At 47.6% G+C, this 72,089-nt stretch overlaps 1 protein-coding gene across 1 annotated transcript; it reads left to right on the top strand.

Annotated features, from left to right (window-relative positions):
* Positions 1–17,934: 17,934 nt before the first annotated feature.
* Positions 17,935–24,880, top strand: LOC120844837 (DNA polymerase delta catalytic subunit-like). The gene is given in 2 exon segments (XM_040216790.1): positions 17,935–20,474; positions 23,477–24,880. Coding segments are annotated over 2 exon segments (3,927 nt in total). The 3' UTR covers positions 24,864–24,880.
* Positions 24,881–72,089: the final 47,209 nt, after the last annotated feature.

Below are 72,089 nucleotides of genomic sequence, written 5' to 3'. Positions count from 1 at the left end.
TCGGCGCGGGGACGTGTCCACGTAAAATAGTTTGGCCAACACGCGAACGTCCTCCACGGTAACGTTCAGCTTCGTCTGTTCGTCGGCGAAATGAACACCCCTGGGTCGGTCTGCCATTTTTTTATTTAGTCTTTTTCTCCTTTTGGGCAATCTCGATGAGCTTCTTCCTCAAGGCCTCGGCCCCTCGTCGCCGCGTTGGTGTCTTCACGGCGCCGCAGTAGACACCCTTGGAGTAGGTTACGGTCTCTTGGTCGCAGATGCAATCGACGTAGTATACGATGTCTGCGTCGTCCACACCCACGATCGAGTCGCAAGCGCCGTCAGACTCGAGAAGGCATTCACGGGAAACAGGTACTCGAGTCTGTAGTCGTTCAAAAATTCCAAATCGAGGATGCTTCGCCCCAGTCCTCCACGGTAACGTTCAGCTCCGTCTGTTCGTCGGCGAAATGAAAACCCCTGGGGCGGTCTGCCATTTTTTATTAAGTATTTTTCTCCTTTTGGGCAATCTCGATGAGCTTCTTCCTCAAGGCCTTGGCCCTCGTCGCCGCGTTGGTTGCTTCCACGGCGCCGCAGTAGATACCCTTGGAGTAGGTTACGGTCTCTTGGTCGCAGATGCGATCGACGTAGTATACGATGTCTGCGTCGTCCACACCCACGATCGAGTCGCAAGCGCCGTCAGACTCGAGAAGGCATTGAGACAGGATCTGTTCTCGCTTGAAGGCGATTCGATTCAACAACGCGTCGTCTATCGTTTCCATCGCGTCGCAGCTACCCAGATCTATACCTGGGTCCAGGCCCTCGTCGTTGGTGCCGGCATCCTTCAGGGCCTTGTAATATTCGTAACCGGCCGCCACGGAAGCGGCGTGAGTTGTAAATATAGACTTGCAGCGATCGTCAATGTCGGTTCGGAACCCCACGGGAAACAGGTACTCGAGTCTGAAGTCGTTCAAAAAATCCAAATCGAGGATGCTTCGCCCCAGCTTTATGCGGTCAGGAAACGCGTCGTAGAGTGCGTCCAGAGTCTCTGCCGGATTCAGGACGGTCGGGTACCAGTCTATGGGCTCGTTCGAGTATATCCTACGAACGTCGTACTTGTTGTCCCTACACGCTTCCAAAAGGTCGAGCAAACCCTGTTGGAAAATCTCGATGATGGAAAGATGACGGAAAAGGCTCATACAAGCGTAACCGTAATATGGGACATCCTATACAAGCGAAAAAGGCGGCTCCAGTATAGTGGAATACGGCGGAACGATACAGGTGGGCGGAACCATACAAGCGTGTCGTATTATGGGACATCCTATACCAGCGTAGTGGATATAGGCGGAACCATGTAGGCGGACGGAACCATACATGCATAACGTAATATGGGACATCCTATACCAGCAAAAAGGCGATACCAGCATGGTGGAGCCATATAGCTCCAGCGTGTTGGTTTCGCCTTTTCACTGTTGTACAGGGCGATTTAGTTTTAAGCTTTACATATATGTTTAGAAAGGTCGTGAAAGCTATATTAATGCGGTTTGTGCAGGCGAGTTATACGGCCAGGCGTACGTAGTATAGGGACCTAGTCGTAACGATCAGTCAGATAATTAAATACAATTTGTTAATCAACTTTTTAATTAGTGAAAATGAAAATATGGTTTCAATTAGAAACTTGCTGAGTCATTGAAAACCACAAAATCAAGTTTTTTTTAGAAGGATATAATTCAGGGGTAGCGTTTTATGCATTCTGTAAAAAGCTTTATTTGGACGAGTTTCTAGGTTTCAGTTTCTTATCAGAGCTCATCTCTGCGCCCACGGTCCTGTTCCCCAGGGGCATAGACACGCAACACACATGCGACTTGCTTCCCTTCATCCTACGAGGGAGGCGAGGGGGCGGCTTCGCACTGCGGTCACCGGGCAGCTGGACCGCAGGTGCAAAGATGCGCTCTGGTAAGAAACCGAAGTCTGGAAATGCGTCCAAATTGACCATTTTTTTATAACGCCATAAAATGCTACTCGTCTTATATCTTTACAAAGAAAATTGATTTAGTGTGTTTTGATGATGCTTAGCAGGTTTCTAATTGGAACCATGGGTCTATTTTCACTGATCAAAAATTTCACGAACATACTATACTTAGAGAGAGGCTGAAGCAGTTTTGTATTTGAGAAAACACTTTTAAATCTTCTTCATTCGACCTCCAGAATCTCAAATATCAAAATTATTTGCTAATTTAATTAATAAAGGCTGCATAGTCATTTTTAAAGCACTGTGAAAGCACCTCCCTAGAGAGCGACGTCACAACAGCAGCTTTCAAAATCTTTGTTCACGCATCTTCAGCGCCTATCAAAGCTATGCACGCATATGCTATTTTTTAAAAGGGCAGAAAAATGTGTCACGACTGGTGCCAGTGCCGGAGAATATACCTAGAAAACTTGCGATTGGACGCGCGGCCCTTAAGCGACACACGCTTGGCGGCCGAAAGGTCTTCTTACGATGTCACTGTTGGTGGGATGTTTTTTGTGTTTTCTCACGTTTAGTTATATCTTTGAGGAAAACGAACGGGATATTCAGATTCGCGGGATAAAACTACGCTAGAATGAACCTCCATCTAGTTTTCTGAAAGAAGTCTGGCACATCTCTGTAATAAGCCGACGGATCATTACAAATTAGCCTTTTATACTATGCCGCCCTGGCCATATAACTCACGTGCACAGACCACGTAAATGTAGCTTTTACAGCTTTTTTTAAAAAAATCTGTAAAACATAGAAAAAAAACTCTGTAGAATGTCCCCCAATACGATACGATTGTATGGTTCCTTCCCCGCTTGCATTGTTCAAGAAAGACTTGTGGACATCCAGCGTTTCATTGGAATGCTGGATGTCAGCGAGTCTCTACATCAGTGAGTGGTTTCAAACAAGCATGGTGTTTGCACACCAGTAAGCTCTTATCCGAGGCTCACCAGGACCACTAAGAGCAGAGGCGAAATGTCGTGACCTGGTAAATTTGGTTGCAGGTATTTATTTTTACAAGAACTGCATGCAGCAAAGCTTAACTTTGCTTAAAAGAAGATTATTAAAAATTCAATACTGAACAATGGTGTCCCTTGAGCTGTCAGACCAAACTCCCACTCTTGCCACTCAGGAGTTCCTAACTTGTGCGTAGAGGATCAGCACAACCCAGATTTGTGCTGCGAGCGCACCTGCAATATAAAAGTTGAATAAACATGAGATGAAATATGAGACGTTTACAATTCTCTGTAACGTGAAATTAGAGCACAGATCTTGAAGAGGAGGATGGGAAGGTATGCCCCTCCTCCCCCTCCCCTCCTCCTCTTCTGCTCCCTCCCATTTAGCAGGAAACTTCCCTGAATTTAGCGGGAAAATTTCCCCACTAAATTTAGCTGGTTAAGTTTCCCACTAAATTTAGCGCAGAAATTGATGTCACATCACCTCAACACAAATGCAGTTTTTCCGCTAAAAGTAGCAGGGAAAATGACGTCGCATGACCGTGTCACGTCAGCCATAAAAAAAATTCAGTTTCTCAGCTAGACTTAGCGGAAATATTAACGTCACATGACCACAACATTAATTCAATTTCCTGCCAAGTTTAGCAGGGTGGTTACGCCGACAGCGACGCCGCGAAACGCGGAAACGGGTGCTAAGAGCTGCGCTAAAAACTAAATGCATCAGGTGAAATAAAGTGAACATTAGAGATACTGTAAGAAAAAGAAGATAATCTAAGATACCGTTCTCAGATCCTTCCTTTTGTCCGTTCTCAAATGTTTTGATTTCAAGAAATATTTATCTCTTTATTCATACCCAGAGCACCCCTCCCAGTTTCAGCATGAATGCAATAAATCAATGCAGACTAGACCTTGTAAACTATAATCCACATGAAAATTAATGTTTGCCACATAGTCATGTATGAGTCAGTGGCTCAGATCTATAAATACATTTGTATTGAGGAACATTCTTGAATAAAACTTCTGGGCTTCGAATTCAACAGTTTGTACTTCCATAAGGAACACTGTATGGCACTGATTTTTTTTTGTGACACCTCAGAAACAGCACAGCACTGTCATCCTCGCATACCTAACAAGAATTTGTATTTTTTTTTTAGCATGGCATGTGCTATTCTAATGCCCATACAGCATCCTTTAACAAAATTTCCTTTGTAGAGCTTTTTATTGGTTCTTATTTAGCTCGCACGACAGATTCGGTACCTTGAATTCTCACTCGGCATCAACAGTTTTATATATTAATGTAATAGCGAAAGACAAGATGTATGGACTTGAGTACGGCTCAGCAAGCACAGATGTTGAGAAAAGTACTGAAGAAAACTCAGATGTCAAAATAAAAATAAGCTGGAATGTGGAATTATGGACATGGACATGAATACAGTTAGCAGATTCAATATGAAGAATATGTGTTAGACGCACGCTCAAAGAAACCTGTTGCATCTATATTCATTCAAATTACTTTGCAGAACCCAGCGCTGCAGTCTCAGGTGGGAGTTCGCTGAATGAGTCTACTGAAAATGAGTGTAGACGGAAAAAGCAGTTTGATCTGCGATAATGAACATTACATAAGTGACATGTCATTATTACTGTTACAGTGCCGAATGTTCCAAACTGTCAGTCGCATCATTCTGTGAGTTCCCTCCGTACATTACAGGGTTTGGCTCTCTCGAATGCTTTGCGAGAAAAATGATGAACTGGAAATATCTAGAGTAGTTCTAGAAAAACTATTTCCAGAATCTTATCTCAGCATCGCAAAGAATATAAAAAGTTTCTAAAGACAAGGTTAGTGCAGGAGTTGAATAAACTAAATACTTTGTTTTTCGAAACCATCTTGCCGTAGTAAACGTATGAAGTTCCCCTAGGTAGAGCTAGTCATTACGGATGATTTTGCCCATTGCGTACCATAAAAATTTAATTTGCGACCTACAATATTTACAAACTCAATTAACTCTGAATAAGTGGACCACTTGGCATTAAAGATTGGCCTCACCATGACTGTCTGCCAACATCTACATAATAATTTCCATGAACCTATGTATTTCAAGAAAATATTTGGTGCGAGCTGCTTAAAACGCAATAGCACTTTTTAGCAAGTGCTGATTGTTGGGCAAGTTGGTACGGTACGTTAGAAAACATGACTGTGCTTTGAAGACGGGGACATAGGAAGGACAGACACCACAGAGTGCTAACTTTCAACTGATTTAATTCAAGAACCTCGGCGTAGAAACACACTGCGTCACCGCACCACATCTCAACCAATCCGTGGCCCTGCCACGGACCGCATGTACGCCAACTCCTTATCCGCCAAGTCAATTAACGCCACACTGACACAACACGTGCCGGAACTATTTATAGCATCAGCCTCCATAATCTCTCTAACAGTCATATCTTTGTGCCTAGCAAGAACAGTAGACTGAGCAAATAATGGTTTGCACTCGCAGTCATGATCTGTCGTGTCACTGTCATGACTGCGGGTGCAAACCATTATTTGTTTCGTCTATTGTTCTTGAGAGGCACAAAGATATGACTGTTAGCGAGATTATGGAGGCTGACACTATAAATAGTTCCGGCACAAGTTGTGTCAGTGTGGCGTCAATTGACTTGGCGGATAAGGATTTGGCGTACTTGCGGTCCGTGGCAGGGCCACGGATTGGTTGAGATGTGGTGCGGTGACACAGTCCGTTTCTACGCTGAGGTTCTTGAATTAAATCAGTTGAAAGTTAGCGCGCTGTTGAGTCTGTCCTTCCTATGTCCCCGTCTTCCAAGCGCAATCATGTTTTCTACCGCACTTTTTAACACTAATAGAAAGCCTGTAGTGGGCCACAACTTAAGCAGTTTTCACTTCATTATAAAGAGCAATTACACATATGTGAACCATGAACATAGGCCTGCACTGAATTTTTTTCTTAAGCTGAACGTGCTATGCTCTGTTTACTATATAAATCTTTGCAGAGCTGACAATGTGCAAGTTCCTGTTTTTTTATATTTCCCATGTCCCGACTGGTGAGTGTGGTAGGGACATAAGATTGATGACACCAACGAAACACAATGATTATTTTAAGAATTTGTTTGGGTATAGCACGAGCAAGGCGATCTGCGGGAAGTTATTTCTGTGACACCGTCGAACCTACATCCGCGGGCTTTAAGTTCACATGTTAATCATGTCTGCAGACTCCTTTTTGTAATTGGAATTTCATCCAACCCAAGATTTGAATATGTCTTTTTTTCATTTTAGGCTTAGTAGTGCTTTTGCTGTTCTATTAATAGGTAAGAAAAATGCTTATTTCAAGTGGCATACCTAACACCTGGTGGCACGAGGACTCCCCTGTCGTGACGCAGACCGAAAGTCACAGCCAGGGAGATACTGCGATGCTCTTGTTGCTGGGATTACCTCCCCCATGGTCCTGCCCAGACCACAGAAAAAGATTGAGTCCAAGCTTGTGGCCACTAGGATCTCCAGATCTTGAGGCACCCAAGTAGCTGAAAATAAAAACAAATCACAATCAAGTGCTTGGCAGAGCTACATTAGAATGGCTAGCATATTCTTTCGTGATCAGCACATAGATCCTCTTATTTTAGTCATAGTCACCCCCCAGGACAAAGCTACGTAGGCGTTAAAATGATGGGTACCGAATTTAGGTGAATGATCAAATGCATTCATTTAACCCCCTTTCGCCCCAACCTGAGACTTCTGTCAAATATTCACATTCAACTGTAAAGACTACAAATAAAACTACTACTGCAATGCAAAGCCGTATAGTGGGAGAGTTTAGCCAGCGGGTGTGGCAACGAAGGCGCCGGAGAGGAAAGGGAGGAGAACGCCGAAGGAGGGAGAGAGAAGGCAGCAGGGAAACAAAGAGGAGACGACCACCATTTTGACGCAAAGCTGTCTGCACGGAGCACTGTTGAGGCTACGTGTCGTCTGCTACGGGCTTATTTATTTTTTTTGCCTAAATAAAAGTGCGTTCAAACATGGAGGAACTTCTTTCTTTGGGTTTTTAAGCCACCGAGGAATAACACTAGGTATATCATTTTATTGCCAGAGCCTGCCAAATAAAAGGAAAGAACCGAAATTTGAATATCGATCCCATGCCGGGCGAATGAATGAAAATGGCGGCCCTCCCCGCTCAGCTGGGAGCAGCCTAGAGTTCACGCACATGCGCTCACGCCTCTTGCTCTGTGCCGCGGGCTGATCAGCTCACTCGGAAGGGAGACGTTACGGCAGCGAAATCATAGACTGCCAGACTCTCCCCATATATGGCTCTGCTGCAATGGAAAGATTTTCCTACCCTCGTGCTCAGCGAGTGTCGACTGTGGATACAACTCCGGTTCATACACTCGCTGAACATGAGGGTAGAGTGTACCAGCAGAGGGCAGGTGTCTGTATACAAAGAGTTTAGTTGGCACACCAAGAGGCTAACGAATAAGAATGGGTACCACTCTGATCAAAATGCCAAAAAAGCGTGGATCTCGGCTTGACACTAACAGCGGCACACAGTATCTATTTTAGTGACAAAGGGGTACTAAATCATTATTTTCAGCTTCCTAACTAAACTAAATATTCTTCCCGGCTTGCTTTTTAGGAAAATCTCAAAATTTACAAGAACTACTAAGACAACGTCTAAAAAAAAGCAATGGCAAAACCAGCAATCGAATTCGCCTGCTCTCCAGTAGCACGACATCTATGGCAGGCAGACCTGCAGAATGAGCAAGCAGTTTAAGAAACAGAGATGTCCTATGTATAATTTTTTTTTTATGTTGCAAAGCAAGCGCTGGAAGGAGGTTTCCAACATTAACGAAATTTCTTGCAATCAGTTGAGAACAAATTAGAGCAGTGAACTTGTCCTTGCTTCTGGCATAACGTTTTAGTGTTGCCCATGGAAACTCACATAAATTTGAAAATAAAAACAAAAAAGACTAACCTTCATAAAAAAATCAAACTTTGGCAAAGAAAAGTTACCTTGGAAAAAATATGTACAATACAGTTGTACAGCGTGCATTTGTGTGCTTAACCAATTTTGAGGCAAATCGGCTACAATGAAAAGAAGACGTTTGAGTACAATTAAGGGAAAGACAGAAAGGATGCATACCTACAACAAAAACATTTAGAACGACCACGGGCAGGAAACTCTGGTGAGGCTCTCGGAGTGACTCCCTCATATGGGCCTGCGCAGACCACAGAACAAGATAGGTCAGAGCTTGCAGCCATAAGGTGCTTCATACCATGAAGTTACAGAAGCGGGTGCAATTGGAAGCAAAGTGCATTTCATTTCTCTGAAAAACGAATAGTTTAATAGGTAGCTTGCATTCATAAGGTGATACAGTCATGAATGCACAGACTTTTCAATGCAGCGCTATATCACCAACTTGTTAACCATGCCGGGCAACACTAAAAACTGAGAGCATTATTTTAAACTATCTTAGCTTAAAGTTAACCACGACAGAAGCTTCAAGCCATCCTTGCAAATTCAGTGCACAAAGCAAGCCATGTGACCTTCTAGTTGGACGCCATGGTACGTCGAGCTTATAATCATGCGTCATGCTGTTTTCGCTGCAAAGGCTTGTAGTTTCAAAGGTGGTCCAGCTTAAAGAGACTAAAAGTATAGACGTTTATGAGTGGGGCCCTCATTTAGTCTGCAGCTACATTGCGAAATAGGACATTCCAACCGGGATGTTTGCTGCCTGTAACCACACGACCAGCTTGTGCCCAGCGATTGTTCGAGCTGAATACATGTCCTCGACAGTGCCATTATTTGACAAGCATTTCTATGACTGTTAAACATGACTGACTTACAGAGAGACTCCACCTCAACGACTAATGACTTGGGATACCTAACTGAATACTGATATATCAACTAAATGCAAAACAATTACCTGGCAAGCATTAAATTTTTCTAGAGGCTGGGTCGACTCCACATTAAGTTGAAGGAGTCGATGCGTAATAGGACAATACAAACAAAAATATGCCTTAGAATTCCTTTTGCACCCCCAAAATGATGTGTTTTTGAAGGTAAGGTACACAATGTTCTTGATTTAGAAAGTGCCTCAGCTGTACAAATGCATATGCAATAAGGGCACTTGCCAAGCCTATTCTACTCAGCTCTGTGCAGGTTAAGCTAAGTTAGAGTATAGAAGTACATGCTCACTGACACCATCTGAAAGGCAGGGAGAAGTCTCCGTTGTTCGACCTCCAGCCCGTCTGCTACCTTCGATGACGTTTCAGCGCCTGATGAGCCTGGAGCGAGCACATCTGTCTAAAGCGGGGTGAAAAGCACAAGCATGTGCTGGAGGACGCCCAGCCATTCTCTTTTTGTCATCGGCTATACTACATATTTTTAGTAAGACATATTTTTAAGTGAGGAAAAGTACTGCAAATATGCAGTCCACCTTAAAGATAACAACAGTTGCCATTCACCATTTTCCAAATAAGTGCTCCCACGTACCGGAACATCTACACATGTGGTGCGTGAGTAGGTTCAGGACTGAGAGGCTAGAAAACGAAGCGCTCGCAAGGCTTGTCTGGCCCTTCCAACCATGCGGGTACATTCGTTGCAAGTTCCCGATTTGTAGACAAAATGATTTAGAATGAGCAAATCTTGTCTACGCCCGAGGTAGAACATTGAATTGCGATTCCCCCATATTGTGCGAACCATCCTTCAAACTGCGGTACCACCTGCAAATAAACTATGTTGTGCTGCGGCACGCGTCCATGCTGCCTGCTTCAGAGCAAAAGCACTGCTCGTGTTGAAGACGACATCCCACAGTGGACAGGCAACAATTTTTAACGAACAAAAACAAAATTGATATCATTCAATAGACACAGATAGGCTCACAAAGTGTCGGCACCATGATTGTTGTTGTTGGTTTTACTCTTGCATACAAACAAAGGTGACTTCCTCTCTCCTCCGATGGACAGTAAAACCCCCTTATCTTGGTGGCCCCTATTTCTTCTCGAATCGGTCACAGAGGACATAATCGCAGTCACTGAATTCCGCAAAATTAAAGGCCGCGAAAATTAAAGGTTCGCCAACATTAAGGGGTTTACTGTTCTTCTGAGTGTCACATGATGTTAACATTTCAAGGAGGCTGAAGGTATTGGTTTAAGAAAAAATTTACCTATGAAAAAAATGCCCTTGAAAAAATTTACCTATGAAAAAAATGCCCAAAAGAACCTCACGTGCCTAAGCACGTGAGGTTCTTTTGCACTACCTATAAGGTGGCAAGTTTATTTCGGCAGAGCTTTTGGTAAAACGGAGTCACAAAAGTAGCTATATTTGGCGTCAACTATTTTGTGCTGCATTATAAAGCCAGAGTAGATTCCACAGTGCGTGCTTCAGCAGAGCACTGTTTGTTGCGAGAGCATATGTGGTTTAGTGTTGCATCCCATTTGCATAATCTAGAGAAACTAGCACTGACAGAGTTGGAGCACTCCAAATATTAACAGCCGACTGTAGAAGCATTGAGAGATGCACACATGCGAACTGTGCATTTCTTAAAGGTGGGTTCGAGCAAAGGTAAAAACAATATCTATACTTACGGCGGCCATACTTGCCTTTCCCAAGCACGACCACTTTTCCCTCGGTAGCACCATCCAGTAAGAAGCACCAGCAACACGCCCATGAGACGCCGCCGCCTCCTGGATTGAATGACGACCCGCCTGAGGTCTTGGAAGGAGATCCGGAACACTGCTTTAGGCCAGATGTTGTATCTGGTGGGGCAGAGACTAAAAGCAAAAATTAACAAATTTATCTGAAGCGCTACATTCCTATAGGACAGCAGTATTTTTTTTAGGCCAGTGATTCGCTTTAATTAAACACAAATGGTTGGTTTATATGATGAACCATCAGCCCCTATTTTTCTTAAGTGTAACGCAGTGTCTAACGTTACGTCCGACGGAACCCGAAATAAAAATTAAAGTTACACCCAACGTAACTGTGAAGCATTCGAGTTACGTCCGACGTAACCCAAAATAAAAATTAAAGTTACCGTATTGACTCGAAAATAGGTCGAACTCTATTTGTTGGACCCACCGAGAATAAAAAAAAAAAAATTCAAATATAGGTCGACTTTTTTTTTTATTTTTAAGAACAGGGGAAATTTTGGGCAAAAGAAAGAAACCTTTATTTACATCACTTCACAGCTTGGTAGACATCCTCGCAAATCCGCCACAATACTTCACTGACACCGTTGTAAAATGACGACAAGAAACGAAAGAAGGTGCGAAGCGACGAAAGACAAACTACAAAGACGCAAACAAAACCGCCGTGTCGCCATGAGCAACACGCGAGCCGAGCCGCCTCGAGCAACTAACAAAAGTAACATCTTTTTTTTTTTTTTTGTGCGCGTTTGCGAGGATGGAGGACAAAGTGCATGGCGCATCGCGTTCCTCTCCTTCCCCATTGCCCAGCAAGGGGAACGCTAGAGGTGCGATGGCGAAATCCAATGCCCCAAGAGGTGCGCGCGATAGCGGCATCGGCCATCGCTGTTGTTTTCGATTGTTTAACAAAAGCCTTTGGAAACAAGAAGCGGCGCAGCTCTACGGCAACGCCGGCTCGGTGACTCGATAGCTTCATGCCTCCGGTACGGTCGCAAAATTTGGTCGCGAATGTAGGTCGAAATTCTTTAGTCACGATTTCCGAAAAAAAAAAAATAATAAAAGAAAAGAAAAAAAAAAGGTCGACATATATTTGAATAAACACGGTAGTCAGCTGCGCGACGAGACACACATTATGAAAGCGATTGGTGCGAGCGATCAAGGTGATGAGCGACGTTTTCTAGAAGCCCAGGAACCGAGCGGCGCAAGCAGCGAGAGTGAGAAATCTTCGTCGCTCGGCGCCGGCACTCGTAGCTTCTCGTCGTCGCTCGTCTCGTTGATCGCTATATTGCTTACATGCTGTTCAGAAAGGTGCTCTAAGTGGTTACCATTGCATTGGGACCAGCCTCGCATCCAACCGTAACCAGTCTTGACTTTTTTTTAAGCCGCCCAGGTAGAAGTTAACATCGTACATACATCGTTTTCAAGCATGGCTCCTCGTTCATTGCTCGATTTACTTTTTCGTAAATGACAAACCGCAATGAAGCACAATTATTCTAGTTCAAAATTGTCACGAACACTTGGCACGCATGCTTACACTGTAGCGCACCTAACGTAATTTAAAAGTAGAACGAAAACGGGACGAGATTCGCTTACCGCTTCACGGAAACAGAGTCCTTCCGATCCTAGGCCTAACGGCCGAAATCGGAAGTCGCCTGCGGTCGGGCGATCGGACGAGTTGAGCCGGCCGCGCTGTGCTGACCCCGGCTGACCACGCCTGGTTGAACCTAGAGCACTATATAGCTCCTTCGGAGCAGAGTAGCGCAATCTAGAACGCCGCCTCTCGGCGACTAGCGGCGAACGCCCGGACATTCCAACTGCGGTCAGAAATGCATGGAGAACGTGAGAAAATCATTGTTTCTTCAGTAATGTGGGCATGTACGGAATGGCAATCGTTTTTGACATAATAATGGAACATTTTAGAATAATTTTCGCTAAGTTTTGCGCCCCGAAAGGACCTGATTTTTTTAAAAAAATTGTTTGAACGGCATCATGCAGCAGACGACACGGCGACGTCACACCATTCACGTGACCCGCTCCGGCCAACCCGAAAAGCCCATCTCCGCTGCGAGCAAAAATCGTCTGCTTCAAACGCCATTGCCTTGGAAATTGCCTTCTCAAAATTTGCACACGCATCCGATATTATTAAAGCTTTGATAAAGTGTTTAGTGCTTTAGTAACTTCACGACAGACTAGTTTTGAAAAGTGTGAACTCGGCGTTCATTTTTTAATCAGCCGTGTTATGTCGACCTCCATGTATTCTCCCATAGGGCGGGCCGCCTCTTGGAACCCTGAGTACCACGTGACTCGCGCCGAGCCGCTCTGTCGGCCATCTTGTCGGCAAAACACGAGGTTCAAAGGATTGCGCTACTCTGCTCCGTAGGAGCTATATAGTGCTCTAGTTGAACCATGAGAGGCGTCGTCGAGTTGAGAGCCAGAGACGCAGTAGAAACGGACCGTAAAACATCTGTCCCGTAAAACGCAGAAGGAGCCAGCGCCAAAACCGCTACGTCTGGCTGCGTCGCCATCTCCGCGACGACCGGAAGTGTGTAAACCGGGACTGGCCGGGAAGTTAGAAAAGGCGCGGCAGCGGAAGCCACTGGGCGGAAGCTTTACGTTTCGGTTTCGCTTTCCTCCGACATCGGCCACGGTCGCGGGCTGGTATGTTTGCGGCTGGTTGCGACGACGCGAGGGGCCACGAAAAGACGCCGAGTTGGCCGAGTACGAGTCACGGCCCACGATACGAGCAACGGGCCATTTGCCCCTGTCGACCGGCGATGCGGTATCCGCGGCTTAGTGTCACGATCGGTTTGTTGCCGTGCACGTTGACTCAAAGCTCGAAGTTATGCAGTTCCGTCAGTTCCGTTCCGGCACCAGCCGCACCACGTTTTCCGGTGCATCGCACGTGGAGGCCTTTCGACGCATTCAGTGAACGTAAAGATCGCGCCCGCTGTCTTCGGTGCTGTGGAAGAAGTTGGGAGACGGAAGAAGCATCAAAACCAAGGCGTTTAGGACTCCAGTCCGGGCCGCCGGTCCACTCTGAACGAGAGGCGACGTGTGTGTGCACGCTTTGAGGAAGCCTCCACGTTTCGCCGCGCCAGACCTCGCCGATCGCGACCAGACCCCGAGTCCGAGAGGCTCTTGCGCAGCCAGGAACGGCAGCGAGGTAGGAGCTGCTCGTTCTGCGCAACCATGCAGTGCTCTACAGTGATCGGAGCTCTCGGTGTCATGCGTGCTTGCACCGAAGCCGTTGTGACCCCTTCGGACGCGCAAGTCGTACTTCGCAAAGGTTTGGACGGGGCCGCCGTCACCGAGCAGCTCCGCTAAATTCCGCTTACTTATGATCGCAATAAAAGCTTGCGTTTGTTCTCGGGAAAAAAATTGCGGGACCGCTCTCCGCGCCGCCGACGAGGTTGGCCGCCACCATGTTCTCAGCTGTTCACTCGCTCCCGCAGCGAGCGCCTTCCGATAATCCTCCCCGTTCCAAAATGCGATGCGATCTTCGTTTACATGGGCTGAATGAATGCGCACTCGCCATCTCGATCCACCTCTGTCTAGCGACTTTAATGCGATGCGCTTTGCGCATTATGCCGTTTACATGACCGCATATTGAATGCGGCAACTGGATTCAATGCGACTAAGTCGCATTCATGTAAACTCGGCTTATGTTATTTTTCGACATGTATGATGTATGTAACGATACCGGTGGTAAACGATGGACGTTTTTGTTGGAAGATGGCGGTCGTCTTTCTGCATGTATGGTTTAGTTATACCGGTGGTCTTGTGGTATAGGCGTTTCGTTGGAAAGATGGCGGTCGCCTACATCATCGGACGCAAAATCATACCAGCCATACCGAGTCATATCGGCGAGCAAACCGGCTGCCAGTATAGACAGACCCGGAGCCATAGCGGTGCCGGTATCTCCAGTTATGGAGAACGCAAAACCAAACTAGCTGCATGTATAATAACAATAAATTATGGTGGTGTCATACCAGGACTGTACAAGCAGCAGGTTTGTTTCTTGTACGTTTTTCCAATAGGGAAGGTAGGAGGGGCAGGTATCCGACGTCGGATCCATCGACGCTCACCACGCGAAGTAGTTTGGCGTACATGACTGGTTTGTTGTGAAAGAGCGCCAGCCAAAAGATGGAAGGATAACACTCGTAACGGTTATACGCCAAGATGCTCGTAAAATTTTTCTCCAAGTAGGCGCACCCGATGGCCAGGCAAAAGTATCTCTTGTACAGCGACACGGTTTTGGGGCTACCCCACGAATAGAGCCCGCTCTCTATCACTTCTGCCGCTCGTGCAAATACCTGCATATCCGTGTAGTTACCGTACAGCTTGAGTCTGGTGAGTTCCTGCAGGGCTTGTAGGCACCAGAGACTGTCAGCGCTACCCGATTTGATCACATCGGATGAACGATACAGGCGCAATTCGGGACTGACGTAGTAGTTCCAGAGTTCGTTGTGTCGCAGGTTTTGGTCCCCGAGCACTAGTTTGATTATCGAGTACACCACGTATGCCCTGGTGCATGTCTCCGCGGCCAGTTCTCGGTCGGTGGCGAAGGAGGCCTTGAACAGGACGTTGTAGTTTCGAGCCGCTCGAACGACGTTTCGCAAAAACGGATCGTCGTCGTTCACGTCTCGCAAATCGTACCACCGGAGTAGCACGTTCACCACCTGTAAGGTTTGGTGAAGGGGCACATCCTTGGTGACCTGAGGAGTTACTTTGCAAAGGGTCATGTCCAGTACGCGTGGGTGGCGTTCGCTCATGATCCCTTTCAATAGGAGCAGGGCGGTTGGCGACACCCAGCGGGGTAGGGAGAGAGCCGGGCTTCCGTCGTTTCGTTCTCTGTTTGGAGAGTCGACGACCTCCACGCCGAGACGGACGTAGTTGACCATGTCTCGTCCTTCGCTATAGCAATCCGTCGGGTTCTCGCATTCTGGCGGCTGCCTAGTAGGAGGTCCCGACACTAGCTTGCAAGTCACGAGCCTGTCCGGTCTTCTTCGACTCTGACGGGCGAATGCGGCGTTGGGTTGGTCGTCGTCGTCCTCCTCCTCGTCGTGTAGGCTCCACACGCGTTCGCTATACTTTGCGTTGGGGTACCGCTTATAATCGTGCATAAATGAGGCGAGCGGATCGATCCACTGGAAGAAGACGGCCAATACGTTTCTGGGTCGTGACGAGACGGAAGTTTGAGTTTGTGGATGAAGGGGAGGTAGACGAGATTATAGAGAAACTTTACGTCGTCCGTACCACCTCCGTCCCTGTAAGAGGTGAGGCGTCTCGTAACGGAATCGACTATTGCTTCGTACAAGTCCTTACCTGTCTTTAGACGTCGTTCGTCTATGTTTAGTCTGTTTGCCAGGATCTTTGCATCCGCGACGGTTAGATACGGTGCCGACATGTTTTTATTCTAAACACACCAGCCATTTGGAGGGATCCAAAAACTTTATTATTTTCAAATGTAGCGCACGCCAACGTCCAAACTCTGTGGGATCTTGGCAAAGACGTATTCGAGTTCCATGTGCGGCAAGAGGATGTCTTGTCGCAGGTCTTCCGGCGCAAATTGCATGTACGATAGCAGATGACCGGCAAAGTCCCTCGCTCTGATTTCGTTGGGCCCGTTAAAGTTGACGACGTCCTTGAGTGCGTTGGCGTACTTGACGAACGCGTAGATCGGGGCAAATATTTTGGGGTACTCGCTCGACACGCCGGGAAGTTTGCCGTAGCAAAAATGGACGCGGCCGTCCTTTGATTTGTTGTCGGCGAGCACGCCGGCCGTCTGCATGTTGCAGTCCAAGACCAGTCGGAAAAGGAAAGTGACAATTTCGTAGCGTTCATCTTGCTTCGCCTTGTTTCGACCGTGGTGCAGAACAAAATCTAGATACTCGGGTCGCTTTCCGAAAACCGAATGTAGCACGTATAGGTTGGTCTGTAGGGCCTTTAACCGTCTACACTGCACGTAGTCTCTAAACTTTACCAGGTAGTATGCTTCCAAAAAGGCTAGGCACAGATAGCGTTTCTCCAGAGATATCACGTCGACCGGGTGGTACTTGCTGCCAAACGGGTAGCGGCCCGTGGCCACCGCCTCCTCGGCCCTCGAAATGATGCGTTTGTCCTTGTAGCCAGCCTCGATTCTAGCGTCGCTTGGCACCAACATCAGGAGGCGTTCTAGAGCGCGCAGGCAAAAGGTGGACGTGGCCGCGTGCGTCGTCAACACAGAAGTGAGCGTGTCCACCTTGCACTTGTCTGTCACGTACAGCTTGTACAGGTCGTGCGGTCTCAGCGAGTCGCCTGAGGCACCCATGAGCATCTTGATTAGGTAAAATCGTAGCATGTTGCAAGTGTTCTTCCCGAGAATCTGCTTGTCGGTCGCCAGTGAGGCCTGAAAAACGACGTTACGCTTGAGCGCCGTTATGTTTATGCGCTTCAGAAAGGTTTGCGAGTCGTTAGAATCGAACAGGTCAAAGGCTTGCAACAGTCCGTTAATGTTGTCTATGGCCTGTCGCATGTTGATTTGGGACTCGCGCGAAGATTCAATTTTTTTCGAAACTATGCAGCACGCCAGGTCCAGATTGAGTGGCTTGTTGTAAGTCAGGATCTCGCCAATCAGTAATAGACTCTGGACGCTCAGGTGCTTGACGTACGTCGGGTAAATGGGCGTGACCGTCATCGAAGTGTTGGGTTCTTTGAGGGCGTTCGTGTTTAGGGCATTTTTCTTTGACTTGGCCGCCGTTGCCACGTCCACAACGTCCAGCTCCATCGGGCAATCGGTCTTGTAGGCCACGGACACGTCGGGGACGCGCCGCACTTTATCCAACCACCCCATAAAGTACTGGAGCAGAACCTTAAAATCGGTCGTCTTGGGTGGCGACGACGTCGGCAGGACTTCTTCCAGCACCTCGGTCATGTAGCCCAGGGTCCTGTCCACTCTACAATTCTCCTGAATCTCGGAAAACATGCGAGACACCACCAAATGCACAAACTGCGCGCCCGTCATGGCCTTGTCCGCGCTCAGCGCAATTCCGAATCGATCGGCGGCGGCTCGCACCTCGGTGTTACGCTCGCGCGGATAGTCGTACGTGCTGAGGTTGACGACGGTGTTTTCGTGTTCCATGATCACGCCGCTAACGGCGTCCACGTGCGTAAACTTGTTTGTGACGTACTCGTTGGCATTTTCACCCAGTCTGATGTGGACCGGGTCTTTCTCTAGCAGCGGATCCATATTTTATTTATAACCTTTTTTATGACCTCGGTCGTTATCGGAAGCTCCGCCTCACGCGCCATAAATATATTGAGGGGAGTCGCGCTCCGGCGTATGCCGCATAAAGATGTATCTCTACGCCGTGGACTACGAGTACGTGTACGACAAGTTTAGCGGCAACTCGAAAATAGCGATTTGTTGCAAAAGAAAGGGTCGCGACGGTCTGTACGTGTCGTGCGTGGTGTACGTGCTATGGTCCAGCTACCTTTACGTTTCCGTCAAGGAATGCGCCATTTATAAGTACGAACGATGGGGCGGAAACGAGGACGACAACGAGTCCGACGCCGACTATGTCAGGCGTGATGTCGTGGATGGGCGACTGCAGCGACAGAAGCTCGAAATGTCGTCGGCTTCCAACGTGCGGTGCGAGGTGGTCGAGAAGCTCAACGGCTATGGATTCCGCGAGGCTGAAGACGTCTACCTCAAGGTGTACATCTCGGACCCCAAACTCATGCGGGCGTTCCTCCACGGCATGCCGGCCGGATCCCCCTTTGGCGGCCAAGTGGATTCCATCATTCAGTTTATGGTGGACCTCGAGGTTACGCCCTGGCTCTACGTAGCGGACGACACGATACGAAGCCTGCAGCGGAACGGCACCTGTTTTTCGCGAAGAATCGAGGAGTTTGATGTCGTGGACTGTAGGGATCTGAAGCCGGTCGTCGAAGAGTTTGAGTTTGATTTCGACGCGGCCGACAAGACACGTGCGTCGCACTGGGACTTTGGTAACCGCCTCGTGGATTGCCGAACGCACTGCCGATTTCTGCACTCGGACACCTGCAATCTGGAAGAGTTTGCCGCTGAGCTGAAGAGGCAGCACGTCAACGTTACCCGGTCTTTGGCGGGGCCTTCGCGTTACTATCTCCGCGTCTATCACGAAAAGGTGAACACCGACTTTAAGCTAAAGTGGGATGACGACTACGTGCGGTTCGAGAAGGGACCGACGAAGGCCGTGACGATAGTGGACAGGGCCACGAACGAGGCACACTGCACCTTCGACGATTGGCTGTGGCGGTGTGGACGGACGGCGACTGGGATCGCCATCTCGAGAAAGTTTGAGTGTAGGGAAAAGTTTAGCTACCGCAAACCACTCGACATACCGCCCGTGGTCACAATGTGCTTTGACATAGAGTGCATAAGCGACGACGAAGCGAACTTTCTCATCGCCAAGCTGGGGGATTCCATAATTCAGATTGCCTGCGTCACCGTACACGACATGCTCCGCACAAAATTGACCGACTATTCGAAAGCCGACTGCATACAAAAGACCGTGTTTACGGTGGGCTACTGCTCGCCCATCCCCGGCGTCAGAGTCGTGAGCTGCATCGACGAGAAGGAGCTGCTGAGGGCATTCAACTCGCACTTTGTCGAGATGGACCCGGACATTGTCACCGGCTACAACATAATCAACTTTGACTTTCCCTACGTGTTGCAGCGAATGGACATGCTCAAGGTGACCCATACTATGAGCAGACGCAAGTGGTGTCGGTGGACCCACTACCACAAGTACGCCAGTGGTCGCATCGAGTATTTCAAGCCGCCGACGCCGGACAACGTGGCCAGTCCGGAATGGCGCAAGTGCGTGCGCGACAACCAGGCCAAGTCGTGGAACACGGAGATAGTCTTGACCACGCCGTCGCGGGTCGTCATCGACATGTACAAGATTATTCAGGAGGGGCAGTTTCGCTTGCGGCGGGAGACGCTGGACGCAGTCTCTTCGCACTTTCTCGGCGGTGAGACCAAGGAAAACGTAAAGTACAAGGACATGTTTCGGCTCTTTCACGGCGGACCCGACGATAGGAAAAAAATTGCGAGTTACTGCGTCCAGGACTGCATGCTGCCCCTCAAACTGATGACCAAGCTCACGACGCTCGCCTCGACGCTCCAGTTTGCCAAGGTCAACATGATACCGATGCGCTACGTGCACGGAAAGGGGCAGCAGATCAGGGCCTTTTCTCTGATTTTGCACGAGGCGAAGGCGCGCAACATGATCTTTCCCTCCTTTGTGCCGCCCGTCGGTATGGACAGTTTCCAGGGGGCCACCGTCGTGGAGCCGTACAGGGGCTTTTACCAGAGCCCGGTGCTGACCTTGGACTTTGCGTCTCTTTACCCCTCGATAATCATTGCGTACAATCTCTGCTTCACGACGCTCAAGACCAACGTCGGAGAAAACGTCGGCGAGATGGTCTATCACCGGAACGCGAGGCTGGTGTGTGACAAAGTGTCGGACGAGGAGCCTCGGAGGCAGGCCACGATAGGGGCGGTTTTCTCTCGCGGCATCAAGCCTGAGCTCAAGAAGAAGCATAATGTCAAGCGATTGCAGAGGGGGCAGACCACTTTGGATAAGTTTGTATCCAAATCTCGCAGGACGTCCGTACCCGCCACTATCGCGCGAGCATCCGCCTCGCACAAAGAGGAGGTGGAGTTTGCCAACGGCGAGATCCTAACCCCGTCCGGCGATCGCTTCGTCGACCCGAGCGTGAGACTGGGCGTCATCCCGAAGGTGATTGTTCGACTCCTGAACGCTAGACGCGAGGTCCGCGCGGAGATGAAGAAGGAGACTGACCCTTTCGTCAAGATGCTGCTCAACAACCAGCAACTGGCCATAAAGTAAGTAATATAGTAAGTAATATTTATTTTCAGCAATATTGTGCTGAGGGCACCAGACAAAAAGCTTCCATGAGGTAGCTTGACTGGGCCTGGTGCCCCTGCACTTACAGGGCATTATAAAAAAAACAAGTACTACAGAATACACTTTGACTAAACAAAACAAACACGTACATCTTTTTTTGTTAAACAGTGAATATCATTGTGGTCTATAAGGAACTTGTTAAGTAATGAAGGCAGGTTATGCGCAATAGATTGGAGTGCATAATTTGTACGAAAATGAGGCACGTTCGAGAACTCTCTGCGTCTGACAAGGATGAAGGATTCACGTTTTGTCAGATGGGATACATTAGACAAAAAAGAAGCAAACTCAGCGGTCGAAAATAAATAAGAACATAGCAAACGGTACTCGTATACACTGGCAATCCTCATGATGTTGAATTTAAGAAATAATGGCTCAGTATGAGTGTCGTAAGGCACGTTTGCAATAAAACGCAGCATTTTCTTTTGTAGGATCGTGAGTTTGTTAATATTAGATTTGGTTGTTGTGCCCCAAACCAAATGACAATAGTTAATTTGTGAGCTAAACAGAGCATGATAAATTTGCATTTTAATATTTACAGGCAACAAGGAGCGACAGTGGCAGATTATTCCAACAACTTTTGACAGTTTCGTAACTAAGTATTCGATGTGATTATCCCATTGCATATGTTCTGAAAAAATGACACCTAGCGTTTTGTGCTGTTTAACTATTTCAATCTGGTCAGTTCCAATCTCTAGAGTATAATTACTAATAACGTGCTTATTTACAGGTCTAAACAAAATTGCTTTGGACTTTACAGTGTTTATTTTAAGACCATTTATTTTTGACCACGAAAGAAACTTTTCCAAAACTAAGTTTCCCATGGGTATAAGTTCGTCCATATTCGATGCAGACAGAAATATACTCGTGTCGTCTGCATACATTACAAAACGTGCTTGATGGCAAATATTGACTAGATCATTTATATATACATTGAACAGCAGAGGGCCGAGTATGCTGCCTTGGGGCACACCAAACTTCAAGATTTGCAAAGAGGAAACATGATCACTCACGGAGACACATTGCTTACGGTGTTCTAAATATGAATGAATAAGTATCAAAGGCGTGCCACGTATGCCATAACATGAAAGTTTATCAAGGAGCGTCGAATGGTTAAGACAGTCAAACGCTTTGCTAAGGTCAATAAATATTCCCAGTGTCAGCAGTTTGCATTCTATATTGTGTAATATTATTTCTTTCTGTGATATCAGAGCGCTTTCCGTGGATTTTCCCTTGCGAAATCCGAACTGGGAGTCAGTTAGCACTGAGGTCTTCGTAAAAAAATTGTCTAAACGATATAATATAATTTTTTCCAGCCCTTTAGAAAATATTGGAAGAACAGAGATGGGTCTATAATTTGTAACTAAATTTTTGTCTCCACCTTTATGCAAAACTGAAACTTTTGCGAGTTTCATGTTATTCGGAAATTGACCACTCGACAATGCTAAGTTAAATATATATACCAAGAGTGGGGCCACCACATCGATTACGAATTTAACGGGCTTTATTTGTATATCGTCTATGTCATGGCTTTTACTGTTATTCAATCCCATAAATACACGGATCACTTCCAATTCGTCTGTAGGTTGTAGGAAAATTGTGTCTGTTACACGGTGCGAGATAAACGAGGAAGCATGCTCATTGTGCGCGCTAGAAGGCAAGTTAGTAAAATGTCTGTTAAAGAGCTCAGATAGTTGTACTCCTGACACGCTCTCACCAGAAAGTGAAAGTTCATCTATTGAATTCTTCTGCTTGCTGCGTTTAAGCACTTCATTTATCGACTGCCAAACAATCGCAGGACGCTTCTTGTGGGCGTCATGAAAAAGACGTTTGTGATATTCTGTTTTTGATTTTTTAAGTGCAGATGTCAGTTGATTGCGATACCTCTTAAAAACTGCATGGTCACCGTCATCCTTTGAACAGAGGTACTCCTGATATAAGCGATTCTTTTTTCTTATCATTGTTAGAATAGGTGGCGTGACCCATGGTTTTCTTATTCGTTTTTTAGCAGTAACCGTCTTATATGGAAACGATGCGATGTATAGCGTCTTAAAAATATTTATGAAATCATCATATGCTTCGTTCACGCATTGCTTTGAAAAGACAGAAGTCCAGTCTGTTTGCATGACTGTGCTTCGAAAGGACCGCAGTTGGCAGTCGGTTATCGCTTGGAAAGTTACGAGTCTACCGACGCTCCGTGATAAATCACGGGTTTGAAAACAAAAAAATATTGGTAAATGATCGCTTATATCACTACTAATAGTACCTGCACTGCGAACTATAGTATTTATATTGGTAATAAAAACGTCGATACAACTTGCCGTAGAATGAGTAATTCTGGTGGGGGACACAATCACATTGCAAAAACCACTACTACTGAGTGTACTACTCAGTCGTGAAGAAAGAGAAGAGTTTTCCGAACTATTTACATTTAAGTCACCGCCCAGAACAAGTGAGTAGTTATTCAAGGATATGAAATCAAGATACCTCTCAAGAAAAGACAAAAAGTTATTAAAGCTACCAGCTGGCGGTCGATACATAACAGAAAGCAGCTGACGTCCGTGCTTCACAGTTACGATTTCATAGTCGTCTGTAATTTCGGTAAAGGCATCGAGTATTTCGCATCTAATATCCTGTCTAACATAGATACAAACACCTCCCCCTCGTTTTCCGCTTCGATTCAAAAAGAAGTGATTGTAACCCGGCACGATAAAAACATCGTCATCTGTTGCGTACCATGTTTCGGAAAGCATCACCGCTTCAAACGAAACACAGAGTTGATCTAAAAGAGTAATAAAATTGTCACTTTTACATTTCAAAGAGCGTATATTTAAATGTAAGATCGTGGTCGAGTCTTTGGTTCCTGCATATCGCTTTAGTTTAACAGGCAATAGAAGTTCATGGTATTCGGCCATGAAGCTAGAGGTTAAGTTACCGCCAACTCGATGTATGGCTTCACCGGTGCGCTCGAGAAGGGAGTGCTATCTTGCGTGCAAGTGTCGCGCAGCGTCACAGCCTTTGGCAGGAGACTCATCGGGAGGACCAAGGCGTACGTCGGCGAGTATCAGGAGCGCGTCGACGACGGCGAGTTTGCCGAGGAGTACGTCGAGGTCCCTCCGCCGCGCAACCTTTCCGTAATATACGGCGACACCGATTCCGTGATGATCAAGACGCCAGACGGAATCAGCATCGAGACTGCTCTCGTGTGGGGCGAGAAAATTTGCGAGTGGATCAACGGACATTACCGGCGTCCGACAGAGTTGGAGTTTGAAAAGATTTATTGCCCATACATTCTATTTACGAAAAAGCGCTACGCCGGTAGGATGTTTGTCGACGCCAACACTCCTCCCAAGGTCGACTGTAAGGGCTTGGAGAACGTGCGGAGAGATACCTGTCCCTACGTGTCGGAAGTCGTCTCCGAGACCATTTCGATCCTGGTGGAGAAGAACGACGTGAAGGGTGCCGTGGCATACGCGAGCAAAGCCCTGTGCGACCTGAAAAACCAGAAGGTGACCATAGACAAGTTGTTGATGACCAGAGCCTTGAGTAAAAAGGAATACAAATCTACGATGCCTCACGTCGAGGTGGCCAGGAAGATGGCGAGTCGCAATCCAGGTTCGGAACCGCGGGGAGGAGAGCGCGTTCAGTTTGTGATGAAGGCGTTTAAACCCTACGAGGTGGAGAGGCTACGGGGGACAGATTACCTTACCGGCAAGCTAGTAAAGGCGGCGTATCGCGCCGAAGACCCGGCCCATCTCTTGAACTCGGTCGACGAGGACATTGACTACGAGCACTACGTCAAGATGCTGAAGCCGCCGCTACTCCGGATATTTAGCGTCGTCCTCGCGTGCCACGAAGCGGAGGCAGCGCGGATCGTCTTTGGCGCAAGCGACGGCATTCGTAATCGTCCTGCGCTCGAAACGAGTGCGCCGTTGGCCAGGTTTGTAGTCCGCCAGCCTCGCTGTACGAAATGCAGAAAGAGAAAGAGCTCGTCTTCCGTTGATCAAGGATGCGACTGCGGCGCTAATGACGGCGACTGCGACGAGTCCGTCCACGACGGGATCGGTGCACATGCCGGGAAGGTCTTGAACTTTTTAGATATATGTAAGCGGTGCACGGGCAAAAAGTCGGCGGGGGAAATCTCGTGCACGAACCAGGACTGTAAATATTTTTTCGTGCGGAAAGAGTGCGCGCGATTATTCGATCGGCGGTACGGCAAAGTGTCTCACGCGGAGTGCAACGAGTGTCGCGAAAAACCGTGTTCGGTGGCCCTGTGCATGCGGGAGCTGCGGGACATGTTGGACTGGTGACGTCTTCGTTGACTAATAAAAATATGTATCAACCCAATCAGAATACGAATATCAGAATTCCTATAGATCTGTTTATCGCCTACTGGCGTGGTGGCGGGACCTTTGGATTGAGTCAATTGTACGAACAGTTGAAGGAGTCGGCGTGGGCTGAGATATTGCAAACTACCACGGGATTTTTTACCGCTCTAAACATTAATACTCTAGTCAAGTGTTTAAAGAACACGACTCACGGTCAGTTGGCTGCTAACTATGGGAACGCCGCGCTAGTGCCCGCCGGCTTCGACGTCGTTTGGAAACACAATCCTTGGATACGCGTTAATGACCAAGCTGGTGCGGAAATCTCCGCTTTGAAATGTAGAGAAACGTACAAGGCTGGTACGGATGAAGTTCAAATTACTCCGGATGTTACACATAAAGCTCTTTTTCAAAAAACACCAAAGGACGATGTTTACGATAAGGCCCCCACGTTGCAAATCGTTTTGATTCCGAATCAAAACAATGGACACTGTCTTTCTATAGACTGACATATACGCGTATAATAGTTATAGGATGGGTCGCGAAGTAGTCACGCCCGCCGTGTACACCGCACTCTCCAAGAGCGTCGAAGTGTTATATTCGCAAGGTGCGCGCTCGCTAGCGCCGACGTATCTATTCCCAACGGTGCAAAGATTGATGTCTTTCAAGAATGTTTTAACAAATGAAGAACACGTGCGCATATACGACGCACTCTTCATGCACCCTTACAGGAGCGACTACGCGCTCTGGACCGAAATTTGCGACAGGCTGGACCCCATCGTGGGGGTGCGAAGCTACGTCGAGTTTAACGGAGTTCTCGCCACTCTGAAAGAGCTTCAAACGAAAAGCGAAACGTTTTGCGGATTCGGAGCGGCTTCCGTGGGTATACACTATACGCAATCGATTGATCCCAACGACGAAGCCATACAGACCAGTTCGGCATTGTCCGTGTTTTCGCACAGAACGATTCCCGACACCTTGGTGAACAAGCACCAGTTACCAACGTTTCACGACGACGCCATCAACTGTCTACTCGTTGGCGTGAAAGAAATGTATCCGCTCAATGCGACGATTTCCGTCCGGTATTGCGCTCTGATTTGGTTGTACAAGGCCATGGTGACCAAGAAACACTTACCCGTCCTCAAAGCTTTAGAAAATTGTAGACCCGTTATGCTCTACGTCTGCATGATGCTTTTCGGAGATATTAACCAAGACGAAACGTACAACGTCACGTTGGCGTCTATGGATAAAAGAATCAAGAGGGCCATAATTTTCAACTCTGAATGTTATCTGGCCGTGAAATCTATACAGGCGTACGGACAAGCCGGTAACACTGTCGTAGATGTGGTATGCCCTTACATTCCACAAGATGATGATTTTAAAGAAGTCGTGATCGCTGCTTTAGAAGTTTTTAAAAACGGATCGGTGTATCTTGTGAGTTGGCAACACGGGAACTCGTTTTTTCTCAAAAAGCCCAACGGCCAGGCCACCAATTCAAATGTAACGTTAATGGATTTAATATCGAAGGACGAATGGTCTGTCGGGTACGTCTTACAACCTCTGTGCGACAAGCCGACGTATACGACGTATCCTGCAAATGCGGAACATATATTTAACGCTAAAGGCGATGAGCACCTTAAAGAGACGCAGTGCGTGTTCGGTCAAATGACCTTGATAGAAAGGCTATTAAGTTTGTACTACGCGTCCGACGAATCTCCAAAGAAAGGTAATAGGGCCGGTGAAAATTATCTAGAAGAGCCTGTCGTAGGTCCCCTACCGACTCAGTTAACGTCCTTCGTAAGCTTGTACACAAGGACTAAAGACAATCCTTTACAGAGACTTCAGTTACACGAAAACGTGAATTATTTGGCCAAGTTATCCAGCGAAGAGGACGCTTGGGCACCAAGAATGTGCGAGATTCTACTTCGGTGTATCGGTAAGATGGACCCCACGCACGAATATGTTACAATGTACAACAGGAAACACGAAGACGTGGGAGTCGATTTGGACATTAAAGATGCCGTCATACAGATCGTTCTGACTGCCATCAAGGATAAATCTATGGAACCTTTAACGTCGACCGAGGTTCCTCTAGGAGCGTTTGTGAAGGACTACGTCTTGGCCTGTAAGGAATGTTTAAGGCCTCTAGTGAATGCGATCGCCGTCAACCTAAAAAGGACTGTAGTCCCGATGATCAACGGTAAACATGCAAACATGTTTAACGTGGGAGAAAGTCTCGAGGACGTGGAAAATTTCATGTCTGCGTACAGCGTGGCTCTCCTGAAGTATTTCCACCTATACACCTTCTTCGACCACGATAAATTCGTTACTCAGATCGACAAATACAGATCTTGTTTGGACGACGAAGAACGGGATGCGCAGATCCAGACGCCGACTCTTAAAGTGTGGAACGCACTAGTAGGTGACGACACCGAGATCAGACCGCAAGTCCGGTACGCCACTTTACCCGACGTGGCATTTCTACCCGTTACAAAACTCGACGACGATAGGCGCAATCTGAATAGACCTTTCGTATCGGATCTATGGTACAGCATCGACGCCCTGAGACTCACCAGACGTTCTTACAAGTCTCTGTTGAACGGCACCGATCCTTACAACATTTTACTCTCGCAGGACGGGAGTGGCTTTTATAGGTATCGAATACTGGGGAAGCGAGACTTTTTTCTCTACGAAAAATACGTCCCTTTTACACACTCGCTACCCGTTCCCAAACAACCGCGCCCGCCAGGGTGGCAGCGAGATCCAGAAAGTATCGTCTCTACGCGCCCGGAGAGCATATAGGACGTGTTGCAACCTGACGGGCAGTTTATGTCTAATAAGAATGCCGATAACATAACGCCGATCAAAGAAGTGTGGAAGTTGCAAGACGATTTTAGCAAAGAAGAAGCGATTATATACGCGGCTCTACTCTGCCCACACGGCACTCCACTACACGTCTACGCGTCCGTGACCACTCAATGGCTACGGGACGTCGCTATACCCTACGTGGAACATTTCTACACCAGCCACTTACAAAAAGCTCGTCTGCGAGAAGTGGCGGCCGCATCTTTATGTTCGGTCGACGACTCCAACTACATTTTTCCGACCGATCCCCGAACTACCCTCAAAGCCCAGTACGAGGTTACGGACGGATCGGGATGGATCTTGACGACGTTAAACGAAGCGTGCGATAGAATAACGAGGATGGAGAACGCGCCGGAAGAAGGCCGCAAGTACACCGTCGTGTTCCCGGCCTGCACGCCGCGTCTCCTGATTTACCTTCTCTAGCGATACGTCTTGAACAAGGAATTCGCCTCGCCCACGACAAGTGTCAGGAGCCTGTACACCCTATTGGAAAATCTCGATGATGGAAAGATGCCGGAAAAGGCTCATACAAGCGTTACCGTAATATGGGACATCCTATACAAGCGAAAAAGGCGGCTCCAGTATAGTGGAATAAGGCGGAACGATACAGGTGGGCGGAACCATACAAGCGTGTCGTATTATGGGACATCCTATACCAGCATAGTGGATATAGGCGGAACCATGTAGGCGGACGGAACCATACATGCATAACGTAATATGGGACATCCTATACCAGCAAAAAGGCGATACCAGCATGGTGGAGCCATATGGCTCCAGCGTGTTGGTTTCGCCTTTTCACTGTTGTACAGGGCGATTTAGTTTTAAGCTTTACATATATGTTTAGAAAGGTCGTGAAAGCTATATTAATGCGGTTTGTGCAGGCGAGTTATACGGCCAGGCGTACGTAGTATAGGGACCTAGTCGTAACGATCAGTCAGATAATTAAATACAATTTGTTAATCAACTTTTTAATTAGTGAAAATGAAAATATGGTTTCAATTAGAAACTTGCTGAGTCATTGAAAACCACAAAATCAAGTTTTTTTTAGAAGGATATAATTCAGGGGTAGCGTTTTATGCATTCTGTAAAAAGCTTTATTTGGACGAGTTTCTAGGTTTCAGTTTCTTATCAGAGCTCATCTCTGCGCCCACGGTCCTGTTCCCCAGGGGCATAGACACGCAACACACATGCGCCTTGCTTCCCTTCATCCTACGAGGGAGGCGAGGGGGCGGCTTCGCACTGCGGTCACTGGGCAGCTGGACCGCAGGTGCAAAGATGCGCTCTGGTAAGAAACCGAAGTCTGGAAATGCGTCCAAATTGACCATTTTTTATAACGCCATAAAATGCTACTCGTCTTATATCTTTACAAAGAAAATTGATTTAGTGTGTTTTGATGATGCTTAGCAGGTTTCTAATTGGAACCATGGGTCTATTTTCACTGATTAAAAATTTCACGAACATACTATACTTAGAGAGAGGCTGAAGCAGTTTTGTATTTGAGAAAACACTTTTAAATCTTCTTCATTCGACCTCCAGAATCTCAAATATCAAAATTATTTGCTAATTTAATTAATCAAGGCTGCATAGTCATTTTTAAAGCGCTGTGAAAGCACCTCCCTAGAGAGCGACGTCACAACAGCAGCTTTCAAAATCTTTGTTCACGCATCTTCAGCGCCTATCAAAGCTATGCACGCACATGCTATTTTTTAAAAGGGCAGAAAAATGTGTCACGACTGGTGCCAGTGCCGGAGAATATACCTAGAAAACTTGCGATTGGACGCGCGGCCCTTAAGCGACACACGCTTGGCGGCCGAAAGGTCTTCTTACGATGTCACTGTTGGTGGGATGTTTTTTGTGTTTTCTCACGTTTAGTTATATCTTTGAGGAAAACGAACGGGATATTCAGATTCGCGGGATAAAACTACGCTAGAATGAACCTCCATCTAGTTTTCTGAAAGAAGTCTGGCACATCTCTGTAATAAGCCGACGGATCATTACAAATTAGCCTTTGATACTATGCCGCCCTGGCCATATAACTCACGTGCACAGACCGCGTAAATGTAGCTTTTACGGCTTTTTTTTTAAAAAATCTGTAAAACATAAAAAAAAACTCTGTAGAATGTCCCCCAATACGATACGATTGTATGGTTCCTTCCCCGCTTGCATTGTTCAAGAAAGACTTGTGGACATCCAGCGTTTCATTGGAATGCTGGATGTCAGCGAGTCTCTACATCAGTGAGTGGTTTCAAACAAGCATGGTGTTTGCACACCAGTAAGCTCTTATCCGAGGCTCACCAGGACCACTAAGAGCAGAGGCGAAATGTCGTGACCTGGTAAATTTGGTTGCAGGTATTTATTTTTACAAGAACTGCATGCAGCAAAGCTTAACTTTGCTTAAAAGAAGATTATTAAAAATTCAATACTGAACAATGGTGTCCCTTGAGCTGTCAGACCAAACTCCCACTCTTGCCACTCAGGAGTTCCTTACTTGTGCGTAGAGGATCAGCACAACCCAGATTTGTGCTGCGAGCGCACCTGCAATATAAAAGTTGAATAAACATGAGATGAAATATGAGACGTTTACAATTCTCTGTAACGTGAAATTAGAGCACAGATCTTGAAGAGGAGGATGGGAAGGTATGCCCCTCCTCCCCCTCCCCTCCTCCTCTTCTGCTCCCTCCCATTTAGCAGGAAACTTCCCTGAATTTAGTGGGAAAATTTCCCCACTAAATTTAGGTGGTTAAGTTTCCCACTAAATTTAGCGCAGAAATTGATGTCACATGACCTCAACACAAATGCAGTTTTTCCGCTAAAAGTAGCAGGGAAAATGACGTCGCATGACCGTGTCACGTCAGCCATAAAAAAATTCAGTTTCTCAGCTAGATTTAGCGGAAATATTAACGTCACATGACCACAACATTAATTCAATTTCCTGCCAAGTTTAGTTGGGTGGTTACGCCGACAGCGACGCCGCGAAACGCAGAAACGGGTGCTAAGAGCTGCGCTAAAAACTAAATGCATCAGGTGAAATAAAGTGAACATTAGAGATACTGTAAGAAAAAGAAGAGAATCTAAGATACCTTTCTCAGATCCTTCCTTTTGTCCGTTCTCAAATGTTTTGATTTCAAGAAATGTTTATCTCTTTATTCATACCCAGAGAACCCCTCCCAGTTTCAGCATGCAATAAATCAATGCAGACTAGACCTTGTAAACTATAATCCACATGAAAATTAATGTTTGCCACATAGTCATGTATGAGTCAGTGGCTCACATCTCTAAATACATTTGTATTGAGGAACATTCTTGAATAAAACTTCTGGGCTTCGAATTCAACAGTTTGTACTTTCATAAGGAACACTGTATGGCACTGATTTTTTTTTGTGACACATCAGAAACAGCACAGCACTGTCATCCTCGCATACTTAACAAGAATTTGTATTTTTTTTTAGCATGACATGTGCTATTCTAATGCCCATACAGCATCCTTTAACAAAATTTCCTTTGTAGAGCTTTTTATTGGTTCTTATTTAGCTCGCACGACAGATTCGGTACCTTGAATTCTCACTCGGCATCAACAGTTTTATATATTAATGTAATAGCGAAAGACAAGATGTATGGACTTGAGTACGGCTCAGCAAGCACAGATGTTGAGAAAAGTACTGAAGAAAACTCAAATGTCAAAATAAAAATAAGCTGGAATGTGGAATTATGGACATGGACATGAATACAGTTAGCAGATTCAATATGAAGAATATGTGTTAGACGCACACTCAAAGAAACCTGTTGCATCTATATTCATTCAAATTACTTTGCAGAAGCCAGCGCTGCAGTCTCAGGTGGGAGTTCGCTGAATGAGTCTACTGAAAATGAGTGTAGACGGAAAAAGCAGTTTGATCTGCGATAATGAGCATTACATAAGTGACATGTCATTATTACTGTTACAGTGCCGAATGTTCCAAACTGTCAGTCGCATCATTCTGTGAGTTCCCTCCGTACATTACAGGGTTTGGCTCTTTCGAATGCTTTGCGAGAAAAATGATGAACTGGAAATATCTAGAGTAGTTCTAGAAAAACTATTTCCAGAATCTTATCTCAGCATCGCAAAGAATATAAAAAGTTTCTAAAGACAAGGTTAGTGCAGGAGTTGAATAAACTAAATACTTTGTTTTTCGAAACCATCTTGCCGTAGTAAACGTATGAAGTTCCCCTAGGTAGAGCTAGTCATTACGGATGGTTGTGCCCATTGCGCACCATAAAAATTTAATTTGCGACCTAAAAAAAATTTACAAACTCAATTAACTCTGAATAAGTGGACCACTTGGCATTAAAGATTGGCCTCACCATGACTGGCTGCCAACATCTACATAATAATTTCCATGAACCTATGTATTTCAAGAAAATATTTGGTGCGAGCTGCTTAAAACACAATAGCACTTTTTAGCAAGTGCTGATTGTTGGGCAAGTTGGTACGGTACGTTAGAAAACATGATTGTGCTTTGAAGACGGGGACATAGGAAGGACAGACACCACAGAGTGCTAACTTTCAACTGATTTAATTCAAGAACCTCGGCGTAGAAACACACTCCGTCACCGCACCACATCTCAACCAATCCGTGGCCCTGCCACGGACCGCAAGTACAATAACTCCTTATCCGCCAAGTCAATTGACGCCACACTGACACAACACGTGCCGGAACTATTTATAGCATCAGCCTCCATAATCTCTCTAACAGTCATATCTTTGTGCCTAGCAAGAACAGTAGACTGAGCAAATAATGGTTTGCACTCGCAGTCATGATCTGTCGTGTCACTGTCATGACTGCGGGTGCAAACCATTATTTGTTTCGTCTATTGTTCTTGAGAGGCACAAAGATATGACTGTTAGCGAGATTATGGAGGCTGACACTATAAATAGTTCCGGCACAAGTTGTGTCAGTGTGGCGTCAATTGACTTGGCGGATAAGGATTTGGCGTACTTGCGGTCCGTGGCAGGGCCACGGATTGGTTGAGATGTGGTGCGGTGACACAGTCCGTTTCTACGCTGAGGTTCTTGAATTAAATCAGTTGAAAGTTAGCGCGCTGTTGAGTCTGTCCTTCCTATGTCCCCGTCTTCCAAGCGCAATCATGTTTTCTACCGCACTTTTTAACACTAATAGAAAGCCTGTAGTGGGCCACAACTTAAGCAGTTTTCACTTCATTATAAAGAGCAATTACACATATGTGAACCATGAACATAGGCCTGCACTGAATTTTTTTCTTAAGCTGAACGTGCTATGCTCTGTTTACTATATAAATCTTTGCAGAGCTGACAATGTGCAAGTTCCTGTTTTTTTATATTTCACATGTCCCGACTGGTGAGAGTGGTAGGGACATAAGATTGATGACACCAACGAAACACAATGATTATTTTAAGAATTTGTTTGGGTATAGCACGAGCAAGGCGATCTGCGGGAAGTTATTTCTGTGACACCGTCGAACCTACATCCGCGGGCTTTAAGTTCACATGTTAATCATGTCTGCAGACTCCTTTTTGTAATTGGAATTTCATCCAACCCAAGATTTGAATATGTCTTTTTTTCATTTTAGGCTTAGTAGTGCTTTTGCTGTTCTATTAATAGGTAAGAAAAATGCTTATTTCAAGTGGCATACCTAACACCTGGTGGCACGAGGACTCCCCTGTCGTGACGCAGACCGAAAGTCACAGCCAGGGAGATACTGCGATGCTCTTGTTGCTGGGATTACCTCCCCCATGGTCCTGCCCAGACCACAGAAAAAGATTGAGTCCAAGCTTGTGGCCACTAGGATCTCCAGATCTTGAGGCACCCAAGTAGCTGAAAATAAAAACAAATCACAATCAAGTACTTGGCAGAGCTACATTAGAATGGCTAGCATATTCTTTCGTGATCAGCACATAGATCCTCTTATTTTAGTCATAGTCACCCCCCAGGACAAAGCTACGTAGGCGCTAAAATGATGGGTACCGAATTTAGGTGAATGATCAAATGCATTCATTTAACCCCCTTTCGCCCCAACCTGAGACTTCTGTCAAATATTCACATTCAACTGCAAAGACTACAAATAAAACTACTACTGCAATGCAAAGCCGTATAGTGGGAGAGTTTAGCCAGCGGGTGTGGCAACGAAGGCGCCGGAGAGGAGGAAAGGGAGGAGAACGCCGAAGGAGGGAGAGAGAAGGCAGCAGAGAAACAAAGAGGAGACGACCACCATTTTGACGCAAAGCTGTCTGCACGGAGCACTGTTGAGGCTACGTGTCGTCTGCTACGGGCTTATTTATTTTTTTTGCCGAAATAAAAGTGCGTTCAAACATGGAGGAACTTCTTTCTTTAGGTTTTTAAGCCACCGAGGAATAACACTATATCATTTTATTGCCAGAGCCTGCCAAATAAAAGGAAAGAACCGAAATTTGAATATCGATCCCATGCCGGGCGAATGAATGAAAATGGCGGCCCTCCCCGCTCGGCTGGGAGCAGCCTAGAGTTCACGCGCATGCGCTCACGCCTCTTGCTCTGTGCCGCGGGCTGATCAGCTCACTCGGAAGGGAGACGTTACGGCAGCGAAATCATAGACTGCCAGACTCTCCCCATATATGGCTCTGCTGCAATGGAAAGATTTTCCTACCCTCGTGCTCAGCGAGTGTCGACTGTGGATACAACTCCGGTTCATACACTCGCTGAACATGAGGGTAGAGTGTACCAGCAGAGGGCAGGTGTCTGTATACAAAGAGTTTAGTTGGCACACCAAGAGGCTAACGAATAAGAATGGGTACCACTCTGAGCAAAATGCCAAAAAAGCGTGGATCTCGGCTTGACACTAACAGCAGCACACAGTATCTATTTTAGAGACAAAGGGGTACTAAATCATTATTTTCAGCTTCCTAACTAAACTAAATATTCTTCCCGGCTTGCTTTTTAGGAAAATCTCCAAATTTACAAGAACTACTAAGACAACGTCTAAAAAAAAAAAAAAAGCAATGGCAAAACCAGCAATCGAATTCGCCTGCTCTCCAGTAGCACGACATCTATGGCAGGCAGACCTGCAGAATGAGCAAGCAGTTTAAGAAACAGTATGTCCTATGTATAATTTTTTTTATGCTGCAAAGCAAGCGCTGGAAGGAGGTTTCACGACATTAACGAAATTTCTTGCAATCAGTTGAGAACAAATTAGAGCAGTGAACTTGTCCTTGCTTCTGGCATAACGTTTTAGTGTTGCCCATGGAAACTCACATAAATTTGAAAATAAAAACAAAAAAGACTAACCTTCATAAAAAAATCTAACTTTGGCAAAGAAAAGTTAACTTGGAAAAAATATGTACAATACAGTTGTACAGCGTGCATTTGTGTGCTTAACCAATTTTGAGGCAAATCGGCGACAATGAAAAGAAGACGTTTGAGTACAATTAAGGGAAAGACAGAAAGGATGCATACCTACAACAAAAACATTTAGAACGACCACGGGCAGGAAACTCTGGTGAGGCTCTCGGAGTGACTCCCTCATATGGGCCTGCGCAGACCACAGAACAAGATCGGTCAGAGCTTGCAGCCATAAGGTGCTTCATACCATGAAGTTACAGAAGCGGGTGCAATTGGAAGCAAAGTGCATTTCATTTCTCTGAAAAACGAAGAGTTTAATAGGTAGCTTGCATTCATAAGGTGATACAGTCATGAATGCACAGACTTTTCAATGCAGCGCTATATCACCAACTTGTTAACCATGCCGGCCAACACTAAAAACTGAGAGCATTATTTTAAACTATCTCAGCTTAAAGTTAACCACGACAGAAGCTTCAAGCCATCCTTGCAAATTCAGTGCACAAAGCAAGCCATGTGACCTTCTAGTTGGACGCCATGGTACGTCGAGCTTATAATCATGCGTCATGCTGTTTTTGCTGCAAAGGCTTGTAGTTTCAAAAGTGGTCCAGCTTAAAGAGACTAAAAGTATAGACGTTTATGAGTGGGGCCCTCATTTAGTCTGCAGCTACATTGCGAAATAGGACGTTCCAACCGGGATGTTTGCTGCCTGTAACCACACGACCAGCTTGTGCCCAGCGATTCTTCGAGCTGAATACATGTCCTCGACAGTGCCATTATTTGACAAGCATTTCTATGACTGTTAAACATGACTGACTTACAGAGAGACTCCACCTCAACGACTAATGACTTGGGATACCTAACTGAATACTGATATATCAACTAAATGCAAAACAATTACCTGGCAAGCATTAAATTTTTCAAGAGGCTGGGTCGACTCCGCATTAAGTTGAAGGAGTCGATGCGTAATAGGACAATACAAACAAAAATATGCCTTAGAATTCCTTTTGCACCCCCAAAATGATGTGTTTTTGAAGGTAAGGTACACAATGTTCTTGATTTAGAAAGTGCCTCAGCTGTACAAATCCATATGCAATAAGGGCACTTGCCAAGTCTATTCTACTCAGCTCTGTGCAGGTTAAGCCAAGTTAGAGTATAGAAGTACATGCTCACTGACACCATCAGAAAGGCAGGGAGAAGTCTCCGTTGTTCGACCTCCAGCCCGTCTGCTACCTTCGATGACGTTTCAGCGCCTGATGAGCCTGGAGCGAGCACATCTGTCTAAAGCGGGGTGAAAAGCACAAGCATGTGCTGGAGGACGCCCAGTCATTCTCTTTTTGTCATCGGCTATACTACATATTTTTAGTAAGACATATTTTTAAGTGAGGAAAAGTACTGCAAATATGCAGTCCACCTTAAAGATAACAACAGTTGCCATTCACCATTTTCCAAATAAGTGCTCCCACGTACCGGAACATCTACACATGTGGTGCGTGAGTAGGTTCAGGACTGAGAGGCTAGAAAACGAAGTGCTCGCAAGGCTTGTCTGGCCCTTCCAACCATGCGGGTACATTCGTTGCAAGTTCCCGATTTGTAGACAAAATGATTTAGAATGAGCAAATCTTGTCTACGCCCGAGGTAGAACATTGAATTGCGATTCCCCCATATTGTGCGAACCATCCTTCAAACTGCGGTACCACCTGCAAATAAACTATGTTGTGCTGCGGCACGCGTCCATGCTGCCTGCTTCAGAGGAAAACCACTGCTCGTGTTGAAGACGACATCCCACAGTGGACAGGCAACAATTTTTAACGAACAAAAACAAAATTGATATCATTCAATAGACACAGATAGGCTCACAAAGTGTCGGCACCATGATTGTTGTTGTTGGTTTTACTCTTGCATACAAACAAAGGTGACTTCCTCTCTCCTCCGATGGACAGTAAAACCCCCTTATCTTGGTGGCCCCTATTTCTTCTCGAATCGGTCACAGAGGACATAATCGCAGTCACTGAATTCCGCAAAATTAAAGGTTCGCCAACATTAAGGGGTTTACTGTTCTTCTGAGTGTCACATGATGTTAACATTTCAAGGAGGCTGAAGGTATTGGTTTAAGAAAAAATTGACCTATGAAAAAAATGCCCTTCTCCAGGTTAGGCACGCGAGGTTCTTTTGCACTACCTATAAGGTGGCAAGTTTATTTCGGCAGAGCTTTTGGTAAAACGGAGTCACAAAAGTAGCTATACTTGGCGTCAACTATTTTGTGCTGCATTATAAACCCAGAGTAGATTCCACAGTGCGTGCTTCAGCAGAGCACTGTTTGTTGCGAGAGCATATGTGGTTTAGTGTTGCATCCCATTTGCATAATCTAGAGAAACTAGCGCTGACAGAGTTGGAGCACTCCAAATATTAACAGCCGACTGTAGAAGCATTGAGAGATGCACACATGCGAACTGTGCATTTCTTAAAGGTGGGTTCGAGCAAAGGTAAAAACAATATCTATACTTATGGCGGCCATACTTGCCTTTCCCAAGCACGACCACTTTTCCCTCGGTAGCACCATCCAGTAAGAAGCACCAGCAACACGCCCATGAGACGCCGCCGCCTCCTGGATTGAATGACGACCCGCCTGAGGTCCTGGAAGGAGATCCGGAACGCTGCTTTAGGCCAGATGTTGTATCTGGTGGGGCAGAGACTAAAAGTAAAAATTAACAAATTTATCTGAAGCGCTACATTCCTATAGGACAGCAGTATTTTTTTTAGGCCAGTGATTCGCTTTAATTAAACACAAATGGTTGGTTTATATGATGAACCATCAGCCCCTATTTTTCTTAAGTGTAATGCAGTGTCTAACGTTACGTCCGACGGAACCCGAAATAAAAATTAAAGTTACGCCCAACGTAACTGTCAAGCATTCGAGTTACGTCCGACGTAACCCAAAATAAAAATTAAAGTTACCGTATTTATTCGAAAATAGGTCGAACTCTATTTGTTGGACCCACCGAGAATAAAAAAAAAAAAAATTCAAATATAGGTCGACTTTTTTTTTTTATTTTTAAGAACAGGGGAAATTTTGGGCAAAAGAAAGAAACCTTTATTTACATCACTTCACAGCTTGGTAGACATCCTCGCAAATCCGCCACAATACTTCACTGACACCGTCGAAAGCGACGAAAGACAAACTACAAAGACGCAAACAAAGCCGCCGTGTCGCCATGAGCAACACGCGAGCCGAGCCGCCTCAAGCAACTAACAAAAGTAACATCTTTTTTTTTTTCTTATTTTTTTGTGCGCGTTTGCGAGGATGGAGGACAAAGTGCATGGCGCATCGCGTTCCTCTCCTTCCCCATTGCCCAGCAAGGGGAACGCTAGAGGTGCGATGGCGAAATCCAATGCCCCAAGAGGTGCGCGCGATAGCGGCATCGGCCACCGCTGTTGTTTTCGGTTGTTTAACAAAAGCTTTTGGAAACAAGAAGCGGCGCAGCTCTACGGCAACGCCGGCTCGGTGACTCGATAGCTTCATGCCTCCGGTACGGTCGCAAAATTTGGTCGCGAATGTAGGTCGAAATTCTTTAGTCACGATTTCCGAAAAAAAAAAAATAAATAAAAGAAAAGAAAAAAAAAAAGGTCGACATATATTTTAATAAACACGGTAGTCAGCTGCGCGACGAGACACACATTATGAAAGCGATTGGTGCGAGCGATCAAGGTGATGAGCGACGTTTTCTAGAAGCCCAGGAACCGAGCGGCGCAAGCAGCGAGAGTGAGAAATCTTCGTCGCTCGGCGCCGGCACATGAGCTTCTCGTCGTCGCTCGTCTCGTTGATCGCTATATTGCTTACATGCTGTTCAGAAAGGTGCTCTAAGTGGTTACCATTGCATTGGGACCAGCCTCGCATCCAACCGTAACCAGTCTTGACTTTTTTTTAAGCCGCCCAGGTAGAAGTTAGCATCGTACATACATCGTTTTCAAGCATGGCTCCTCGTTCATTGCTCGATTTACTTTTTCGTAAATGACAAACCGCAATGAAGCACAATTATTCTAGTTCAAAATTGTCACGAACACTTGGCACGCATGCTTACACTGTAGCGCACCTAACGTAATTTAAAAGTAGAACGAAAACGGGACGAGATTCGCTTACCGCTTCACGGAAACAGAGTCCTTCGGATCCTGGGCCTAACGGCCGAAATCGGAAGTCGCCTGCGGTCCGGCGATCGGACGAGTTGAGCCGGCCGCGCTGTGCTGACCCCGGCTGACCACGCCTGGTTGAACCATGAGAGGCGTCGTCGAGTTGAGAGCCAGAGACGCAGTAGAAACGGACCGTAAAACATCTGTCCCGTAAAACGCAGAAGGAGCCAGCGCCAAAACCGCTACGTCTGGCTGCGTCGCCATCTCCACGACGACCGGAAGCGTGTAAACCGGGACTGGCCGGGAAGTTAGAAAAGGCGCGGCAGCGGAAGCCACTGGGCGGAAGCTTTACGTTTCGGTTTCGCTTTTCTCCGACATCGGCCACGGTCGCGGGCTGGTATGTTTGCGGCTGGTTGCGACGACGCGAGGGGCCACGAAAAGACGCCGAGTTGGCCGAGTACGAGTCACGGCCCACGATACGAGCAACGGGCCATTTGCCCCTGTCGACCGGCGATGCGGTATCCGCGGCTTAGTGTCACGATCGTTTTGTTGCCGTGCACGTTGACTCAAAGCTCGAAGTTATGCAGTTCCGTCAGTTCCGTTCCGGCACCAGCCGCACCACGTTTTCCGGTGCATCGCACGTGGAGGCCTTTCGACGCATTCAGTGAACGTAAAGATCGCGCCCGCTGTCTTCGGTGCTGCGGAAGAAGTTGGGAGACGGAAGAAGCATCAAAACCAAGGCGTTTAGGACTCCAGTCCGGGCCGCCGGTCCACTCTGAACGAGAGGCGACGTGTGTGTGCACGCTTTGAGGAAGCCTCCACGTTTCGCCGCGCCAGACCTCGCCGATCGCGACCAGACCCCGAGTCCGAGAGGCTCTTGCGCAGCCAGGAACGGCAGCGAGGTAGGAGCTGCTCGTTCTGCGCAACCATGCAGTGCTCTACAGTGATCGGAGCTCTCGGTGTCATGCGTGCTTGCACCGAAGCCTTTGTGACCCCTTCGGACGCGCAAGTCGTACTTCGCAAAGGTTTGGACGGGGCCGCCCTCACCGAGCAGCTCCGCTAAATTCCGCTTACTTATGATCGCAATAAAAGCTTGCGTTTGTTCTCGGGAAAAAAATTGCGGGACCGCTCTCCGCGCCGCCGACGAGGTTGGCCGCCACCATGTTCTCAGCTGTTCACTCGCTCCCGCAGCGAGCGTCTTCCGATAATCCTCCCCGTGCCAAAATGCGATGCGATCTTCGTTTACATGGGCTGAATGAATGCGCACTCGCCATCTCAATCCACCTCTGTCTAGCGACTTTAATGCGATGCGCTTTGCGCATTATGCCGTTTACATGACCGCATATTGAATGCGGCAACTGGATTCAATGCGACTAAGTCGCATTCATGTAAACGCGGCTTATGTTATTTTTCGACATGTATGATGTATGTAACGATACCGGTGGTAAACGATGGACGTTTTTGTTGGAAGATGGCGGTCGTCTTTCTGCATGTATGGTTTAGTTATACCGGTGGTCTTGTGGTATAGGCGTTTCGTTGGAAAGATGGCGGTCGTCTACGTCATCGGACGCAAAATCATACCAGCCATACCGAGTCATATCGGCGAGCAAACCGGCTGCCAGTATAGACAGACCCGGAGCCATAGCGGTGCCGGTATCTCCAGTTATGGAGAACGCAAAACCAAATTAGCTGCATGTATAATAACAATAAATTATGGTGGTGTCATACCAGGACTGTACAAGCAGCAGGTTTGTTTCTTGTACGTTTTTCCAATAGGGCAGGGCCATCAAGCGGTCTCCAGACGAACTGAACGTTAGACGACGGTTGATGAGCGACGTAAGCGTGATTTCGGAAAACTCGAAGAACGTATTCCACCTGGCTAAACCGTACCCGAGCATCAAGGACGCGTACGGGAGCAGGCGGTTGGCGTCCGAAAGCGTGGACGACATCGTCGCGGCCGTGGCACTGTACGTCTATGCGGCCGGCTTCTTTGACGTGAACGTGCCCCTTCCCTGTCTCGAGTACCAAGTCCCAATGGGAGACGGGGGTTCTCTGTTGGCATACATGCGAGGCGTCTGTCAGCGATACTGCATCAACGACGTGGTCGAGATCGTCTCCGACGTTCTTCTTCACGTCAAAAAGATATTCGTGGCCGAAATCTCTCTCAAGCTCTCGAGCACGGTCCACAGCCCGCCCAAGCTCTATCTGAAGAGCAACGCCGAATACAACAACCTGTCCTTGTTCACCAAGCAACCGACGTACGTGGACTGGAAATTGCGCGCCACCGAGAGCGAGAAGCTCTACGACTTTGTATACGCGTGCGTCGACTACGCTCACGGGGTGGCGGACGCAGATAAAAAGACAAAGATAAAAGCTTTGGTAACGACTTTATTACTGGAATCGAACGTCTTGAGCTCTGCGCGAATGGTCGCCGTGGACGGCGACAATCTCGACGAGGTCTCCAGAATTCTGCTCGACGAGGCCGACAGGGATCCGGTCTCGTACGCTACCCTGACGGAGATGGTAGACGCCAAGGTCCCCGGCCGTAAGCGCAAGATAGACCTGATCGAAGAAGCCTCCGCCGCCGAGGGAGAAGACGACTTTGCCAAACACCGTCTCCTACAGTGTCACTGATTAAATCGCTTCCTTGATGAGAAAGATTTTGTGGATTAGTTCGGTGTCGTCAAAGTCGATTAGAGTAGGCTTTACGCTCTGGCTGATCTCGACGACGCAGCGGTCGTACTCGGCGTCGCCGCAGTTGGGGTTGTTCATGACGGGGTTGAAGGCGGCGTTGTTGGGGTTGACGCTCTGCATGATGAAGACGTAGAGCATGCGCACGTCTCTAAAGTTGGCAATCGCGAAGAATCGCTTTAGAGCAGTCACTTGGTGTTGGATTTTGGTAGTCGATATGTAGTTGCGAACCGTAGCGTGTGTGAGGTGGTCTTGTATCGTCTCGATCATGGTGTGGGCCAGGACCACGTAAATCATTTGCCATACGAATTTGCCACTGTACAGATTAGCCATCGCAGTCGAGAAGGACGTAAAATCGTTAAAATCGGCTCTCACGATTCCGTGCTCGAACACCAGGGGCGAGTAGTAGTCCGACATGCCACCGTACACTCAAAGGTATTGTAGGGTGGGCAGAGATCCACCCAACATTACTCCGCTCTGTTTCGAGTTTGCAAATATGCCAAAGATGGACCTCCGTCTTGTATCGATGTCTCGACCTTGGCCAGACAAAGGTCCACCACCTCTTTCGGCGTCTTGCTTTCGTCCAGGTGCAGAATCACGTCCACGAGTTTGCGCGCACCGGCGATAAAGTCGAACAGAGCGTCCACGTCGTTCGAGGACGTCGGTGCCCAGTGGTACACAATCATGGAGATAAAGTGGTAGTCGTCTCGCCGCTTACCCGCGAAAAAGTCGTTCGCGACGTTGACCAAGGTCAGGTTGACGAGCTTGCCCAGTCTCATGTACGTCTCCACATTCGTCGTATCGTCGTTAAAAACAATAAAGAAACTGGTCACGTACTTCAACTCCTCCAGGGGGTCGGTGATTTTGTCAAACGTCTTGACGTCCGACGAGTTTACGGCACAGGCCAAAGTCTTGTCGCGCTCCTCGTCGTCCGCCGACAGCAGATAGACGTTGGTGGCTGCTCGTAAAAAATTCCACACCGAGAGCACGGCACCGTTCCAGACCCAATCCTTGACGTAGAGGCGTCCACTCAAATCTCTGTTTATGAGCGACAAGTTGAATAGAATTTTGTGTTCGACAAACAGTTGCGAAATGTAGAGCGACACGTGCTTTGAGGCCACCGTCTCCATGGTGTTCCACAGGTCGACGAGTCCCTCCGAGAAGACGATCGCTTCTACTCTCACCTGGGACGTGACAAAAAATCGCCGAGGTATTACCTCGTTCAGGAGTCGCTTGAAGGAGGCACATTCCGTCGAACAGTCTGTAGAGATTCGTAGCACGCATACCTTTAGTGCAGAATCGTTGATTGGGGTCGATGAAAGCTGTTTCCGACCCTCCAGCGTTCTCTTCCGCCTGACTTTGGTGGGTGTGAGCATATTCGTTAGATTATTCACGCACGAGCAGCTATAGCTGAGGACAACTTCGCGTACTTCTTCGGTGCGAGTTTTCGCAAACACGCCAAACGGGTCTGGGGAAGATAGGTTTACCTGCATATTGATCTTGTCTATCGCCCCCAGCGTCGAAACAGATTCGTAATTTTGCAGGTACACGCTCGACAACCGCGGCATGCTTTCCTTTAGATGTAGACACAAAGTCGGAGAGACGGGTGCGTACACACACAGAGACTGCAGACGGGGGAACGTCTCTTGTACCAAGAGGCGCGACAGCATCTCCGAGTCCGCGCATTTGGCATTCACAACGAGCGTTACGAGATTGTACTTGACTCTTTGAAGAAATGCAATGGCGTGCGAGTCCACTTTCTGCAAGATGACGCTTCGTACGGCATCGACGAAGGACTGCGGGGCGATGGAAAAGCACTGGTTCATGGACGTATCCAATAGTGTTACGTGTCGAATGCACTGGTGTTCGTAGCACATTAGTTTCACGACCGGTATAGTCTCACATTTCGGCATCCCCATTTGGTAATAATCGTGTTCCGGACACACTTCTCTCATGGCCACGGGCGACTTGCACACCGACGACGACAGAGTCCGCGTAGCTTCCAACAGTGTGGGGAACTTGTACTTGTAGTGGTGAGGGCACACGATGTACTTGGCATCCAGACAGTATCCCAGTGAATTCAAAATTCTCGTATTTCGCAAATCACCAGGATGTAGGACCATGCCCCCCACACACGCCATGTTTAAAAAAGTTCCCCCCGACTACGACCATGTGCGATATATATATGAGCACACTGAGAGACGTAAAGGTTATCAATGACGAAATCAATGCGAAATGGACTCCGCCTCTCTACAACAAAAGACAAAGGGAAGACGAGTTCAAGGTGACCGCAAAGAAGCGGCGCGAGTTGTCCTCTTGCGGCATCGTTCCGATAAAAGAGACGTCGACGACACTTTCCGCCATGCGGTGGTTGCTCGACTCCGCCAAGGCCAAGACCGATACGGGGCAGACGTGGCCCTTTTACTTGAACAAGGAACTCGGGTCTCCCCTGGACGTGTGGTTCGAAATCAAAGCCCTTTTTAACGAGGCTCAGTCTCCCGCCAGCGTTCTGTATTTCAAGGAATTTACTGCGACGACCAATACGACGGTGACCTTGAGAGACGACGACGTGCAGTTGTGTTGGAAATATTCCGACAGGATGGAAGACGAGACGACGACGCCGACAAAGGAACACTGGGACGATCCGACCACCCATTACGTCTTCAAAGCCTCCCCGGTAAACGTGTACAAGAGAGTCGGTAGAAGTTCTTACGTTCTAGCTGCCAAGGCAATGCAGCGCGACGCCCCCGACATTAGCTACGCCGTCTACTCGGACGGCCGCCGTCTGTACAAGAAAGACTTTGACAGGGTAAATTATCGCGAGTTGTTCAAGTCGTCGTCAAAGACCCCGCTCCTGTTTCAAATGTTGTGTAGCATCGGCGGCGGACTCCGACCCTACTGCCGCGACCTATCGCTCAAACTGTCGGACGTATTCCCCGGGCCGAAGGAAATTTCGCGCCTGGAGAGCGAAACCCTGCCCAGTAGTTTCGCACTCAAGAGTCTGTACGAGAAAAAGATTCGCGACTTTGACGTCTCGCTGCTAAACTCTGTGGATACGGGCATCGTCAAGAGCGCCTTTTCGGACGTTATCAACGGTGACACGAGAGACCTGGCTACCGCCGAAAGCTACTTTTCCAGCGACTACGACCACTCGGAGCTCGAGCGATGGATCGACCTACTGGATTCCATAATAAAGATTGTCACGCAGCATCCCAAGTTTACCTCCAACACCAGTCGGTATCTCTGTGAGCTATTCAAGTTTTCCTTCGACGCCGCGGTTTGTTGGGCCAACCGCCTGCGGGCCTGTGTCGTCTACATGCACGCGAGAAACGACTCCGCCTCTTGCAAAGAACAAAACCCGATTCCCGAGCTAAAAGAGGTTACAAAAACGGTAAACATGGCCAAGCGGAATTCGATCCACCAAATGTTCCACAATGTGAACCAATGCGTTCAAGGGATTCGTGAGTCGAACACCGAAGAAATGAGCCCGGAAGATCGCCACAAGATGATTGGCTGTATGGAGCAACTTTCGGTGGGCATCACCGGCATGCTCTGCAACCTCCGTTCTCAACAGTCGCAAACGACGAGTCAGTACGCGATGCACGCCGACAGGGACTCCCTCCTTAACGCCATCGAAAACCTACGACGCGAGGTACATCAGAAGAACGCCAAGTACGATCGCCTGCTTGGGATCGTGAACGATATCAAGTCGGCCCTGTACGAGTTGTACGGCAAGCCCATGATATGCCTGCCTTACGATAGCTACTCGCGCCGAGACATCGGAGAAGTCCTGGATCGGCTTAAGCACGAGTTGGAAAGGTCGTATAGATCGTGAATTCAAATAAAAAGAAGATAAAACCACTTTGCGCGTTTCTCTTTCGTTTTCTAAACATTCAAAATGGCGGCTAATAATCCGCACAGAAAACTCATCAGTTGTCTAGAACAGTTGACTAGCGACATCAACAGGTACTTTCCGGGACCCTATTCTAGACCACCTCCCCCGTTAGTGTACGATAGCGCACGACCTCAAACTACGTTTAGCGGGGATCCCTCGACCGATTTCACGCGTAAGACTCGATCCGTGCCAGTCCCTTATCAATTCGCCCCAAAGCCTACGTTCAAAGGAGGCGACATCAAGAAGGAAGCGGCTTCCGTAAAATCTGAGGCAGACACTGCACCAAAGTACGCGGAAACAGAAACATACGTAAAGAATGAGCAGGCCGAGATGTTCCAACCCAAACCCGAAATGGGCGAAAAAAAATATTTCCCCAGGATGGGGGGCGATCTCGATTTTAATTACAAGACCGACACGAAACAAAGCGTAGAAAAGTCCGCGATATACGTAAAGAAAGAGGAGGCCGAGATGTTCCAACCCAAACCCGAAATGGGCGAAACAAAATATGTGCCCAAGTTGGAGGACGATCTCGATTTTAATTACAACACCGACACGAAACCAACCGTGGAAAAGATGCCGTTACCGAAGCAAGACGACAAATGGAAGAGCATCAACGACAGTCTGGCAATCAAACGAACCGAAGCGCCGGACAAGTCCGTGGAGTTGATAAATCATTCCATGTTACCGAGGTGGGTGAAGCGCGTAATACTCCATTCATTACCCACGAGGCAATTGTTAGAAATCGCGTCGTTGAACGACGCGTCGGCCAACACGTACGCCGACGTCTTGAAGAAGACTAGAGACGTGATCGCGGGCCATTCCACCCAAACTATATTGTACGCTAGGATACCCGTCCCTGTCATGATAGTTATGTTGCGACGCCTATTCGATCAAAACCTAAGTGATATCCTAGAGTCGCAGCCCGAGCTTGTCCCAAAAATAGAGAAGCTCCAGCAGTCGATGATCATGTACCTCCAATACGCGCTAGTGACCTACATGAACGCATTCAACAGTGCCTATTCCAACGCCCTGTATAACCTAGAGCTCGTGGTTACCCAAGACGCGAGCGTGCACGACGCTCGCATCAAGGCTGCCTATAACACCCTGGTGGGCGAGTTATATAGGATAGAGTTCATCGTGTCCGAGAACGTCATGGCCACGTGCATCAACGTCGCGATCCAGACTATTCACAAGTTTCTTCAGGTGCACGATTTAGATAACACAAGCTACACTCAGGACTTATTGATTAACGGAAAAATAAACATGAAATTGGTGACGAATATTGCAAATTCTTCACCCAAGGAGATGTTTCCCGATACCATGGACGAGTACAGTCTTTCGTCGGAGCATCTATCCTATCTGAACGACGTTGATCCGCGCATCAACCTCAAGATCCGAGACGAGATGATGGGAATGTACATTAAGTACGCCGTTTCCTCTATGCACCTCGTGCCGATCGACATTCCCGCGATCGAGCTGGTCAAAGAGCTCGACGCTCTAAAGAACACGGTTTACGAAGTGTACGAGGGCAAAGCAAACTCGATCGGCAAGCGACGCGTAAACTACCTCATCGTGAGCAACCGCTACCTAAAATACGAGGCACTCAGGTTTCGTTCGGCACTCTACCGCATGCGGCTAAACCGTCTCATCATAGCCAGGAGTGTGTATCGCGACAAAAAGAATGATATAGACAATATATATCGTCAAATGTATCACTCGTTGCTGATCGTCGACATTGCCCTGTATTATCTGTGGAAGTCGCTGCGACTGTACGCGCCAGACTACGCCTTCACCGACGGCGCCGGCTGCCCGCCCTGTCGCGACCAGACAAAGGGTGGTAACGCGCGTCCGATGTACGTGGACGGCTTTACCCGTCACTCGGACGAGATAAACGCGATGCACGACGAGCAGCGCAATAGGCTCGCCGCTAAGCTCCAGAAGGCCGAGCAGGAGGCCCGTGCCTACGGTCTCGATTCTTACACGCGAACCTACATGGACCAACTCACCCAGGTCCTATATCGCGCTCAGAACGCGGACCTGCAATTGCAGCACAAGCACAAGCTCTTTTTGGCGACAGAGCCTCAAAAAAAGACTGAGCCGCCCCCGCCATCCGTGTCGATAAACAACCTCGTGAGCAGACTGGACGACGACTACTTTAACAAGATGTACAACGAATACCTAATGCGACTCAGGAAGATGACCGGCGTGATAGACAACATTTCCACGGCCGAAGCGGAGCAAGACACCTTCAACCGCAACATTTACGAGAAAGAGCTCAAAGCGATCAAGAAGCGCATCAAGGACATTGAAAACATCAAGCAGGAAGGCGAGTCGGCAGCCGACGCCAAGAGCAAAGGCAACGTGCTGCACGTCCGGCAGTGGATCCTGGCGCACTACCTTCAGTACATGGACAATACCATGAGCCTGGCCATGGTATTGTCCATGCTGTTTTTTGGCCGAGGCCAAAAAACAGCATGCCCGGTAAGGTATACTTTGGCAGCTTTGTCTTAAGCCTTGACGTTGAGCATGCTTTTCCACGGATTCAATATTAAGAATGAGTAACAGTGCGCAGCACTACGACCGTCCTAAACAATTCGCGAAGTAATGTCACATTACACTGTGAGTAATGTAAGCAAGATCTAGAAGTACAAAGGTTCTCCAGCTCACCATGTTTATTTAAGTGCCGTTAACGTTTTCCGACTTAAATAGTGATACTGCCTTTTTTGTATTTTCTAGGCCTGACATTACGTAACTCGTGTGTTTTTTATGTTTTTTTGGTCTCACCAAGGCGTCCTGCTGGAACAAGTCTAATGGCTGCAACTTCGAGGGTCCCGTTGGCAGTCTCTTGAAGCACTACATCGAGTGCGCTTTCCACGTGGTGTCCTGTCCTCGGTGCGAAGTGTCTGTGCTGAGGAGCGACATTGTGGGACACTGCAAACATGGTTGCCACGTACCCGCCGTTGGGCCTGTAGTGGACGCAGACCGTGCCGCACAGGGATACGACAGCATCGAGCAGACAAGTAATGAAATCAAAGAAGCGTTGGGCAAGCTCTCTGAAGACCTGTCCTGTCTGCACACAGCCTGAACCAGTGCCGGGAGGACGTCAGAAAAGCAGAAAAGAGTTCGAAAGAACAACTAGAAGCTCAGTCTGCGACACTTATTGAACACTTGTCCAGATGGCACATCGAGGGACCTTCTCTTGCAGAAGGCGGATTGAGTGACGTCGCTGGTAAAGGGGAGAAGGGCTGTCAGGCCGGAAACTTCAGCGCAGACGCCGAACACCCGCTGAACGCCACAGAGAGCACGTGCCAAGGAATGCATCCTGATCACCAAGGAAAGGAATTCCACTGGTACTTAAAGGAACTCTCAGCTATGAAGAAAGACGCACACAATAGGTGTTTGGTGGTAACTGAGAGCCCCAGGCACTATTTGAGTGGATACAACGTGTTCATTGTATGCCATGTTATTCCGTATGGGAGTGACTTTTGTTGTGATTTGTGTTTAAAATTACATCTTGGAGCCTACGATTCAAGCATTAAATGGCCGTTCAGCAAAGATGTCAGGGTCAGTGCCATTCGCAGCAGGGACGGAAAGTTGTTTTCGTTCCAAACAGGCTTTTTGGGTCCATGGGTTTTTGATAAATTGCAGAGGCCTGACGGAAGTTCTTACAGAAGTTTAGCACTCTTGACTCGCAGGAATCTGGATACGCTAGAAAGGGACGGATTTGTTGATAACGACTCACTGCACCTGTCCTTTGAGGTCGTGTAATTGAAAGCCTGCCGACGAACAATAAATTTAAAATAGGAGAACTATATTCTGCCAAAATTAAAATTAGCTTATTACCTGTCCCTCAAAATCGCACTGTTTAATTCACTGTATACTTTTACAGCTGTCTTGGTTTATTGTTTGCTAGTGCTGAATGGCCTTTCAGGCATAATGGGAAAAAATGTAGATCCTGATGTATCAGTACAACCCGTTTACTAAATCGTGCAGGTTCTGGTGTTGATTTAAATTAGATATTTCATATAAAACTAAAATAAAACAAGATAAAAATAATGATTTATTATCATAATGATCTGAAATAGTTTCTTTTCTGTTTGTTTTACACCGTAATCAATCAATAATTTTGATTGATTACGCTCTTCTGGGCCAAATAAAATTGGAGTGGTGAGCTTGAAACTTATCTTGCACTTCGTTCTTTGGGCACGCTATGTCATATTGCGAGAAAAAGTGCGAAAGAGGGAAAATTGTGAGCCATTCCAATTTGTGAAGGTGGCTGGCGAGCGAAACTGTAGAGCACTACCACACATGATTCACCAAGAGAAACACAAAATCACTTTACGAAATATTTACTTTACAGCATCTATACATCATTGTGAAACGGTACTGATGATTGCTTTTTGAATACTATGATATACACTAATGGGTTCCAATACAGCTTTGGTGAGATTATTTGCTAAAGTTAAATATATACATAAAATAGTTTACGTATAGAAATGCTGCTGCTTTTATATATGTAAAGCAGTGACGACACCCGACTCGAGCGTGAGAAGGCCCATTTTTCTCGGACGTGTCTCCCTTATTACGTTTCGACGTCTATCCTTATCAAACTCCATATTGCCGCGCGCAGGGCCGATGAAGCAACGCTCGCTCACGGACTTCTAGAAGATTGGCGTTTATTCTCGCTCCGGACGTAACTTTTTGTATTTATTCTTGCTTTCTTGTTCTCAAAATTGCCTGTTCATTCTCGCCCCAAGTGCGCGATGCTCGAGCCTGCTTTGCCGAATCTTCGAGATAGTGACGCACTCTAGATAAGGAGCCGCCCGCGACCTTGTTGAGTCAGTCTCGCTCTCGCCTGTCGTTACGCCGCCGAAACGCTGCCCGCTTTTCTGCTGCCTCGACACTCGTTCTCTATTATTTTTCGACACAAGTTTGTCGATTAAACCTTCATTTTCAGTTCACTGTTCGTCCCCTCGTCACCTTCGTTCATGACAATATCGCGGTGACAGGGTGTATATATGCTCGGTGGCTCCGAGGCGAGAGCGCTGGCCTACGGATCCCCATGTGGCGGGTTAGAATCCCGGCCGAGGTGCCCGCAATCTGACGGAGGCTTATTGCGGAGGAGGCGCCGTGTAATCGAGCTTTCGGTTGGACGTCAAAAGATCCCCAGGTGGTCAAAATTAATCCTCAGTCCTCCGCTGGGGCGTGCCAGATGCCCGTCGTTGGTTTGGCACGTAAAACCCCCACATTTGACTTTAGGGTCTATATGCATGCATTTCCATACAATGGAGCGCTCTACATGCAATTTATATTCTGCACACGGATACCAAAAATGCATGGAACCCAGCCATATACAGCTTCACGGTAAAACGAAAACATAAAAACTGCGCGTCGTCGTAGACACACAGATGCACGGGCGGAGAGAGTTCAAGGAGTGAAAGATGGACAAAGAGACGGATGGCGCACTACTGTAAAGGATCGCCAAACCTCGAAAGGACGCCACTAGTGCCACTAAATAAGTTACGCTTCAAAGTAACGACACTTAACCATTTTGGATTGGATTGGAGTCTGTGGCTCTTCCCTTTGTATCGGGTGATCAACAGTAACGGATACGGGATCTAGCATAGTCAGTTATCTGAAGCTTTATCTGAAATCACAGGAAACGCCTTTTCATCCTCCAGAAATGTTTAAACAGTTCGCAACAAAGCAAAACAATATTACATAAGCTCCCTAACACCAAATCAGATGCTGAGGAAGTCGCACTTTTGAATCATGACGATCGGCATTTGCGTCTGCTCTGCACAAGCCCCAGGATGGCTGTGCCCACAACAATGCTAGGGAACAGAGTGACGATATTCTAAGCCTATCTCATTTAGTGTTTCTAGACGCCACGAGCTATCCCAGCCGATTCAAAGATTTGAACGCTCCATGAAAAGCCCCCCCCCCCCCCCCGCCCCCGTTTTTTTCTGCTACATTTCCGAACGGCAAGTGACAATCAAACGGTATTGGATAGGTTCAGATGACTCGTAGCTTCCTCAACGGTGCATCGTCAGGTGAAACGAAGTTGAGTGTGTCCAGGCTGTCTAACACCAGCTTACCGTCTCCTTTATGAGACCTCGTCGCACCTTCGCAGTTTTCAAAAACAGGAGCAAAAAGCCATTCCCGACAGCCGAGTGTGCACTCGAGTTTAACAATCAAATTCCTTAACGTCATAATTTCTCTTTTTTTTGTTGTTCTTTGCACGAGCGTTATGGTTTTGATAACGGTGTAAGATACACTCTTTAGGTGAGGACACGGAGGGGCTGAACGCGCGGCGCGAGGAATCAGATAGTGTTCGTTCGACGGGCATCCGAAAGGCTGCATTATTCCGCGGTCACCGTGCCCACGGCCGACAGTGTCGCGGCGGCCAAACGGCGAAACTGCGTGAGAGCGAAAAAAATTATCTCGTTGCCATGACACCCCGGTACAACGTGGTCTTTCTGCACGAGCGACGACCTCGCTGGAGCTCTGCGCGTGTGGAGCACGAGGCGGCGGGAGCCGTCTTTGCCGTGCCCACGGGTCGACGAGTGATCTGCCGCTGCCGCTTGAAACTGTAGTGAGAGAGAGAGAAAGAGAGAGTGAAAAGCGAATTTTATTTGTACTACGGGAGGAGCGCGCTGTCTTCACCTGAAGAGTATTATCTTACACCGTGGTTTTGAGGCTGTGGTGATTTCGTTTGGAGCTGACCTTGATTTTGCCTATAGGAGCAGTAGTGAGTGCTGTGTATTTGCGTTAGCTTTGTGTGTGTGGTCACGTACACACCGCCGACACACAGCGGCTCCCGAGAAAACATTTCTCCACTCGACTCCAAAGGCTCCCAGAGCTCCGGATTACGTTACCCGACTCAGTTGCCGCGTCCCCGGCGAAACAAGACACACGCTTGCATCAGTTCCGCGCAATATCCAGGTTACGTAACTTTGTATAATATCCTGGCTACCTGATCATAGCACCGCGGATATTGTTCTCTCGTCTGGCTGCCGTATTCCCTCGCGATTCCACCACTTCGCGCCACGGCGAGGAAAGCTTTCGCAAGAGAGACCACCGGGGAGACGGAATGGAGACTACACAGAGACTGCTCCTCGTTTTCGGCCCTCTCTTAAACTGAACAAAAATTTAGTGTTCTTACTTTTTACCAGCCGTTCCACACCCGTTTAACTTAGAACCTGCAGAGGAACCGAAGACGCTCCACGTGCTCCACGCTGTGCATGTGGCTCGTCGCCAAGAGCAAATCCAAGACACAGTCAGGGCTCTGCGCACGCAGTGTGGAACACACAGTGGTTGCGTTTGCTCGCGGTTTTCACAGAGGCACCATGTGCACGAAGCCGACGGAGGAAAGTCTGCTCGAAGCTTCGAAGAAACGGGTAGAAGCTGTCTGGACAAGGTTCCTGTATTGCCTTGACTGAACAGTAGGTTATAACCTGATTGATTCATGTATTAGAAAAAAAATCCAGTTTATTCATTACCTACGAAAGAAACTCATGCAGTTTAAAAGTTCTAAGGGCTGCCACTTCTGGCGGAACCCAGCAGGCTCCCCCCCCCCCCCCTTTCCCGCAAACTGGTTGCGTTCTCTGGAAATGAAAATAGGACGTAAAGGGCGGGAGAGGGGGGGGGGGGCTTAAAAGGCCTAAAGGCGCATTTACATGCCGAAGAACGCACGTGGTGGGGGAGTTTCTCGCTTACTTTTGTACTGAAAAAAGTCGTGCGCCGAGGAGTACGACGCAGTGGGATGACGTCTCTGGACCCAAGTTCTCCTCCCTCGGTGTGCGCGCTTGAGCCAATCAGCGAGCGACCGGACGTGACGTGTCACCTTTTTTCCGGTTAGGACAGGATTTCGATATTTCTATTTTCGATCCACAAGGAAGGCGAAAAAGCCAGAGGGTTCGATGGAGACAGGCAGTCGCCAAACGTTGCTGGAAGCATTTCAGCGTGGGGAAAAGAAAGACGATGGGAACATCTGACTGTGAGCAGTGTTTTAGGTGCCTGTACGACGCCGTGAAACAATTTCTGATCGTTTGCGCGGAAGCCGCCACCAAACTTCGTCGGCTGTTCCGACCTCTGACTGCGCGTGAGCGATCACTCCCAATGTGTTTTGTGCATCTTTACGTGCACACCACAAGTACGTAATACAACAGTTCTTCTTCGAAAACCCTATCGCACGAGCTGCGTGCACTGTTATCAAAGGTGCGGAGGCGCGGGCAGTGCTGCGCGCGGGCGTAGCACCGTGCTAAGCTTTGTGCAAAGAAAGCTTATCACCTGAACCTGCACGCTCGACTCAAGCAACTGAAGCATAAGCGTGTATATAATCATCGCCGTTGTCCAGTCAATGAAGACGGTTTTCTTCGAGCGCATATCCCAAGCAGCACGTTGTGAATGGGCCATCGCTGGCAAGTGCACTATGGCCAACCAGATTTTCGATGGCCCAAGCTTGGCCAAAGTGCTCAGCAATAGCAGTGTTTTCGTCCTCGTCCGGTGACTTGCCATTCACTTTATGCCAGTCGCTGGCCATTCACTTTAGGCCAGTGACTGGCCATTCAATTTAGGCCAGTGACTGGCCATTCACCTTTGTCCAGTGGCTGGCCATTCACTTTAGGCCAGAGACTGGCCATTCACCTTTGGCCATGACTGGCCATTCACATTTGGCAGTTACTGGCCATTTACTTTAGGCCAGTAAGTTGCCATTCACCTTTGGCTAGTCACTTTCGGCCAGCCACTGGCCATTCACGTTTGGCCAGCCACTAGCTATTGACTGACTTCCGGCAAGTCACTGGCCGAAAGTGGCTGTAGTTATACGCTTAATACATAATTTATCACAGACTGCCAGAAAATTTGGGTGTTCCTCAGAAGACTGTCAAGAGTTTCGGGAGGTCAAGTTTGAGAACTCAACCCCAGAAACTTTTACATAGTAATGACACGCGAAGCTGCTGCAAGTCTGCTCAATATTTATTGGACTTTTTGAGTACTAAGTCGTACGACGCTGGTTGCGACCACCATTCCAGTCGTCGTGGGTTCAGGGATGGTATGTTGTCCCACCATTAAGATCCCCCGGTAGTGCAGCAGTAAAAAAAAGAATAAAAAGAAGTAACTTTAGGTGAAGGGACAGTGCAACAATAGAGAGTTTTAGTAGATCGTTCCGATACCTCCGATAGCCCCGATAACGATACTATGCATGCGCAAGGGAGGCGGTGGTGGAGTATCGGGTATCGTTATCGGAGTCATGGGAGCGATCTACTAAAACTCTACTGTTCAGTTACAATATTTTTCACTTTACACAACCTTACTGGCACTAATGGGAAAGAGAAGCCTTGAGTACAGAGTAAAAGTTTTTACACACTTAAGGGTGTAAATCAGTTTGTCCCTGGGCTAACACCCTTTTGGCGGTCAGGCAAGCACCCTTCATAAAGGGTGCTTGCTAACACCCTTGGTAAAAGGTGCTTGGCATGAAACGGACACCTGCTGGGGTGGCCCAGTGGATGCTGGGCCACCCCAGACAATCTGGCGCCGGGAGAGTATCATGCGACGTTTTGGTTATGTGGAGTACAAGGTCACATGACGCTCTCTCTACGCTGGATTGGCTGGTAGCGCCCGCCGCGCTCGGACGAAGGGTGAAATGAAGTATAGACCCCAGTGAACCTTTTCATTGGAATGTGTCCAATACACATATCAGAACTTGTAAATTGTACAAAAATCATATATGGTATTGCATATTCTTAAATTATTATTACATGATTTACAGCTTATCATGTTTACTGAACACATTTACACTTTTTTCACTTAGAGGGATTGCCACATCACCACATACGAGGCATGTGATAAAGAAATAATGAGTCGCACTAAACACAACTCACTTTATGAAGTAATACAAAAGAGCTCCTTGCAAGCCACATCATAACCCCATGGGCAGTTGGGAAGTGCTATGGCACCCCCCCCCCCCCCCTTTCTCGAACTCTAAGTGAGCCAGCAGTGGCCCCGAGCATCGCACTGCACGACTGAACCATTGTGAACATCATGGTCTGCCACAAACGAAGCATGTAAAGCTTTCCTGTTTGGAGATCAAGTGACATGTTTTGCTTGTCTCAAAGGATTGCAGGCAACCCACGCTTCGCTTATCACTTGTCTCCTACGCGCATCTGGCTCAACTCACAAATCGCGCATTGTACCAAACGGTCCAAGAAGACAGAAAGGAAGGGCTCCCCTCATTCTCGGACCCTCGTTCGTGCAACAGGAAACAGGCATTCTCCCCTTAGAAGATTAGCCCGTCGCTCAAAACTCGAACAAAAGTTGCTTTCCCCACCCCGTTCAGCCCTAAGCTGACAGTTTTGTGGAAGCTACGTGCTCCTTGGGCCAGCCCACGTAAGCCAGCCACACGCTCGTCACGCCACGGGTACTTTGAACGGCTCGGTTGTAATGCGCTGACGCTATTGACACCACCACAACGCTGCCAGCGCCACCAAGGGCAAAGCTGATAACCACGCCTGCCTTGCTACTCCACGAACGCGGGGAATCTTTTCTTTCTGCTTTTGTTTGCGCCGGATATCCCCTGACGCATCGCGCTCTCCGTTCGCTTCTCTCCGAGCGCTTGCTCGAGTGCACCGTTTGGAACGCAAAATATAGCCAGTCGTTCAAAATACAAACGTTCGATTATCATTTACGGTTATTATCCCTCATACTTGATTCACTTCCGAACGAAATTTGAATATTTCAATTTTTGTTTCCGTACCCCTTTAAAGAACACAACTATGATGATGATTTAATGAATGATGATGATGAAATAATTTTGACTAAAGAGAGTGACCACAAGGGTATACTGAAAGAATCACTAACAATGATGAAACCTAGAAATCTATTAGTGCCTTCCCTGTGTTTTGCCATTGAGTGGAAGTTTCTTGGCCTATATTTTTGTTAGAAACAGGTGTGATGCGTCCGTCTGTTTTTTTTTTAAATCTTGATGTTGTGCATATTTTGTATTTCCTAGGTTGAAAGCTCAAGGCATTCCCTGTTGTTTGTTCAATCACATTTACCCAAATGTTAGTAGGTTGCTTTTTATGTTTACTGTCTTTGGGTATGTCAGGGGTTGTGAACAGTAAAACGCTGTAAGGCCCAGGAAGGAATTCCTTTTGTAAAGTGGTGGCAAGCAGAAGAGAAATTGTAAAGACTGACTTCATGTCTTCTCCTCCGTTTTCTTTTTTGGGTCGCCTATTCATTTTTGCCCATTAATACTCAGCTGTGCTTGATACTTCTCTGCGCTTGTGTCATCCTTCAGAGAACCCGTCTTTAATAAATTATGTGTTTAGCCTGTTTAGCTAGCTTGCACCCTCCTTTTTGTTTTTGTCCAATAATAATTTACTTTAGGACTCAACTGCAAGCACGGTGTTAATGCATACTAATAAACAGCAGCATACTTTTATTGACTAGTGCTGATGATTGGACTAGTTAGGAGCCAATTATTGAAAAGAAATCACAAAGAATATGGGAACAGAGGATATGAACACAACACAGCGCTGTGTTGATCTCCTCCTTCTTGTCCGTGCCATTCACATCCAATGTTTTTAATAACACATTTATTAATAATTTTCTGCTTGGTATCATCTGTATTCACTGGAACGACCCATCTGCTATTGCATTCACTTTAGGGCAGCTCCCCCTTCCTCATGGTGCCATCGTTCAGGAAGTGCAAGGCGGGTGTCACTCTCACTCTTGTGGTTCAGTTCCCCAGGTTCCCATAGGTTTCAAGCTGCTAGTCAAACTGAGTCAGGCCTTCCAGCCCTGCAGGAAAGTCAATTCCACTCTTTTAGATGTACACACCCACATTTTGCGTGTACGTGAAGGAAGCTCTAACAGAGAGGAAACAAAATGATTGGCCTTTTTTTAATGCATCCTTTTCGTTTGCTGATAACATACATAAACGTTACACACTATTGTACATTCAGTGGTGCGGCTTAATTTAGGAAGAACACTTTTTTCATATAACTTTTATATAAAGAAAAAACTCAATATAATGGGTCGGGCATAAATGGTTGCTATGAACTGCCCTATACATTTACACATTACCTGATATCATCAAAAGAGTAGAGTAGCGTAGGGCTGCACTGCACCAATTACGACTTTGTAACCAATTAATAGTTGGCATTTATTTGTTTTTTACTATTGGCTATTATTCTTTGACAGAAAGAATAACCGGCCGAGTTGGTACGGTGGTGGTCTTTGAACTTCATCAAATATTCAGGTTTGACATTAGTTAATTTTTTCCGCCTTTTTTCATGTTTTTGCTTTTTCTAGATGTTCTGATTTTTGTAAGGGCTTTCGCCACTACTAAAAAACGTGACATCTAAACTCCTCTTATTTTTTGCATCACACAATCGTAAACTTAAAAAGTGTGCCGGTTCGGTAAACGCGAAGAGACCTAATTTCCGAGGGTGAAACCTCTAAAAACAACAGACAAGTAAAAGAAACAAACACAGGGCGTTGTTTATCCGTTGTTTTTAGCGCTTTTACCCTCGGAAATATGACGAAGAGACCGCGCGTCTCTACGCACAGGCATTAGCTTATGCGAAAAATCATACTGCATGCTCGCTCTTGAAACGTTTTGCTCGCTCCCGCTTTATGAAACAAATCGGTGGCGAGCGGCTGTTAGGACAAGACGTCAGAACTAGCATGACCTGTGATTAACACTTTGGGACGGCGACTGAATGCTTTAACTGCCGTCAGACGGCACTTGAACGCTCCGCACAAGCGACGTCGGCCGAGCGCCGCACGACGGCGCCCAGAACATGCCCACGGTTCCGCCGCACGGGAATCTTTCTCACACTGTGGAGCGAGCCACAGGTTTTGAAGAAGATACGCTCTTTTCAAATAACGAAATAACACAGGGCAGGAGCATAGTTAGAATCAAACATAGCTTAGCAAGCACACGGTACACGACAAACTTTGAAACAGCAGCCCACTTCGCAGAAACAAAAGAAAGTTGCTTACCGGCGTTTGCACGAGTCGTGCATGGGCGGTTCTGAACTTACGGGCGTTGGCAAGACGCAGCGTCTCCCAGCTCTCAGTCATCGATTGTTATTCTTGAACACGGCATTCGCAAGGAAGATATTTAAAATATCCACTAAAACGGCTAAAACGTAAAAAAAGATTTCCGAAGCCTCTGGAACTCCAACGACCATTCAACCGAGCCCAACGGAAGCTGATTGCGATAACGATGGTCTTGCGCAGTCTTCAAGACAGGGTGTCGAACCGGAACCGAACCGAACCGAAAACCGGAACAGAACCGTTATTTTTTGCCGAACCGGAACTGAACCGAACCGAAATCTTCGCCGCCATCTTGGAACTGAACCGGAACCGAAACGAAAAAAATATAATTATAACCGGTTCAAAACGGTTCAAGGTAATATTTCTTTTTTTCTTTTTTGTTAGTATCACAAAATGAACTAATGGGAATAAAAATTGGCGGCTGCATTTCTATCTATTGATCAAATCGTCATATAGAGAATTGCAATGTATGATAAATTGTGGGTTTTCGTGGCACCTTTGTATTGGCACTAGGTGTAACCATATGTCACGTTGTCACGTGAAGTTATGGTGTCAATACATGTTGTCAAGTAATGTCACGTGGCCTCGTGACGTCACGTGACTCACTGCGTCAACTCAATTTGTTTTGAGGAATTCATTAGATGTATTAACCTTGTTCACAGCATGACGTAACATGACGTTACGATTTCGCTCTGAGAGTCACGTGACACCGTGACGTAAGCGATTTTCATAACCCCTAGTTGAGTGCTCGGGTTCATGACAATCAGCATCGCCAAATATTCGGGTAATGACAAATGCCAATTAAATAGGAGAATTAATAGCCCAACTCTAACAATATCTGAAGCTCCAGCCCAAGCTTTTGCTTTCCGAACCCTAGCCGCCTAGGGCATGACTGTGATGAACACGGGCGGTATATAATTAGCGTCAGATCACGTGGCCGCTTGTTGAAATTGCGAGTTGAGGAGATATCGACAGCTGTCTCTGCCCTTTATTTTTTCTGCATCTGTTATTACGGGAAAACGAATGGATGTTTCCGCAAGCTATCAACGTCAGGGGTTATTTTTTAACACTTTTTATTGAAATAAAAAAAAAAACTGTTGCAAGACCAATTTTACGTTATTGAGGCACCGAAACATTTTTTTCGTTATTGCTGAACTGCATCTGAAATATGTCCTTGAGAATAAAAGTTCTAAAATTGCTAAATGCGACTTATTAATGTGACGTTACATAAAACTACACGTGTGTACGGAAGGAATACCAAAAAAAAAAGAAGATATTTCAGTGACCTCAGAGGAACAGCCGAACGTTGGCAGTCGCTGTAAGTCTCACACGAGCGTCGTTCTCAAGTTATTGTCCAAGTTTCGACCCCCTCTGTATTTTGCTTAAATGTGCTATAAAAATATTTCTCTACATTACTAAATACTACTCGAGATCACTTCCAAACGTTAATATTTGATTATACTTGGCTTTGCCCTTTTTTCTAGGCATCGGCAGTCGCCCAAAAGTTAGAGAAATATGAGCATCGTTCGTCCCCCCAACTCGGAGCCAGAAGCGGCCACGTGACCTGGTGCCTATCCTGTGCCGCCAACGTTAATCATATCCCCGCGCTGGGGTCTTAAAGGAGAAAAACGCGTGTCGAGCTCCAGGCATTGTTAGAGTTCGGCTATTCTCATCACCGCAGTGGTGGCCACAAGCCACTACCCAAGTGTCCACCGAGGCTTTGGTAGTTACGAGCCGATGTACGGTGCTCACGCAGTTCTCCTGTCTAATCCCTGAGCCGCGCTCGACTGTCGACAGGCGGGTGGTTTTGATCCCACAATTACGACATCAATCTTTGGGAAGGCAGGACTAAAAGAAATAGTTTCGTTTAATCCTCGCCATTTCACCGCGACAAAGAAGCTTCTGAAACAGTGGTGGCCTGTGCAAGTACACTTGGGCCAGAGGACCAGTACGCCTCAGAAAAGTCATGAGCATTCCAACCCCATATCGTTTGATGACCCCTTTAATCTTCACAGGGTGCAAAATAAAATCAATGAAGAGTTTCGGCTAACAAGTGTCAAATAAAATTGTCGAATTAACAGACACCAACGGAGGAGGCAATTCCTCAGGAATACTTTCAGCCGTTCCACTCTGGTGAAAAGGGAAGACCAGAAAAGCTGTACTGTGGCGGGAATGAAGTAATGGCCGGCCGTAAGTGGGCAAGCCAGAGTGGAAAGGCTGGAAAGGTTGCCGCCATTTACGTGCAATGGCGGCAACGAGACAACCAGCAAGTCGGTTGTCTGGTTGCCGTCCTCATTTATAGATGGCGTTAGCTCTCCAGAGTTTAGCGTCATAATTTGTTTGCTGACGGACACGACACTGGGGAAATTTGCCCTTAACAGCACCGCTATATAAAGAAGTGCGTCTGTGTGTTTGGGGGGGGGGGGGGGGAGAGGCGGAGTTTTAAAAACATACTGTGTTCTAAGGGTTCCTCTTTCCTGCATCTTTGGCGCAGACCAAAAAGCGTGACCCCGGAAACTACTTTGTTTGCAAACAATGTTTGGTTAGAACAACAGGCATTTCGATTGCCGCTCGGTGTTTCTATAAAAATAGACTGAAAGGAATTATCCTAAAACTTTTGTTACATTTTGAAAATTTCATTGCTTTTAGCTCAGTTGGGTCGTCATCATATATTTCATGATATATATGGCAACGAGGAGCTCATTTCATAATTTTATGTGATGAAATTAATTCCTTAGTTCAAGAACACGATTTCACTTTTAATACTGCAACACAAAGTTGTACCAATCACGGGTATTTTAGACGACCTACCACACTTTGCGACATTTTATACCATGTAAATATATCAGCTTGAACTTTAGAAGTTTACTTAAACACGAAGAATGGACAAGAAAATACAGTATAGTTCTAAATTTCAGCTGATCTATTTACAGGTATGTACCAATAAGCTCAACTCTTTACTTTTGTACATAAACATTTTGATTCAGGTAAAATATATGTTACTGGTAAACAGAGGGATGTTGAGTCGTATGAACACGACGTTATGTATGTTAATGTAAATTTTCTTCTACTCTTGCGTCGAAATTAAATAACTGAATCTCATATTTTTGGCACCTAAAGACAAGAGTAAAATGCACGGACGATCGAAGAAACTATATAGTTAATCGTTTCATGGCGTAAATAGTGTATATTGCCAGAACAACGTGGAAAATATATTCTCAATTTAGTTCCGAACCGGTTCGGTTCAAACCGGTTCGAACCGGTTTGAACCGATATTTTTTGCTCCCCGGAACTGAACCGGAACCGAACCGAAAGCCGTGAACCCGAACCGGAACCGAACTGATAAAAATTTCGGTTCGACACCCTGCTTCAAGAGTCTCTTTTCCTTTTTATTTGTTGTTATTTGTTTTAGAACGTTACTAAGAAAAATATTATTATTTTAGTAACAATAAGAATGTCACTAAAATAATAATGTAAAACTTTACAAAAAGTGAGTAAATCTTAAGTTTTATTTAAACTTTAGGTTGTTTCTTTTTTGTGTAAACTGAAACCGAAACTAACTTAAGCAACGTTTCCTTCGTCGTAATTGTTTGCGTGTGTGTGTGTGTGCATGCGCGTGCGTGTGTTTGTGCGCGCGCGTGTGGATGCGTCCGCGTGTATGCGCGTGTGCGTTTCTGGTTGTGCGTGCTTGTGCGTCTGCGCGCGGGCGTGGGTTTGCGCGTGTGCATGCGCGTGTACGTGCGTGTGCACGTGTATGTGTGCGACTGCGAGCGCGTAAGCGTCTGTTTGTGCGTTCTATTGCACTGCGCCCGCGAGAAGAACAATTGGATGTCCCTGGACACTGTTAAAACACTAACTTATTGCTTATTATTATTATTATTGTTGTTATTGAAACATAGCCCTGAGACTTTAGACAGAGGGCCCTAAACTTTTTTATAGCTGGCTGTAGCTGTATTTATAAATTTCTAAGGCCGACCATGCAAAGCTACAGGGGGTGATAGCCTCCCATTGAATTTCCCATAAACGACCATAGGCCATTTTATGGAATGTCTCGGACTGGTTTATTATGGGATTTGCCTCTTTATGTGTGTGAGTTTTTGTGCATGTCACCATATTCTCAAATGAATATTTTACTCGGGTTGACATGGTCATGAGAAAGGTTCTAGCAGCATGTCATGAATATTTGTCAAACATTTTCACAATATTTTGATTTCATGTTGCCAGATATAAACTCGAGACTACTGTACTCGTTTTCACCTCAAGAACCGTAGTAAAAAAAGTCCGGCTTCTCGCGGAGCATTACGGATTTTCTCCTTCATATGGAGAATTAAGATATGTGTAAGTGCATTTTAGATTATATATATGTTGTCTTATCAAGACGTACACGTTTCAAACGCCAGAAGTATCGCTTCTTTCTCTGACAACCAAATATTGTAAGAACTACTTCGCGCGGCGTATGAAGATTGCGCAAAACTTCCTTTTTTCTTGAGGTGAAAACGAGTATAACTGATTTTCTTACTGTACACTTCCGTCAATAAATATTTGTAAAAAATGCTAGCATAGAGCATTTCACCCTACTTTCCAATTTCTGAGCATGGAGTGATTTGTAAGAAAATTAAATATGAACTCATATATAAAATTTTGTTTGCAAACAGAAAAATTTTATGCAAAAGAGGCACTTTATTATCAGCTATTTGCATGAATTACAACTGACATTATAAAAAACTAGACTGCTAACAACTGTTGCTTTTCAAGCAGAAATCTTACCTGTACATTATGGACAGAGCCATATATAAGCTTTCCAAAACCATTTCACATAAATTATTTAGCACCCTCTTCTACACCCTTCTCACATTCTTCACTCAATGTAGGGTGTAAAACGAAACAGCACCATTTTCGGTAAAATTATGTGGTTGTATTCCTAGTTTTTAGGGTGTTAAAAGGGTGTAGCCGTGGGTGTAAGTTGCTACAACACCCTTAAAGGTGTAAACACTTTTACTGTGTAGTACGGCCGAGCATCACTGGTGTCAATAACCACGATAGCGCCAATAGCGTCACGGCGTTGCCCACCACCCGCCAACAACCACGTTGTTAACAACAAAATCAGCGTTCTGCACATCTAGGTCGAGATGTTAATTTTCTTTTTCTTTTACGTGTGGCTCGATTCTAAACGTTTCCGTTGCGGTTTTAACCGAAGCTGTTAGCTTTCGTTGGCTCAGGAAATCAGTATCCTAGGACCTATATAAAACGTTACTGAGACTAGCTTAAGTTTAATCAATATATGAGAGATGTCTTGTTTAGGCTCTTCCAAAACACAAAGCCTGAAATATCCAATCTTATCCGATTCAAGCACAAGCTGACCGGGAAGCGTGGCTAGCGTGGCGGTTTACTTAAGCTGAGTGCATTGATACACCTATAGGTTTTTAAGGTAGAGAAGGGGGCTTATGGTGGGTGTACAAGTACACTGGCTGGGTAACGGAGGGTGCGTCTTCCAGGAAAGGGGAGCGTGTGCGCCCGATGCAGCCGACTACATTTTTTTCTTCGAGTGCAGTTGGGAAGTAAATATGTGGAGCACTAACTGAAAAATCGTGGATGTGGTATTCGCGCTAAGAGTGCCGCGCAGCGACAGAGCGGTATTGTTAGCGCGAGGATGACGTGGGCGCTGTTTTCGTATTTTATTTTCATAGAACAACGACGGGCACAATATTTTCCCACTTCTGGTAATGTTCTAAATGAACATATAACACGACAGTGCTAGTTAAGACAATATAGCCTTTCAAGTCTAACGAAAAAAAAAACCGAATAAAACGGTGATCGTTTGCTTGCGCTAACAGTGTGCGCGCGATGCACGCACTAATATCCTGCCAACCACTCACTCATGATGCTTCTCTCGCTGCCCGTCGTTATGCCAAAGTTTTGTCAACGCGATGAAAATTTAGATTATGGGTGTCCCCGCGGCGGAACTGAAAATCAGCACTTTTGGCCGAACACCTGCTGGCCGTGTTTATGTCCCCGGCGGCTAAGTTGAAAATCAGCACTTCTGGCCGAACACTTGCCGGCCATCTTTATGTCCACGGCGGCCAAGCTGAAAATCAGCACTTCTGGTCAAACACTCGCCGGCCGTGTTTATGTTTCCGGTGGCCAAGCCGAAAATCAGCACTGCTGGCCAAACACTTGCTGGCCGTGTTTATGTCCCCGGCGGCTAAGTTGAAAATCAGCACTTCTGGCCGAACACTTGTCGGCCATGTTTATGTCCACGGCGGCCAAGCTGAAAATCAGCACTTCTGGTCAAACACTCGCCGGCCGTGTTTATGTTTCCGGTGGCCAAGCTGAAAATCAGCACTGCTGGCCAAACACTTGCCGGCCGTGTTTATGTCTCCGGCGGCCAAGCTGAAAATCAGCACTGCTGGCCAAACACTCGCCGGCCGTGTGTATGTTTCCGGCGGCCAAGCTGAAAATCATCACTACTGGCCAAACACTTGCCGGCCGTGTTTATGTCTCCGGCGGCCAAGCTGAAAATCAGCACTTCTGGCCAAACACTTGCGGCCGTGTTTATGTCCCCGGCGGCAAAGCTGAAAATCAGCACTGCTGGCCAAACACTTGCCGGCCGTGTTTATGTCTCCGGCGGCCAAGCTGAAAATCAGCACTACCGGCCAAACACTTGCCGGCCGTGTTTATGTCCCTGGCGGCTAAGTTGAAAATCAGCACTGCTGGCCGAACACTTGCCGGCCATGTTTATGTCCACGACGGCCAAGCTGAAAATCAGCACTTCTGGTCAAACACTCGCCGGCCGTGTTGATGTTTCCGGTGGCCAAGCTGAAAATCAGCACTGCTGGCCAAACACTTGCCGGCCGTGTTTATGCCTCCGGCGGCCAAGCTGAAAATCAGCACTGCTGGCCAAACACTTGCCGGCCGTGTTCATGTCCCCGGCGGCTAAGTTGAAAATCAGCACTTCTGGCCGAACACTTGCCGGCCATGTTTATGTCCACGGCGGCCAAGCTGAAAATCAGCACTTCTGGTCAAACACTCGCCGGCCGTGTTTATGTTTTCGGTGGCCAAGCTGAAAATCAGCACTGCTGGCCAAACACTTGCCGGCAGTGTTTATGTCTCCGGCGGCCAAGCTGAAAATCAGCACTGCTGGCCAAACACTCGCCGGCCGTGTTTATGTTTCCGGCGGCCAAGCTGAAAATCATCACTACTGGCCAAACACTTGCCGGCCGTGTTTATGTCTCCGGCGGCCAAATGAAAATCAGCACTTCTGGCCAAACACTTGCCGGCCGTGTTTATGTCCCCGGAGGCCAAGCTGAAAATCAGCACTGCTGACCAAACACTTGCCGGCCGTGTTTATGTCTCCAGCGGCCAAGCTGAAAATCAGCACTACTGGCCAAACACTTGCCGGCCGTGTTTATGTCTCCGGCGGCCAAGCTGAAAATCAGCACTGCTGGCCAAACACTTGCCGGTCGTGTTTATGTCCCCGGCGGCTAAGTTGAAAATCAGCACTGCTGGCCGAACACTTGCCGGCCATGTTTATGTCCACGGCGGCCAAGCTGAAAATCAGCACTTCTGGCCGAACACTTGCCGGCCGTGTTTATGTCCCCGGCGGCTAAGTTGAAAATCAGCACTTCTGGCCGAACACTTGCCGGCCATGTTTATGTCCCCGGCGGACAAGCTGAAAATCAGCACTGCTGGCCAAACACTTGCTGGCCGTGTTTATGTCCCCGGCGGCTAAGTTGAAAATCAGCACTACTGGCCGAACACTTGCCGGCCATGTTTATGTCCACGGCGGCCAAGCTGAAAATCAGCACTTCTGGTCAAACACTCGCCGGCCGTGTTTATGTATCCGGTGGCCAAGCTGAAAATCAGCACTGCTGGCCAAACACTTGCCGGCCGTGTTTATGTCTCCGGTGGCCAAGCTGAAAATCAGCACTGCTGGCCAAACACTCGCCGGCCGTGTTTATGTTTCCGGCGGCCAAGCTGAAAATCATCACTACTGGCCAAACACTTGCGGGCCGTGTTTATGTCTCCGGCGGCCAAGCTGAAAATCAGCACTTCTGGCCAAACACTTGCCGGCCATGTTTATGTCCACGGCGGCCAAGCTGAAAATCAGCACTTCTGGTCAAACACTCGCCGGCCGTGTTTATGTTTCCGGTGGCCAAGCTGAAAATCAGCACTGCTGGCCAAACACTTGCCGGCCGTGTTTATGTCTCCGGCGGCCAAGCTGAAAATCAGCACTGCTGGCCAAACACTCGCCGGCCGTGTTTATGTTTCCGGCGGCCAAGCTGAAAATCATCACTACTGGCCAAACACTTGCCGGCCGTGTTTATGTCTCCGGCGGCCAAGCTGAAAATCAGCACTTCTGGCCAAACACTTGCCGGCCGTGTTTATGTCCCCGGCGGCCAAGCTGAAAATCAGCACTGCTGGCCAAACACTTGCCAGCCGTGTTTATGTCTCCGGCGGCCAAGCCGAAAATCAGCACTACTGGCCAAACACTTGCCGGCCGTGGTTATGTCTCCGGCGGCCGAGCTGAAAATCAGCACTGCTGGCCAAACACTTGCCGGCCGTGTTTATGTCCCCGGCGGCCAAGCTGAAAATCAGCACTGCTGGCCAAACACTTGCCGGCCGTGTTTATGTCTCCGGCGGCCAAGCTGAAAATCAGCACTACTGGCCAAACACTTGCCGGCCGTGTTTATGTCTCCGGCGGCCAAGCTGAAAATCAGCACTTCTGGCCAAACACTTGCCGGCCATGTTTATGTCTCCGGCGGCCAAGCTGAAAATCAGCACTTCTGGCCAAACACTTGCCGGCCGTGTTTATGTCCCCGGCGGCCAAGCTGAAAATCAGCACTGCTGGCCAAACACTTGCCGGCTGTGTTTATGTCTCCGGCGGCCAAGCTGAAAATCAGCACTACTGGCCCAACACTTGCCGGCCGTGTTTATGTCTCTGGCGGCCAAGCTGAAAATCAGCACTTCTGGCCAAACACTTGCCGGCCGTGTTTATGTCTCCGGCGGCCAAGCTGAAAATCAGCACTACTGGCCAAACACTTGCCGGCCGTGTTTATGTCTCCGGCGGCCAAGCTGAAAATCAGCACTTCTGGCCAAACACTTGCCGGCCGTATTTATGTCTCCGGCGGCCAAGCTGAAAATCAGCACTACTGGCCAAACATTTGCCGGCCGTGTTTATGTCTCCGGCGGCCAAGCTGAAAATCAGCACTACTGGCCAAACACTTGCCGGCCGTGTTTATGTCTCGGCGGCCAAGCTGAAAATCAGCACTTCTGGCCAAACACTTGCCGGCCGTGTTTATGTCTCCGGCGGCCAAGCTGAAAATCAGCACTGCTGGCCAAACGCTCGCCGGCCGTGTTTATGTTTCCGGCGGCCAAGCTGAAAATCAGCACTACTGGCCAAACACTTGCCGGCCGTGTTTATGTCTCCGGCGGCCAAGCTGAAAATCAGCACCATTGGCCAAACACTTGCCGGCCGTGTTTATGTCTCCGGCGGCCAAGCTGAAAATCAGCACTGCTGGCCAAACACTTGCCGGCCGTGTTTATGTCTCCGGCGGCGAAGCTGAAAATCAGCACTGCTGGCCAAACACTCGCCGGCCGTGTTTATGTCTGCGGCGGCCAAGCTGAAAATCAGCACTACTGGCCAAACACTTGCCGGCCGTGTTTATGTCTCCGGCGGCCAAGCTGAAAATCAGCACTAGTGGCCAAACACTTGCCGGCCGTGTTTATGTCTCCGGCGGCCAAGCTGAAAATCAGCACTGCTGGCCAAACACTTGCCGGCCGTTTTTATGTCTCCGGCGGCCAAGCTGAAAATCAGCACTGCTGGCCAAACACTTGCCGGCCGTGTTTATGTCTCCTTCGGCCAAGCTGAAAATCAGCACTACTGGCCAAACACTTGCCGGCCGTGTTTATGTCTCCGGCGGCCAAGCTGAAAATCAGCACTTTTCGCCAAACACTTGCCGGCCGTGTTTATGTCACCGGCGGCCAAGCTGAAAATCAGCACTGCTGGCCAAACGCTCGCCGGCCGTGTTTATGTCTCCGGCGACCAAGCTGAAAATCAGCACTTCTGGCCAAACACTTGCCGGCCGTGTTTATGTCTCCGGCGGCCAAGCTGAAAATCAGCACTACTGGCCAAACACTTGCCGGCCGTGTTTATGTCTCCGGCGGCCAAGCTGAAAATCAGCACTGCTGGCCAAACACTTGCCGGCCGTGTTTATGTCTTTGGCGGCAAAGCTGAAAATCAGCACTGCTGGCCAAACACCCGCCGGCCGTGTTTATGTTTCCGGCGGCCAAGCTGAAAATCAGCACTACTGGCCAAACACTTGCCGGCCGTGTTTATGTCTCCGGCGGCCAAGCTGAAAATCAGCACTTCTGGCAAAACACTTGCCGGCCGTGTTTATGTCTCCGGCGGCCAAGCTGAAAATCAGCACTACTGGCCAAACACTTGCCGGCCGTGTTTATGTCTCCGGCGGCCAAGCTGAAAATCAGCACTAGTGGCCAAACACTTGCCGGCCGTGTTTATGTCTCCGGCGGCCAAGCTGAAAATCAGCACTGCTGGCCAAACGCTTGCCGGCCGTTTTTATGTCTCCGGCGGCCAAGCTGAAAATCAGCACAGCTGGCCAAACACTTGCCGGCCGTGTTTATGTCTCCGGCGGCCAAGCTGAAAATCAGCACTTCTCGCCAAACACTTGCCGGCCGTGTTTATGTCTCCCGCGGCCAAGCTGAAAACCAGCACTGCTGGCCAAACGCTCGCCGGCCGTGTTTATGTCTCCGGCGACCAAGCTGAAAATCAGCACTACTGGCCAAACACTTGCCGGCCGTGTTTATGTCTCCGGCGGCCAAGCTGAAAATCAGCACTACTGGCCAAACACTTGCCGGCCGTGTTTATGCCTCCGGCGGCCAAGCTGAAAATCAGCACTGCTGGCCAAACACTTGCCGGCCGTGTTTATGTCTTTGGCGGCCAAGCTGAAAATCAGCACTGCTGGCCAAACACTCGCCGGCCGTGTTTATGTTTCCGGCGGCCAAGCTGAAAATCAGCACTTCTGGCAAAACGCTTGCCGACCGCGTTTATGTCCCGGCGGCCAAGCTGAAAATCAGCACTGCTGGCCAAACACTTGCCGGCCGTGTTTATGTCTCCGGCGGCCAAGCTGAAAATCAGCACTGCTGGCCAAACACTTGCCGGCCGTGTTTGTGTCTTTGGCGGCAAAGCTGAAAATCAGCACTGCTGGCCAAACACCCGCCGGCCGTGTTTATGTTTCCGGCGGCCAAGCTGAAAATCAGCACTACTGGCCAAACACTTGCCGGCCGTGTTTATGTCTCCGGCGGCCAAGCTGAAAATCAGCACTTCTGGCCAAACACTTGCCGGCCGTGTTTATGTCTCCGGCGGCCACGCTGAAAATCAGCACTACTGGCCAAACACTTGCCGGCCGTGTTTATGTCTCCGGCGGCCAAGCTGAAAATCAGCACTAGTGGCCAAACACTTGCCGGCCGTGTTTATGTCTCCGGCGGCCAAGCTGAAAATCAGCACTGCTGGCCAAACACTTGCCGGCCGTTTTTATGTCTCCGGCGGCCAAGCTGAAAATCAGCACTGCTGGCCAAACACTTGCCTGCCGTGTTTATGTCTCCGGCGGCCAAGCTGAAAATCAGCACTACTGGCCAAACACTTGCCGGCCGTGTTTATGTCTTCGGCGGCCAAGCTGAAAATCAGCACTTCTCGCCAAACACTTGCCGGCCGTGTTTATGTCTCCGGCGGCCAAGCTGAAAATCAGCACTGCTGGCCAAACGCTCGCCGGCCGTGTTTATGTCTCCGGCGACCAAGCTGAAAATCAGCACTTCTGGCCAAACACTTGCCGGCCGTGTTTATGTCTCCGGCGGCCAAGCTGAAAATCAGCACTACTGGCCAAACACTTGCCGGCCGTGTTTATGTCTCCGGCGGCCAAGCTGAAAATCAGCACTGCTGGCCAAACACTTGCCGGCCGTGTTTATGTCTTTGGCGGCCAAGCTGAAAATCAGCACTGCTGGCCAAACACTCGCCGGCCGTGTTTATGTTTCCGGCGGCCAAGCTGAAAATCAGCACTACTGGCCAAACACTTGCCGGCCGTGTTTATGTCTCCGGCGGCCAAGCTGAAAATCAGCACTTCTGGCAAAACACTTGCCGACCGCGTTTATGTCCCGGCGGCCAAGCTGAAAATCAGCACTGCTGGCCAAACACTTGCCGGCCGTGTTTATGTCTCCGGCGGCCAAGCTGAAAATCAGCACTACTGGCCAAACACTTGCCGGCCGTGTTTATGTCTCCGGCGGCCAAGCTGAAAATCAGCACTTCTGGCCAAACACTTGCCGGCAGTGTTTATGTCTCCGGCGGCCAAGCTGAAAATCAGAACTACTGGCCAAACACTTGCCGGCCGTGTTTATGTCTCCGGCGGCCAAGCTGAAAATCAGCACTTCTGGCCAAACACTTGCCGGCCGTGTTTATGTCTCCGGCGGCCAAGCTGAAAATCAGCACTACTGGCCAAACACTTGCCGGCCGTGTTTATGTCTCCGGCGGCCAAGCTGAAAATAAACACTACTGGCCAAACACTTGCCCGCCGTGTTTATGGCTCCGGCGGCCAAGCTGAAAATCAGCACTTCTGGCCAAACACTTGCCGGCCGTGTTTATGTCTCCGGCGGCCAAGCTGAAAATCAGCACTGCTGGCCAAACCCTTGCCGGCCGTGTTTATGTCCCCGGTGGCCAAGCTGAAAATCAGCACTGCTGGCCAAACACTTGCCGGCCGTGTTTATGTCTCCGGCGGCCAAGCGGAAAATCAGCACTACTGGCCAAACACTTGCCGGCCGTGTTTATGTCTCCGGCGGCCAAAACGAAAATCAGCACTTCTGTCCAAACACTTGCCGGCCGTGTTTATGTCCCCGGCGGCCCAGCTGAAAATCAGCACTGCTGGCCAAACACTTGCCGGCCGTGTTTATGTCTCCGGCGGCCAAGCTGAAAATCAGCACTACTGGCCAAACACTTGCCGGCCGTGTTTATGTCTCTGGCGGCCAAGCTGAAAATCAGCACTTCTGGCCAAACACTTGCCGGCCGTGTTTATGTCTCCGGCGGCCAAGCTGGAAATCAGCACTACTGGCCAAACACTTGCCGGCCGTGTTTATGTCTCCGGCGGCCAAGCTGAAAATCAGCACTTCTGGCCAAACACTTGCCGGCCGTGTTTATGTCTCCGGCGGCCAAGCTGAAAATCAGCACTACTGGCC

This window comes from Ixodes scapularis, unplaced genomic scaffold (genome assembly GCF_016920785.2).
Source record: "Ixodes scapularis isolate PalLabHiFi unplaced genomic scaffold, ASM1692078v2 ptg001041l_1__unscaffolded, whole genome shotgun sequence".
NCBI classification, from domain to species: Eukaryota; Metazoa; Arthropoda; class Arachnida; order Ixodida; family Ixodidae; genus Ixodes; species Ixodes scapularis.
The sequence above is the reverse complement of the archived record's forward strand: the minus strand, read 5'-3'. Positions and strand labels throughout refer to the sequence as shown.